This window comes from Dreissena polymorpha, chromosome 10 (genome assembly GCF_020536995.1).
Source record: "Dreissena polymorpha isolate Duluth1 chromosome 10, UMN_Dpol_1.0, whole genome shotgun sequence".
Lineage (NCBI taxonomy): Eukaryota > Metazoa > Mollusca > Bivalvia > Myida > Dreissenidae > Dreissena > Dreissena polymorpha.
Genome location: NC_068364.1, coordinates 50,744,873 through 50,816,961, shown reverse-complemented (window position 1 = coordinate 50,816,961; position 72,089 = coordinate 50,744,873). Strand labels below are relative to the sequence as shown.

Sequence of the window (72,089 nt, the reverse complement as noted above, 5' to 3'; positions counted from 1 at the left end):
TCGATTATTTATTGAAAATAATGAAGAAAAACGCCCTTTTAGGTCTTAAACTTAATAAATATGTGAACTATGGAATGCAAATATTTATTTTATACAAGGAATTTAGAACATTTTAAGATTGAATATAATAAATGCTTAAGTGAATCTATCTTGTTACCGCGTGGTTTATTTGTAATACCTGTGAAATGTACAATAGATTCATAATATTGAAAAACACTATGCATTTGTTGATACATGTAGTTAAATTATATTTAAGTTTGCAATAGCAAAAATAATAACAAACAAAAAGTTGAACGTAATTTTATTTAATTGTTTTTTTTATATAATTATTTACCCATCTATTTATCTAATTAATAATTAATTTATTCATTTATCGTTCCATCCGTCCGTCAGTTCGTCCATCCGTTTGTTTGTTCGTTTGTGCGTTCGTGCGTTTGTTTATTGTTTGTTGGTTGGTTGGTTCGTTAGTTTTTTGGTTCGTTCCTCGGATCGTTCGTTTGTTTGTTCGTTTGTTTGTTCTTTTGTTATTTCGTTCTTTTTTGGTTTGTTCTTCGGTAAATTCTTTTTTTCGTTCGTTCGTTCGTTCGATCCTTCATTCGTTCGTTCATGCATTTATTCATTCATTTATGTATTTATGTTTTAAACATTTTTTTTGTTTTTATTTAATTATTTATTCGTTCATTCATTCATTAATCTTTCCATCCCTTCGTCCGTCCGTTTTTTTTCGTTACTTTGTGCGTTCGTGCGTTTGTTCATTGGATTGTTCGTTTGTTCATGAGTTCGTTTGTTTGTTCTTCCAACCTTCCTTCCTTCCTTCCTTCCTTCCTTCCTTCCTTCCTTCCTTCCTTCCTTCCTTCCTTCCTTCTTCCTGTCCTCCTTCGTCCTTCCTTCCTTCGCTTCCTCCTTCTTGCCTTCCTTCCGTCTATCCTCCTTCCCTTCCTCCTTCCTTTCCTTCCTTCCTCCTTCCTCTTCCTTCCTTCCTCCTTCCTCCTATCCTTCCTCCGTCCTTCTTCCTTTCCTTCCTTCCTTCCCCTTCCTTCCTTCCTTCCTTCCGTCCTCCTCCTTCCGTTCCTTCCTCCTTCCTTCCTTCTCCTGATTCCTTCCTTCCGGCTTCCTTCCTTCCTCCTTCCTTCCTTCCTTCCTTCTTCCGTTTTCCTTCCTTCCTCCTCCTTCCGGCTCCTAGGGAAGGAAGGAAGGAAGGGTACGGATTCCTTCCTTCATTCCCTTCCTTCCTTCCTTCGTCCCTTCTTCCTTCCTTCCCTCCCTCCCCTCCCCCCCCTCCGTTCCTCCGTCCCTCACGTCCCTCCGTCCCTCCGTCCCTCCGTCCCTCCCTCCTCCCTCCCTCCCCTCCCTCCCCTCCCTCCCTCCAATCCCTCCCTCCCTCCCTCCCTCCCTCCCTCCCTCCCAGGCCAGCCAGCCAGCCAGCCAGCCAGCCAGCCAGCCAGCTAGCCACTTATTCATTCATTCATTTTTTGATGTATTTAATAATTTATTTACTTATTTTGTGTTCAACCTTTTAGCTTTTTTTAGTAAATTAAATGTATTAATTTTCTTTTTAAATAAATTGTTGTAACAAACATACAAAATAAAATAAAATTATAAAAAAACGTTTCTAATTGAGAGAGTGTAAATAACTAAAATTAAATATAAATAACATCGGTGAAGTACCATGGGTGCTTTTCACAGTATAATACTAGTTTAAACTCTCACAGACGAGAAAACGTTCAAGGCACGTTATTAAATAACTTAACAATTTATGCGCACAGTTGGTTTCTATCACAGCACATACTACATTTGAAATAAACATTCGCTTGCAAGACATCTAATTGGACAGAGATGCAATTATATTCCTTTATAAAATACGATTTTTAGCCTCAACTTATCTGTTGACTTTTAAGTAAGATATCATCTGCCTCCATAGGATGCTTATTAGTTGTTTTATTATTTACTTAATTGTATGTGTCGTCCTCAGTTGTCTCCAGGTGTCTAGAAAATCACTTCTTTGATGTCATCTATACTCTTCAATTAACAAGTCAACGGCGCTATTTTCAGACGATTTTTTATTTCAAAATTGGATTCCATATTTTTTGGCCATGCTTTCAAAACAAACATGTTTCAACAATAAAACAGCGGAAGTCTTCACTGTGTATTAGCAACCTGCTGTGGTGATCCCTTTCTTATCTATTTGAGCGTAAAGTTATTTGATATAGATCAGACATCGGCCGGCTATTAGTCTGACTTAAATTGGTTGTGATCCCTAAATCTTATCCATTTGAGCGTCAAGTTCATTCACATAGATCAGACATCGACCGGCTCCGTTATAAATTAGTCTGACTTAAATGTTTAGTCGTATAGTACAGGTTAGATTGTCCACTTAAGAAACGCAAGTAGTCATACATGTGTGATTAGAATGTGTGGAAAGACAACTGCGTCTAAATGAAATACTTAAATACCATATAGGTCAATTTTTGAGAACAGACGTATGCTACATAAATAATATGCCATATGACTGATATTAGGATGCATATAACAGTGCTTAATGTAGTTCAAGTTATATGTACGCACACAAGTGTTTAGTTTGATTACACTTTTGCATTCATTTTCTTGATACTTCCTATATGGTTTTCTTTCCCGGCAAATACTATAATTAAGTGTATAAAAGTGCACGGGAAATATGATATGCCCTTTTTAATTATTTATAAATTATATCAGCAAGACTTCAAACTGTCATACGTAAATTAACAATACACTACATCAAACATTTGATGTGTTTGATATGCGACTTAAAACTTAAAAAAATCAGTAATTTAAATATAACGTTTAATGTCGACCTTAATTTTCACGATCGGGATATGTACCGAGCATCTTTTAAAAAAGGATACTTCTTGCTACCATTATCGTAGTTTCATAAAAAAACACATGTTAAAGAGTCAATTGCTTTAGTAAATTAACAACTATAGTTTTTATGTAATTTCGTATTAAATCTAAATCTTCAAACTAAAGACAGTCACACTTCAGATAATCAATATACTTTTAATATAAATTGAAACAAAGAAAGAGTCAAATAAATAACCTGTGGCATTTGTTTTCGCAGTCTCGTATTGTTAAGCAATCGAAATTACAGTTATCACCATTATTAAAAGCGGCTTTATCGCATTTAGGGTCCAATAAACAGGACAATATAGCATGACACACCGACATCAATCACCCTGTCGGCATGAGATGTCATAAAGTATCCAAGGCACCTTTCCTCCTGCTATGTGACGATATCACCAATCGATTTTTGTAACTTCATTCAACATGCATTTTGTTTTAACGTGGCAACATTAACATAATATGCATTTAATATAATACAGTACAAATAATACAAAATATATAAAGAAATGTAATAAAAAAAAATAAACGATAAAAATGATGATAAAGATGATGATGATGATAATGATGATGATGTTGTTGTTGTTGATGATGATGATGATGATGATGATGATGATTATGATGATGATGATGATGATGATGATGATGATGATGATGATGATGATGATGATGATGATGATGATGATGATGACGAACGCAGAAAAGCTCGAACGCACAAACGAACGAACAAACAAACAAATTGACGGACGCATGAACGAACGAACAAAATAACAAACGAGCGCACGAATGACCGACCGACCGACAGGCCGGCCCGCTCGCTCGCTCGCTCGCTGACAGACTGAGTGACTGAGTGACTGAATGACTGACTTACTGACTGACTGACTGACTGACTGACTGACTGACTGACTGACTGACTGACTGACAGACTGAATGACTGACTGACTGACTGACTGACAGAAATTACGAACGAACGAACGAACCAATAAACCAATGAACAAGCCCACGTACGCACAAACGGAATGAATAGATAAATAGATAGATAAATAAATAAATAGATAATGAATAAAGAAAGAAAGAAAGCAATACATGAACGAATGAATAAACGCATGAATGAACGCATGAATGAATGAATAAATAAATAAATACATAAATACATTAAAAAAGTACATTAATACATAAATAAATACATTAATACATAAATAAATGATTGAATGAAACCCTGTTCTGTTTACAATAATTTGATTATTATTTTTTGTATTTCATACTAAAATATAATTAAACTATAAACAAATCCCTAGTGTTTTCAAAATTATTAATCTCTTCACTGTCAGTGTGCAATATATTTAATCTTAAAATGTTCTAAATTCATTGATTAAAATATAAATTTATAACCAATGTTTCCATTCTTTATTGGTTTAAGACCTAAAAATGCGTTTTTCTTCATTATTTTCAATAAATAATCGAGAGATCGAGATACCGTGACCTAATACCTTTTCCTTCGTTATCTATAAATAAACTATTTATTTATAGATCTTCTATCCAGGTTATCTACAGGCTAACCCCATACCAAATGGTATGATGGTAATACCATTGCCTGTCCGTACAGGCTAACTTCGTTAACCGAAGGCCTGTTGAAGAGACTAACTCGAGTCGTATCGGGTGCAGAAAAATAACACTCCAAGCGGGTAACGAACTCATGACTTAAATCTAAACGTAACGACATAACGATCGGAAGACATCGTATGACAGGTCACGTCCAAATGACATTATCAACAACAGATTTATCAGTTTTGCTGGGTCAAACTAGTGAAATAGTTTTTTGCAAGTTTAGCGATTTTTTTTTGGTGTCGCGAGCCAGGCGAGCCCGACTTTGTCTAAGTTCGACAATATAAACGTTTTGAGGGGAAACACTGCAATACACACTTTACGTTTCCACTTTAATTTCGTATGCATATACAATGCCGCCGACGACGCCGACATGAATAAACACTACGTCGACAATGACGTCTACGACGGTAATGGAAACGATGACAAATGCAAAGACTATGACGAATATGACAATTAAACTGAAGTATCGATATGACGTAAGACTTTCGTGATGTTAATCAAGTGACAATTTTGACGATTATCTGTAATTAACAATGCGAATAAAAAGTATTATAAGCAAATGACAATCTTTCCTGCAGGATCTAAATACATGCATTACATTGCGTAATAATAACACATGATATTATTATAATTGCGCAACATTGCTCTCAACTGATACAATAACACATAATTTAAATGACAGTGTGGTTTTTCTCTATTCACTCAAACGCAATGTATCAATTAATTTACACTTTTAGAAAAACTGCAAAAATATAAATACAAAAAAATAACCATAGAATAACAATATTAACTTTCTGTACAATGTTTTCTTATATCTCCCAAAAATTATATTTCGTTAATTTGAAACCACGACCCACTTGTTTTAGAGTCTTAATGTGTTCTGATTGCTTCGGTTTCGTTCCAATCGGACGTAAAATAATTCTGAATAAAACCATGCAAATTGCATCTTTTTGACCAATCAAATTCTAGTATAAGCCCCAGCAACAAGTTTTAAATATACCCCCTACCAACTTTAGAAACTTCCGGGAACGTCATCACCATATTCGGAGACCGCTTGTACACCGCAGAACGATATGAAACACAGTTTTTTCTATCGAAACTTCAACGAATGGTTAAGCTTTAGATGTAACATAGAAATGAAGATACATAAGCGTCCCTCCCAAATTATCAAACCTGGATTCTTAACACAAAGACATTTAATTTGTCTGATTGTATTGATAGAAATGACATGTTACGATAGATGAATAGGCATTATCAGGCGTGTAAACTTTTTAAAGATGAAATCGTCAAGTTTACTATTTAAATGTATTTTCCGAAACTCAACTTTAGTTTTTATAATGAAAGACACATTGTTATTCATTCACATGGTATTATTATGTATCGACCCTTTTCCCAATAATTTACACAGTGTTTAATTTATTGAAGGAGTATGCGATGTTTTATAAACTGAGTACGTACCCATTGGGAAACCTTATCTCAATTTATTTTCGCTTTTGTAAAGGAGGTCGTAAATCGTGGCCATACTCGTTAATGCAACATAATAATAAAATTACGATGTAACGCACAAATATAATTTATATGACCAGTTTGGGACTCGAGCGACAATTAAAGTTATCACCACAACGCCTATTTGGCCAAGAATAAATGACAATAGTATATTCTCTTCGTAAAAGTCTTGTTAAAAACACAGAAGCAGATGATCCTAGCTCAAATTCAATTTAATTTTAAAGTTAATGTAGCACGATTTGTAAGTTAAACTGACCCTTCCAAAAACTATATTTATACTTATATTTTGTAGGAAAAAATGCGAATACATCACTTGATTGAATATGAATGAAACTGTTTTCCAAAGAACGTTAGTTCTTATCTTTAGACAATTTTTCATGCTCACATTCATATCTTACGGGCATAAGAGTTCGATTTCTAAGTTTCATATTAAGAAAGTGTCGCCGCAATGCATTCTTCAAAAACTGCTGATATTAGCTACCGTTTTATGCCAATCGTACAGCACATCACATTTAACTGTTACCCCAAATGAATAATAGTCTGTCAATGAAAATTGCTTTGGTAAAAAGTAAAGTATAACGTGTAAGAATTCACTAAATGAAATGAAATAAGAAATATAAAATCCGAAATTATCAGAAGCTCCCTATTTGGATTAGAATATGTATAGTCGATGTATCGAAAAGAATGAATGAGTGGTGGATACATTTATCTACGTCTCATCATGATCACTTTCACATATTTGAAAAACAAAATGCATTCAAACAAATGGTACATCAATGAACACGAAACGGTTGCAAAATGCGTAATACACTACTTAAATAATTTCATTTCATGACAAAGTTTAGAATTTGTGGAAGTTTGGTGGAATTATTCTTTTAATGACATTGATTAATGTTGAGCTTTGACAAAGTGACCTCAAAGTGGTGTGGTGGCCATTAAGATACATGCACATGTCAAATTGTGTGTTTATTGGTAATAGAACTTAAGTTTCTTATGTTTTATGGGAAAAGTAAATGTTGTCTACAAGAATAATGGTCAGGGTTGCCATGACCTTTGACCTATTATCCTCAAAGTGGATGTGATAGGAAGCGGACACGTTTGTACACAGACGTTTGTATGAGGTCAATATTTGCAAAATTATGTATGGATTATTTTGATATAGAACTAGAAGCACCGGACCTGATTTTCAGCCGGAGTCAACTAAGGTATTTGAAAAACGTGTTTGCATAGTTTGTTTGAAGTCACCCAATCATTTTCATAGGAGTTGAAGTAAAAACTGTGCCCTTGACGACAGAGAGGCGGGCGAGGAAGCAAACCTTAATTATTTTCTTGAATACAGCATGGGCCAAATACATGAAACTGATTAAACGTGTAAGTCCTTTTTTATAGTACCAACAGTATTTCTCGTCTCATAAACAAATAAAAATCTGTAGTCTCAACGCAGGTCGTTTCTGGTGACAGATTGTGTTCCTTCATGAGAGCCACGCATACTTCATATACATCTTTATCGCAAGGAAATACTGATCTGAATTCTCTGAAACGTGCTACCATATAAATTTCCGTAACTGCTACAATGTGATTCTATGCATTCCATAATAACTGAAAGCGGTACATTTGTTTTGTTCGACCAAATGGCATGTTACTATTAGACGAACGTCTAATGTGGTGATTGTTCCGCATTTGAAAGGCCCGGTCAAGTTTGTTCTGTTAAATAAAATATAGTGATTTCTCAGAAGGGAGTACATATTTTGCATAGCTATATTGTGGTAGATTGCAGTGCGGGTTCGAATCCTGATTCCGAACGAGACTAATCATTAACCATACTGTATGCCGAAACTATGTATCTTGTTGTTGTTTTAATGATTTTCTTTTATTAATTTGTGGATCAACATTTTGATTGCAATGTGTAAATGAAGTTTCAATGTTCTAGAGAGCATGCTGATATTTACTCCAAGAAAATTTTGGTTAAATGTAATATCGGCGGTGCTACGAAGAAGAGGAATTACATCCTAATAAAGGATGGAAGGGATCCACATACGGACAGACAGCAACACGGACAAAATTTTACTTCTGACTGGTTTCCTTTACACTTGTATTGTGGGCAGCACAGGTATGTAAAGAACATACCTACATTTGTAAATTATGTATATGTATGCCTTCTGAACGAATATACGAGTATTTGAGCCTTTTGATCGATACAAGTAATAGTCTTATTGTCAAGATTGAAAAAATCTGTCAAAAATCATCATTTTCAGTGTAGTCAGATAAGTCTGCTGTTTGTGCGTTTATATCTCCGCAGATGTTGCATTTAATAGCTACTTCGTGTTAAAATATTTCGTACTCATCATCATTATAGAACCTCGAATGCAATGGTGGCATGTAAACAGTACCATTAACAATGTCGCTACCAATATCAGTGTAACCATCTCTAATTTTCAACAATAAAACATATTCTGACTGGCCGTCTATTCCAGCGTGTTTGTAAATACTATTTTTTATCAAAGCACCTATACCACTAGATTTTCGTTTGCATTTTTGTTTTTTGGTTTTACTTATAAAAGAGTAGTTATCAATTTCAATTATGTAATTGTCATCAAGTTTTGTCCCTATGTTTAAAAAACATGTCATAACTATTTACAAATGAGACAAATTCACGGTATAATGCACGCCTTTTAAGGCCACCAACGTTAAGTGCAGCAATATTTACCGAGTCAAAGTTTGTTTCTGGTCCGCTATTTGGTTCACATTTCGTCTTTGAAGTCAGCACATTGCTATTTCTGTTAACACTCCCCCTGATTGTCGTAACGATTTGGGGGTACAACAGTATTTTGGGTCTCACCGGTTGTCCCTATGGTATCATCCGGTTTATGATGTTTATGGTTCACGTGAGCCTCCATCTGGAGCATAACTGACTTTACTGGTCAATCGCCTGCGTGTCGTCTGTTGAATCGCTATCGTCGCCTGTGTCGGATTCGTCCGATTCCATGAGTAGACAAGCATACCTATTGCTAGTAGAGATTGGGTTTAACGGTGGTTTATGTACAGGAGGTTTAGTTCCAGTTTCAAATATTTTTGCTTTGTCTGTTCGAAGCGATGGCGTGTAGATTTTTCAATCTTAGAATTCGTCTTGCATTACAGCTTTTTTAGCTATCAATTTGGCAGGATAACCGATGTGGACACTACCCTTGGGATTGTTCGCTCTTTCTGGTTTGACACGAGTCCAAAGCCTAGCACGCACTTGGATTATTTCCATAGGGTAATCTCTATTTATCCCGTATTAAGTGCCTCTGAACTTGTATGCATTGGCCAGTTTTGTCCTCCATATTGCGCTCATTTCGGAAACGGACAATAATTTGCCGAGTTTGTTTGTCCTTGAATGACCCGATATGTCAATATACATGTTTGATGTGTCAAGTTCGAGTTGGTCATTTATGAACGATGATATAACATCTTCTAACTTTTCCCATTTACGTTCGGGGAAGTTACGAAATATAAGACTTTTTTTTCTGATTTTTGCTTCATTGTTAATGATTTTATATTCCAGTATTTTGAGACTGACGCACGTGCTCTCGTGTTCCAATTTAAATGACTTGACTTCATAATATTTATTGTCAACTTTCTCCGATAACGAGTTTCGTTTTGTGTAAAAAATAGAAAATTGTAACTAATTTATCGTCAGTATTCATACGCATAAAGTCATCTTTGGAAACGATATTTTAATTGCTAGTATTTTCGGATATAGTATCAAATGTCCCACCTGTGCATCTCCGTTTTCTTTTTGAGTTTTGGTTTTCTTGCCACTTTTGACCATTATGGCCGCCATTGTCCTTGCCGCGTCCTTCATTGTCCTACATTACCTGACTAATTTGATCTTTTTGACGCTGATTTCCGCTCATTTTTATAAGCACGGCCAACAAAAATCTATTGTCTAGAGTTTAGAACACTTTTAATCACTAAAATGTCCAGAGAAAAGGAAGCCAACATATAGGAGCAGGTGATTTCTTGCCCTTTTACACCTTGTCACGTGATCCAATTCAATTTACAATTGCACAGTAGTTCGTATAAGTAAATATATGCCTGAGATTTAAATTGCGGTGTACATAAATGTATCACTGATGAGGCGTTTCAAAATTGTCAAGAATTTAAATACCGCAAGTTTGGAATCATCCTAAAATAATAATGTTGTATTTGCTTTGCTTGCTCCGCACTGTTCAAGCATTGAATGCACTCATGGGATGTTATTTAACACCGATGGCAAGTTTTACTATATTCGCCGAAATGTTGATACGTTCTTCGGTAGCTTTATTGTCAATGTGAATAATATAAAGTCGTATTGTTTTAACAAATCTCCATATGCAGTTATGAGCACGAACGGCGTAACTCTATTTACCTTTGCTGTGATCCCGATTAACCCCGTGCTGTTGTCTTAAGGACAAACCTTTGGATTTGGAAGACGCTTATTAGGCTGGTGTTTGTGTGTTTGTTGGCATATTTACCGAAATTAAGTTATTAGACGAACAATTAAAACAATGCCTGTATGTTTACGACGATATGTCATAAAACATTGTACATACTATACAACACAATACTTGTCATGAGCATGTTCATATTGCTATGAGTTTATATCAACTAAGAAGCGTTGTTATTAAAGTACCATTACTACTCAAAATCATCAAAAATTTCGTACAATTTTTCGTTAAATAAACTTTACCAATTAATAATCAGTGTTCCTTATGGCAATTGCCGAAATTTCAACGCCAGATGTGGTCTGGTAAAATAGATGTTTGTCGATACAAAATGCTCGTTTTTATTATTGTTTTGCATATTAAATTCCATTTTAATTTGCCGCAACGATATCTATTCATACGACACATGAACACTAACATGGTGTTCGTGTGTCGTATGAATATGTATATTTGCGGGAAATTAAAATGGAATAAATTGTGTCACAAATAAATAAAAACAAGCATTTTGTATCTACAAAAATCTATGTAATCATACCACATCTAGCGTTGAAATTGTGACTATTGCTATAACACGGTGATAGGGCGATTACCACAACTATTTCGCTCACCGTCGAAATTTTATACTTCTGACAAAAGCTCCGTATCTTTCTGATGAAAAGAAACATGGCGGACGAAGCAATATCAGGTAACCGGGTGACACAATATTTTATTATAAGACACTGCAAAATTATTGCCACTTGCGAAGCACTCCATCGAATTTCTGAACCAATATGTCGTCTATTTAAAAGTTTACCAGTCGTGAAATATTTAGCATGACTTTGAAATAGTGTTTACAAAAAATCGTGTCGCGCTCGACACCATTCGTACTTGGGAGAAAAATGTAATAATCAGATGATTGTCGATGTGTCAGACCTGATGTTACATACTTAAATCATTGTATATATAAAAAGAACATGCCATACGAACCTGTTTGTTTCAATATCTGTTAAAGGCCTAATTCTTTGGTGAAAACATAAATGACTTACATAAATATCGATGCACCGCGCCACACTGATTATAAACACCGTATTTATATTCCGTGTCACTGAAATTCGTGGCACCGCTAACTTCTAAACATGGCTTCAAATGATATGCTAGAACTAGCCATCGTGAGCTGAATTTATTTACGATAGTCTTTCATTTATCAATGTTACATGTCCCAGAATTGATCTTGAAAATGATGGCATGCTTGCACCGAATCGATTGTCTTTGTTTTCCAGTACGTGAAGGGCACATGTTAAAGTATCATGTTTCAATTTATCTGTTGTTGTGGTAAAATACAATAATTATTGGCAATTATTATTTATTGATTTCAGATTCATAATCTTTATCAATATTTAATGAAAGATTTCCAGCTACGATAATGGAAAGGTATATGCAAATGTTGATGTAAATCTAACCAAATAAATGATAAATTTAGTTATGTATAGAGAGTATACAGTTATGTTGCATTGGTTAAATGTACTGAAATATGAATTTGATATTTGTGGCCAAAACCAAAGATATATACCAAAGATGTTATCGACTACTTATATCAGATACGAAGGCTGGGGTTACAATTATTAATGTAAAAAATTTCTTTGAGACTGTCTATAGAAGCTTGTGAGTGCATGTCTCCATAGATACGACATTACAGCGCTGTTCGTTTTAACGAGATTTAAAGGGTTCGACTCATATAAAGTTATATCCGTCAGGTATTAACAAAAACCAAGTGAAAACCAAATATTTTCAAAGTACATTGTAATAATGCTTTGAAACCGTTTGTACACTTGTTTACCATCGTGATTCAAATTATGAAGCCATTATTTGACATTGTTTTTACATTTTGCTTTATATTTGTTAACAATTATGACCCCAAACTTTCGTGTCTGTGGAGCATTTACAAGATGGTTATAAAAGGCTGGGCGGCACTGATCATTTGGTATCTCTATGACAGACGTCGAACTGGTACATGTCGGTTGACGGTCGCCTGGAGATGCGCTGGTATCATCTTCAGCATCGGGAGGAAAAAGACTCCTTTTCTTGTTCTTTTGCTTGTTTAAACATAGATTTGAACGTCTCTTCCTTCTGAAAGAAAAAAGATCAGAATAAAGCGGTGCCAAAAAATCATACAGATGCGGTGGCTTTTACGGACATTGTTTAGCGGTGTTCATATTTCTAGAATGTCAATGTTGAGCGGTGCATACCTGATAACACGTGTGAATGTAAAAATCACAGTTATATTCAATAAAGCATTCCAAAATGTGTTTTTGATTAATCTGCCATAAAATACCATTTAACTAAAATGAAATTTTATTTAATTGGTTTTAAATCTGCAAAAATTCGATTTTTTGCGTCATGTAAGTCACTTCTTTCACGACATGGTCAAACTGCTTTTACTATCTTGAAGTTAATTGCGACTCAATTTTGATGCGGTAAACGGCAATTAGACGTAAATATATACTTCGTTCGACGGAATATCATTGTATTACCAACTTACCTTCTTTTCTCGTTTTTTTTCAATGATTTCTGGACTCGCCATAAAGTTTGCGGCCATGTTTTTGACAGAAGGATACGGAGCCTTTGTCACCGTGTATAAGGAACACTGATTGTTTAGGTGTTAATTTTATTTTACAAAACTAAATACTTTACTACGAAATGTTCGTTGATTTTGAGCGTTATAGAGGCTTTAAAGTCATGTGAGTAGACATACAACATAATATTTCATAAACACCAATGCCGTACCCAAATACATTACAAAATGTAAAGATGGCTCCTTCATAATTTTATTTATCCACATGGCTAATAGCATTTAAAATGTTATAATATTTAAGTTGCCAAACATTTAATTAAGATGCAATTACATGTTTATGCCAGTTACTACACCTTCAATGGAATACATGGACAAAATAACGTTATTTATGTCATTTGTTGAACTGATCAACGTGCGTTTCTCTAAACAAAGTGGTGTCCTGTATGACTTGTCACTTTCAGTGTGTTGGTTAAAACACACTATTCATTCGTCATGACCTGAAATGACTAATAAGCAATAACACATTTAAAATCCTGACACGATATTCATGGTGTTAAATGAACAATGTATACGGTGGCAACATAACGAGATAACACGCGTACTATCACCGACTTACACGGACTCGCTCGTTTAACAATTCAAAATTCGTCCGATAACTTACCAGATGAGAAACTGCTTCGCACTGCATGCTGTTGCAGATTTACTCTTGGCTGGAATCATTTATATATGTCAATTAAGAACATCATAAGTGACTAATTAAGATGTTGTATTATATATATTTTATTAAGTTTATTGTTATCGGAAGTGCTTAAACCTTTAACGGTTAGCTTAGCTTAAGTCATGCTTTCTTTAAACATCAATACACAAATTCTTTTTAAATCGTTGAGAATGTTTAAGCATTGCTTTGATTGACTTTTCAATTTTCATAATCGCAAAGTTCATAAGGAAAGCTATATGTTAAAATTTAAAGCAATACACCGACATAAAAATGACAAACTTGATTGATGACTGAAGATTTTCATCAGTAGTTGTGGTTATTTCTCATCGAAAATAGCATGTCGTTAGAAATAGAGCAATACGTAAGGCTTTTTAAGGCTTTTTAATGGGTGTGTATTATTGAACACAGCTAGCGAACCAACACAACCTGTAAAACCAGAAATACCATGATGGAAATAGAGCTTGTAACAAGAATGACGAAGAATTGCCCCATTGACGCAAGACGTCGATAAATGTAATATGTACATTAATTTTAACATGAAATTATATACCTTGAGCGTGGCCACTTTTATACACATGGGCATGGTTTTAAACAACTGTGTATTGACCACTATACACTTTAAAATACTGTGTATTCATCGGTTGAAGAGAAAACAGATTGTTTAAGGTATTTTGATATGTAAGTCTGTATAAATAATGATAAACCAGATTGTGGAAAGGTTTGATATAAGGTGTAATGTGCTGTTTCATACCTAATATTTAACATTAAGATATAGCGGTTTCACATGCAAAAATGGTTTAGTCATTGTGCTATACAACCAGGTATATCGATTTTCTGCTACCAATGCGTATTAAGCATTCAAATAAGACGAACCGTATTCGCAATTAGCGCTTTTGGTTTCCTTTCATACTTGTGGCAAGACTACTTACTGGTGTTAAAACAAGCACTCTGCCTGCCTCGGTCATTTTACTACATGCAATCTTATTTTAACATGAAATACTTCGTGATTACTTAATTTGAAAAATAATGTGTTGTAAAAAGTATAAACTAAATGGAAAATTACAACGGTACAGTGTTGCGCGATCCGTATATCAGTCTCGTTAATCGGTGCTGCATCTCTCGTGAGATATGACTTTACACAACACATTCAACTGATCTCTCAGGAACAGTACTACCGGAATGATCTATCTAAATTATCACTGTGATGCCAGCATCACAGTTAAATCAAAGCGCTGAAAGCACTTAAGTTGATCGCTATTACATAATTAAATACGCAACTCATTTTTCAAAATAAATCGCAAGTTAAATCAACACAAGCCATTCAAATTTATAAAGTGTGTGTCTTAACGCACGGATCGAGATGTATGTGCCTTTTGTATTATATCGATATCGATATACATAGTTTTCGCTTTTTAAGATGAGAAATCAAACAAATAGTATAGTGTCACGATAAGAGAAAATCGTTTAATTATCCAACCACAAATGTTTGTTGTTCTCGGTCAGCACGTCTGGAAAGCGTTCCTAAACGCTTGGATAGGCTGCCCGTATTTACAAGTTTGCTATTTTAAAACTGCATGGAAATCAAATATTAAAATACGATATGTTTCGATGACGAATAAATACACTCATAATAAGGCATGTGAAGACACATATGATAATATAATCTACTTCCACGAATGTGTAGTACTCCCGTAGTATAATTTTTATCTACTTACACAAATGTGTGGTTTGACAATGGTAACACACATTTTATGCGGTGAATATGCGACTAACAAGTTAACACAATTTAGTTATTTTGAAACATAAATTGCAAACTTTTCAAAGTCTAGCGATTATATAGCATTTTTGTTGTCGTCTATAGTATACCTGTAGTAAATGGTGAACTCATGTTTAACGTTTTATTAATTGAGAACTGTGAATGAAAACAAACTTAACCTTCTACTATTGCGTTGTTCGCACCAAAAGATCGCCGCTATCTGTTGAGAACAAAATTATGTTTCCCAGGCATATCAAATTTAACCACGATGTAGCAACATGCACTATGAACGGGGGTACACAACGTCTCACTATACTTGTTTATCAGCATGTATTAATGGCCTCAGATTATGAATGAATGCGTTGATTATCGTTCTTAGAGTAGTTAAGAGCAGACCGACTTGCAACGCGTCCTACAAACCAAAGTTCTTCGCAAGATAACAACTAAAAACTGTATTGAAGTGTAAATTGATTCTGCATTCCAAATAAACCATTGTAGTTTGAAATAAGTAATTTTACTAGTAGTGTATATGAATAGTCATGGTGTTTTAGAAGGGGACAAAGAGCATATGTTTTGTTAATGTTTACATAGGCTGAAACATGCACAACTTCATATCAAACAAAGCACTGCCTGCAAGTTTAAATGTTGTGCCTTGGTAAGTGTAGACGAACGCCTTCTGACAAAGTAATTTCTATGGATAGACAGGCTGACATATAGACATACTAGCGTGTACCTCTCTTCACTGCGGCGTATTACACACAGTAAGAGAATGCACAACCTCACATTTCGCTCGGATTTTATCAAAGTAAATAAAATTAATTTGACATAAAAACATACCAGAGCAAGCGAGCCTTCAGTGAAGCTCGTTGACATAAAGGTCTTATTCGTAGACATACACGACAGACAAAATAAGTACTTATGTCAAATTTAAGTATCAAATTTAAGTATCGTATAAGCCACGGTATGTCCTCTTCTGAAGTACAATACAATGAATCAAATGTGCTGCGTATCGGCTTTGTGCAGAACGTTTGCGTATAATACGAATGTGCAGCAAATAATTTAGAATAAGCCTAAAGCGGATACCATTCAACAAAATTATTTTATACCTGTTCAGGACACAGTGGACAATAAATATCACTAGTCCCTGAAAGCAAATCATAAATGTTCATTAAATGCCAAAGTTATTGTTTTTGCGTAATTTTAGTTAAGAAGTAAATACACTTACGAGAAATGTCCGTTATTAAACACAATTGTTGTTGATGTAGCAACTGGAATAACACACGTCCATGCGCATCACAAGGAATAAAACACATAGAAACATCAATAAGCACTAATCATTAAAAGCAGGCGACACATTTCCTTTAATATTCATATACAAGCGATTGCAATTCCTGTTTACAACTAATCGTATGTCATGTCTTATATAGGTATGTCCACCAACACAGAACGTAATACGTATTTCAGTGCTTAAGACTCCATACCTGTAAGCTGTTGCACACTGCACTCAAGTACTGTACCCAATTCATGTTTTCGTTCACGTAGAAGAGACCAATTACCCCAGTGCAGCCCATTAGCGGCAGTAGTAAGCACAGACAGCGAACGCCAGCTCTACAGCAACATAAACACAAATGTTCTTTGGAAGTACATGTTTACGTTTACTTGAAAAGATAAAAAAAATCAAACAATCAAACAAGAACTAAAAATGAACGTTTTGGAATGTTCCGATTAACATGCAATCTAACGCACAGGAGTTATGCATGCTTTAACAGAGACAAGGAGTTCAACTTCGTTTGCCGTAAAACTTGACTTCATTGTAAACCACTCGAACACGTTTTAACAAATCAACTACACACCGGTTGTTTCAGAAAGATAATACACTAATTTATCAGGAAAAATTAACATCAGTACCATTGATCCAGCAGTATTTCGATACCAGCTCTCAGAAGTTGACACTCACGGTACACTTTTTGGTCGGACACAAGTGTGTCCAAATTAACTTCAATTTCCGATCATTTCAAACAGCAGAAACAAAACGATTACATGACTGTTTGTCATTTAAACAGTTATTTCCCGTTTAATAAACATTAATGAATCGATAACAATACATTTTATAGTCATTCACACATCAAAAGTGTTTTTCATACCGATTTGTAAATAAACATCCAAGAGGATTAATTTTTTAAGGAAGTATGGGAATTCTCTGACGTCATTCAATAAAGCAATGTGTTCGCATGCGTTTGCTACGGGTCTTTGTATTGGTTTGGCGGAAATTCCTGAGGATCTCCGTACAGAGGTGAGTGAGAAATTGATGAAACCCGACGTATTTTTGTTTACAAAATCTCTGACGTCATCAAAGGTTTCTCGAGAGTCAACGTATAATGTGTCTGTGTAGATTTTGTACTCGCGGATCGAAAGACGCGATAAAATCGTGTTTACCATACATTTTCTATTACAATAGGTATTGTAACCGATTGAAAACTGTTTAATGTGCACACAGGTGCTGTTTATCTACCATTTAATGACTTGGTTATTGAGTTTTAGCTCCTTCAAGTGATCGACATGGAAAATCTCTATGTGGACACACTTGTGTCCGACCAAACACGATTTTGGAAATGGGTCACCTTCTGAGGGCTGGTATCGAAATACTGCCGAATCAATATATATATATATATATATATATATATATATATATATATATATATATATATATATATATTTGGCTTCCCTCCTGTGATCTTACGTATGCAATATTTATGTTCATCTCATAGTATTTAATAATTACCAAACATTAAGGTCAAAAAGCGACTATACTAAAAATTAAGTAATGCGCACTTTGATCTCTCCGATCTTGACTTATCGGATAATGACATCGCACGAAGCATTGCGTTGATCAACAAAATGAGTACAACAAAATTCACCTCAAATACAAACATCTCAATAATTTGTATTATTCTATATCCAATAAATTCATCCAATCGGCATTCTTCATATGTACCACATGACCGTCCAATATATTCCGGTATTGGATCCAAAAAGTCTGTATTTTTTCCATATTGGACAGTTGAATACAAGTGCACTAAGCACTTGTTTTATAACGATAAAAGCCGTTACCGAGAAAAAGTATCCGAATGTACTATAATCGACTCACACGGGCGCCTGTCTTGAAAATAGCATAGATGCAGTTAAAGCATTTTCAAATCAAAATTAAAATGAAACAAAGAGCTGAAGAAAGAGATATAGAATAAAAAGCTTATTAGACGTTTAAACTGTACAATACGTGATATATTTGTATTCTCAAATAACGGCTCGTCCAATATGCATTAAGGTTAAACGCGGACACAAACAGTTTTCAGAATAACTTGTTTTTTACGAAAAAACTAAAAGCAATACATGCATACCTCAATAAATATATATTTAGCATAAGTATAATATCTCTTGAATTATGTGATGTATGGTGAAATTGACCGGACTGTCAATGGACCATCAAGACTGTTTTGCCCAATTGCCCTCTTTACCGACGAACGCGCTTATGACGTAATAATGACGACATAGTGTGGTGCAGTAAACAAACTTCTTGACATCATATCTTGTGGAGAGTTATTCTGCGCTTGTACACACTGTTGACGATGGAATCTACCCAAAGCAACTTGCTAAGGTAAGTTCTTTAGTGTTTTATTGCATAAGCACTATAATTGGCACTGCGAGCACCAAACTTGCAGTATTTTCACTTATAAACAATCGGCTATTTTTAACCGTTAGCGTTCGAAGTCAGCCATCTTGAAAATAAATAAAGTTTCATTTAAATTTAAGTTTCCTATCGTTGTTTTGTTCACTTTTAGTGATTAAAATATTTCTTTAATATGCTTAAAGTACTTTTCATTAAACTAAACCGATTTCGTCGGTTTTTGTCAGCTTATTGCCTAAATTTAAGGTTTGACTATCTACGTCGTATTGCGGTTCGCTTAACCGTTTAACAGCTCATCTGTGACGTCTATTTTTAGGTTGTTTATGTTTAATGTGTTGAATTGTGAATTCTATTTAAATCATCACACGTTTATATATAAAAGGCAGTGTTTATTTACATTGCTCTGTCGCATCTGTGACCTGTTTTGGTTCCATATAAGCCATCTATATTTAGCTGGATGTACATTTGAATTGTGATGGTTTTGTCTATTGTCTATCGTCAGGCGAATCGCCACATTTTTAGATAATCAGCATAATGTTTCAGTAGAGTATTTCTACTACTGAATCTAATTATGATAGTTTCACATTTTCATCATTTATAATTCCGCTATAAGTGATGATGGTACTAAAATATATCATTTGAGTGTTCTTCGTATTGAATTTGATTGTTTCATTGAATTTGTTTGTGTATTGTAATTACAACAATTCACTATGTATCAAGTAATAACTTGTGAATTTCTATTTTTTTCTCTTTGGGTGTATTAAATAGATATCAGATATCAGTAAAATTTGATTGTTATTTTATCACAATTTCACTATAGTTATCGAGTAATAACTGGTGAATTTCTGACTTGTTCTCTTTGGGTGTATCTATATACTCAAATAGATATTTTATCAGTAAACATTAGAAACATTGATTTGTGACTCAAATACAATTTTTACAAATTATTAGGTAAAAACTGGTGAATTTCTTACATTTTTCTTGAGTATTGATATACTCATACATATATTTTATCATTATAAATTATTATGCATTGATTTGTGATTAAATCACATTTTTACCAGTTATACATTAACAACTTGTGAGTTTTTTGCTTTTCTCGTTCGGTATAATTGAATCATAATCTCACTACAAGTGAGGTTCAATACTTGTTGACTTTTACTCATTTTTGGTGCTTTGATTATTTAATTATATGCCATCATTGTGTGTCTGTGTTTTTTTAAATTCAATGCCAATTTCAAGTTTACTAGGCGTTTGAATGAATAATATCCCCTTGTTTGTTTTTGTCTGCTTGCACACATCAATTTGTGTGACCTATTCATGATAATATACGTCCATTGTTGTGTGCTATTTACATGTAAAATAAAATTGACGTTGTAATATTTGTATTTCTTTCACACATTATTTTTATTACATAAATTGAAAATGAATCGTATTTAACTAGTGAATACTGACACGGCACCGGTAACGGAACTACAAACGGTTCCGGGTATTGGCGCCTGGGTGGCCCAAGCAATTGTTGCGAACCGGGAAATTCACGGTAGCATTACAGCTGATGCTTTGGCCAAATTCCCTTATATACGACTGTCTAATCAAATGTGGGGCATGATCAGATTCAGTAAATCTGATTCTTTGTCCGTGAATGTGGTGGATAGTGAGAATAAGGGGAGGAGGAAGAGTTATTGGAGGTGAGTGGACCAGTGAGTGAACCGGTTGATAAGGGAGTGGAGGCGATAGAGAGAATGTAGGCAGCAATTGCAAATGCCTCACTAAGTGGGCCTCCTGCGTCCTATGTAAATCTACCTGATGCTAGGGAGGATGAACAGGGGGCGAGGCCAAGTCGTTGCCGACTAAGGTGGATGCAAAGTGGCAGCAGGTGTCAGTTAAACAGCGTGGCAGTATCGGGCTGTGAATGGTTCCATTGCGCGACCAGTAACCATCCAACTGGGTGACAAGGTTTTTCAAGAGAGGGTTTATGTAGCCTCTATTGAAGATTGCATGTTACTCGGGCTTGATTTCTTGAAAAAGCATGGAGCCACTATTGACATAGTGGGAGCCACCATGTGTTTAAATGGCCAAGTGGTTCCTATGTCTCCAGAAGGGGATTTGGTCGAGGCAAGATTGACAAATGTGACTGTCACTCGAACTGTGACTATCCCACCCAACTCGGTAGCCATGATTAAATGTTCTTTAGGAAAGCCAATAGGCACCTTTGCAATTGAGGCTGAGTGAGGTGACCTGATGGTGCCTATGTCGGTCCATGTCAGTGAAGCGGGGCTTAGGGTGCCAATGGTGAACATGTCGGGTTACCATTTTAGGCTGAAGCAATGGAAATTGGTTGGAAGGGCAGAGGAGGTACGTTTTGTGAGACCAGTGCACGAGGTACTGACCTCAATAAGGGTGTTACGGAAGGCGGCACAATGTGATGAAGTAATCACGGTGCCGGACTATCTCAAAGACCTTTATGAACGTTCAAATTTAAACTTGAGCGAAGGGGAACAGGTGCAGTTGGCTAGGTTCTTACGCGAGTTTGAGGATGTATTCGCTAAAAACGAGTATGATCTGAGACATTTCACGGCTGTGGAACATTGCATAGATACTGTGGAATCCAAGCCCATTAGGCAAAAAATGCGTAGAACTCCGGTTGCCTTTGTAACGGAGGAAAAGAACCGTATTAAAAAAATTTTGGATGCGGGGGTGATCCAACCTTCAAACTCGGAATGGTGCTCCGCACCTGTGTTGGATTGGAAGCGCGATGGGTCGGTGAGATGGTGTATTGATTATAGGGGATTGAATTCAGTCACGGTGAAGGATGTATATCCTTTGCCACCGATTGAAGATTGTTTGGATATGTTAGCTGGCCAGAAATGGTTTTCAAAGCTGGATGCTAATTTTGCATATTGGCAGATCAAAATCAAAGAGTCGGACAGAAAAAAACCTGCATTCACAACCAAGTATGCGTTGTTTGAGTTCGTACGTATGGCTTTTGGTCTTTGTAATGCACCCGTAACCTTTTCAAGAGTGGAAGGCTTAGTGCTGCAGGGGTTAAACTGGCATAGCGTTCTCGCTTTCTTGGATGACATCCTGTCCATGAACAAGTTGTTCGTGGAGCATATGCATACACTCCGAGGGGTATTTCTAAGGTTACGGCTATACCAACTTTAACTGAAAACCCATAAAATGTGAACTCTCCCAGCATTCTGTTGAGTTTTGGGGTCGTATTGCGGGTCCTAAGTGTTTTGGTTTATCCCCAAATGATGTTAGGGTGGTGGTGGACTGGCCGGTGCCGAACACGTCTAAAGATGTAGAGCGTTTTTTGGGGCTTGTGCATTACCACCGTATGTTCATACCGGATTATGCCGCAAGGTCGCGGGCCCTGTATGAAGTGGTTAAAGATTTTCAGTGGGGAGAGGACCAAGATGCGGCTTTCCTTGATTTGAAGGACGCTGTGGTGTCCGTCCCAGTCCTAGGACTTCCTAACCGGAAAGATCCTTTTGTGCTTGACACCGATGCCTCTGATAAAGTAATTGGTGGAGTGCTAGCCAAATACAGGACGGGGTCTCCAGAGTTTTCTGTTATGGGTCATATGCACTCACCAAAGAAAAACGGCGGAACTGTACCACTCGAAAAGAATTGCTAGCGGTAGTGAGATGTACGCGACAGTTCCGTCACTACTTGCTGGGCAAACGCTTCTTGATTCGCACTGATCACAGCAGCCTTACTTGGTTGTTGAGCTTTAAAGAACCACAAGGGCAGATAGCTCGATGGATGGAGGAGTTGAGCCAATATGACATGGAAATAACTCACCGTCCTGGCAACAAACGCGGCCGCACTGTCAAGATAAGTAATGGAGGGGGAAGATCACTATGAGCATGGGATACCCCTTCAAGAACTTCCATTTGGTGGCTGCCCGAAATGTACTCGGGCAGAGGAACAGTGGGGTGGTTTTATTCGCGAGGTGGATAACGTTGTTTCTTTGGCACCGGTTATAATCCAGGAGGTTAAAACCGGGGAAGACTCTGGTGTCGAGAGTATTGATAGAGCCGCCCCTGTCAAGGACCGGGACGCTCTACTAAAAGAACATCAGTGGGCGGATGACGACGTCCGGTTTATTCGGAAGTGGTTATTGCATGGTACCGAGCCTCCTGCCGGAGAGCTATTTATAGCGAATGCAGCCTCCAAGTTTTATTTGATAAATCGACCATGTTTTGAATTGGAGGCTGATCTGCTTTGGCGAATCGACCCAAATTCAGATCGCCAGCAGTTATTGGTGCCACGGGAATTGCGCCAAGAGAGTATGGTCCTGAACCATGATATTCCTATGTCTGGACATCAGGGCGAAAAGCGTACCATTGAAAGCGTTAAGGCCAAGTATTTCTGGTACCGCATGTCAAAGGACATAATCAAGTACGTCTCCAGTTGCCCACGTTGCTCTGTAAGCAAAACACCTAATCGTAAGTCTAAGGGCGAGGTGATTAAGTTTCATTCTGGACTCCCAATGGAGAGGATTCACCTAGACTTTCTAGGTCCTTTGCCATTAACGAAAAGGGGAAATCGGTATGTGATGATGGTGGTGGACCAGTTCACTAAATGGGTAGAATGTATCCCGTTACCATCGCAGACAGCTGAGGTGACTGCAGAGGCAGTGGTCAGTCAGGTGTTCTGTAGGTATGGGGTACCTATGGAAATAATACCCGATCGGGGTATCAACTTTGAGAGCATTTTGTTCACACAATTGTGTAAATTATTGCACATTCATAAGACGCGAACAACTGCCTATCGCCCAAGCACCAATGGTCAGGTGGAAAGCTCCAATCGTACACTTATGGATGCAGTCCGTTGCTATGTAGGTTCCCGATAAAACACTTGAGACGAAAATCTACCGCAAATAGCGGCGGCAATGCGTTCAGCAGTGTGTAGGAGTACCGGTTTCACCGCTAACCGCATGATGCTCGGGAGAGAGGTTTATACTACTGCTGAGTTGGTCTACCCATTGCCAACTCATGAGGCAAAACCTGTGACTGAGTATGTCCACAATTTGGAACAAAGTATGGTGTCAGTCCATGAAACCGCTCGCAAGTGTTTAAACGGATATCAGGCTCACATGAAGCGGGATGATGATGTGAGGTTATGCCAGAACCCCTATCGGGTAAGTGATCTGGTATGTGCTTAATGTGTCGGGAAAGAAAGGCAAAGCTAAGAAGTTGTTGCCACAATGGACTGGGCCGGGGGTTGTAGTGAAAAAAGTAACCGATTTCCTATATCAGGTCCGATTACGAGGAAAGAGGGGCAATGTGAATCATGCCCGATTGAAAAGTTGCAAATTAGACAACCCTCCTGCATGGGTGGTTCGAGAGCGAGAGAGTTGTGGTATTGCGGAGGATGTGCAAGATGAGCAAGTATACTGTATGTGTAGAGGAATTGATGCTGGTCCCTTTATGATTGCTTGCGATGTGTGTGAGGAGTGGTTCCATGGGAAGTGTGTGGGAGTCACGGAGGAACATGGAGAGGAAATAGATCTGTATACATGTCCAAGTTGTAGGACAGGTTAGGTCTATATTTATCGTATATGCCGGTAAATTGCGTAGCTCATGCATATTATGTTATTAATTTGTGATGTTTTGTAGAACGCTACGTGTGGTTTGCCGCATCGATGGTCGCGACATATTTAGTGAGGTCGAGGAGGCCAGCGGTCGGGGGACGCTCTGGAGTTCGGGGCGGGACCTGGTCATAGAGCTTAGTACAATGTTGCCCCTGGACCAAGGACGGGTGGAAAGGGCGGTGGAAGGTCAAGTAATTTTGTCCAGGATGAAAGGGCGCCTAGCTTTTGAAACCGAGGTAAGGAAGTACGGTCACCAAATTCTTAGTGACGCGTTCATTAAGAGGGTGTTGGCCGGTCCTGAAAAACAGCGTAGGACTCCGGGGGCTTCACTGAGCGTGAGGCCCCGGGGTAATGTAGAATTGCACAGACCAAGACCAAAGCCGACTCAGGTCCCGACAGCGATGGACTTCCCTGCGTTGCCAGCGAGGTTGGGATCGGAGAAGGTCTATGATGAATGTGCGGAGTCACTCGTGCCGACTTAGGCAACTGCGTTGGTGCAGTGACCCGGACCAGATGGGTGTATGGCGGTCCAGACAACTGGGTCGACTCGGGAAACTGAGTTAACACAGGGAGCCGGATCAGATCGGAGTGTGGTTGTGGAGGCTCAGACGACTGTGTCGAGTCCAGAGATGGATTTGATTCAGAGACCCGAGCCAGTCAGTTGTGTAGCGAAAGGGCCCAGGTGATGGCGTCGGCTCAAGTGGAAGAGTCGATTCCAGAGCCCGGGTCTTTGGTGGACGAGTGTGAACGGGGCGATCAGGTGGAAACCGCACTTGTGGTTAGTGAGTGAATTTCGGCTAGGAATGCGGAACTCACCGCATTCGACAGCCACTTTCACTTGGACCGCAGTTGTAAGGCGACCAAGGTTTGTTCTATATAGGCGCTGGTGGGGCATACCGTGGGGCCAATGCCTGAGGTAGCGGTGGGGGTAGATGGGGGAATTGCAGTTTTCTGCGATCCACCCAACTACCAAAGGGAATATCCCAGTGTCACTGGCTTCGGGTCAGCTGTCGGGTTGCATCCTAAGGCACCTTTAAGGGACGTTAACGGGTAGGTAGGACAGGTGGAGAGAGAATTGAGGAAGGATTGGGTGGTAGAGAGCTTGGAGAGATCGGTTTAGACAGATCCGTGCCTGAACGAGAGTGGAGTAGGCAGGAGGAGATGTTTGTGGGGCTGTTAGAGCTGGCTTGCCCTAGGCGACCAGTGATTTTGCATATTCGGGGGCGGGAAAAGTACTCGAGTGAGTCTAGTGCCCTTGCCCTCCGTCTCATGCAGAAAAACGTAAGTCCGACACAATGAATACACCTCCAATGCTTTACGGGAACTCTCGATCAGGTTCTGAGTTGGTCCGCCGCATTCCCTCGGTGTTACTTTAGCATCTCGGATCTGGCTGCACGTTTTGATGAGGTGCAAAAGACAGCTGTGCGAGGGATTTCGGCCGACCGACTTCTAGTGGAGACCGACTCTCCCTACTTGCGAGTCCTGTGTAATAAAGACAATATTCCGGCGAACGTAGGTGAGGTTGCAAATGTTTTGTCCCAGATCCGAAGGGTGACCCTCAGTGAGATATTACGTACTACTGCTGAAAACGGCAGACGTCTTTATAACCTGTAGGGGGGTCGGATACTGGAACTAGTTTGTTGGCGAGTTGGGGGTCGAACCATATGAGGGTGCCTCGTTTTGGGGGGCGCCCTTTTAACTAGTGGTTGAGGCGGTCGGATGTCTGTTAGACACTAGCCAGGAGGTATTGATAGTTGAATGTGTACGCTATGTGTCAGACTGGAATTGGACCCTGTGGTTATTTAACTCAATAATGAAATAGGAGTAAGGTCAAATATTGGAATATGGGTAAGGATTCAGTAAGTTGGTATATGCTTAAGGGAAGGAAACGTTTGGTCAAATAATTAAATGAGCGCTCGGGTTTGTTAAAATACACTACACCGGTCAAATAATGAATAGGTAATGCGATGGAAAAACTAGGCCAGAATTTTCTCGATCTGTAAGTATAAGATCATGTTGTGTGGTCTTGGGACGTGGTATGGGGGTGTGGCAGACTGTCTTGGTGGGGTAAAAAGGAGGGCTATAAAATGGGGAGGAATAGGGTGAAATTGACCGGACTGTCAATTGACCATCCAGACCGTTTTGTCCAATTGCCATCTTTACCGACGAACGCGCTTATGACGTAAAAATGACGACAGAGTGTGTGTGCAGTAAACAATCTTTTTGACAAGACGTTCCATAATATCATGTGGAGAGTTATTCTGCGATTGTACACACTGTTGACGATGGAATCTATCCAAAGCAACTTGGTAAGATAAGTTCTTTAGTGTTTTATTGCATAAGCACTATAATTAAGGTCAAATATTGGAATATGGGTAAGGATTCAGTAAGGCGGTCGATGCTCAAGGGAAGAAAACGTTTGGTCAAATAATTAAATGAGCGCTCGGGTTTGTTAAAATAAACTACAACGGTCAAATAATGAATGGGTAATGCAATGGAAAAACTAGACCAGAACTTTTTCCGATCTGTAAGTATAAGATCATGTTGTGTGGTCTTGGGACGTGGTATGGGGGTGTGGCAGAGTGTTTTGGTGGGGTAAAGAGGAGGGCTATAAAATGGGGAGGAATATGGTGAAATTGACCGGACCGCAATGTACCATCCACCGTTTTGCCCAATTGCCCTCTTTACCGACGAACGCGCTTATGACGTAATAATGACGACAGAGTATGTGTGCAGTAAAAAAACCTTCTTGACAAGACGTTCCATTATATATTGTGGAGAGTTATTCTGCGCTTGTACACACTGTTGACGATGGAATCTACCCTAGGCAACTTGCTTTGGTAAGTTCTTTAGTGTTTTATTGCATAAGCACTATAGATGTTACAACGAAACTTAATTAATAACCCATAAATAAAACCATACGCCTAAGACCCGTCATTTCGTCACACATCAATGGGCCGTAAAGAAACTCGAATTTGATCTGTAAGACATGTAGGAGGATTCACACACCTAAAATCTGGAAGCGTTTAGGAACAATACTTCAGAAACGAAATACCGGACTGACCGACGGACAGACGGACGAACAGACGGACAGACGGAAAACACCACAATAATATCACTCTTCCTTCCGTCAGGGATAAACGAAAAAGGGAGAATACTTTAGTTTCTACAAATTCTCTTAAGAAAAAACTCCATATACATTTCATTCACTGTTTTTGACTGATAAACACACGTTTTGAGTATGACTAAATTCTTCGATTGTATGAATTATGTGGACATATGTGGTTGGGCTCCTTAAAAAGAAAACAAACCATGTCCTCAGAAATTTGATTTTTTTTCTTAAAGTACAAGTTAAAAAAACAATGTCTTAACAATAGCATAACACTTATTAATAATGTATAAAATCATCATGTATATAAATGGTATATACACAGTATTAAAAAAATAATTAATACTTATAGTACTAATAACATTTAGAAAACTACTACTATTACTACTTCTACAACTACTACAATAACTACTACTACTAAAACTACTATTACTACTACTTCTACTACTACTACTACTACTACTACTACTACTACTACTACTACTACTACTACTACTACTACTACTACTACTACTTCAACATCTACTACTACTACTACTACTACTACTACTACTACTACTACTACTACTACTACTACTACTACTACTACTACTACTACTACTACTACTACTACTACTTCAACATCTACTACTACTTCTACTACCTCTACTACTATGATGATTAGGACGAGGATGATGGTGATGATTCGTTTTGACAAGACTTCCTTTAATCGAAATTCCATAAAATCGGAATTAGTCTCCCCTGATTAGCCTATGCGCACGACAAAGGCCAATCTGGAACGATATTTTTGCAGATGCATTTAGCCCAGTTTTCTCAGAATGATACCCATGTGTTCATTCGACTTCCTCTTCTTTTGGATTGAACTCACTGATGTTTTTCGGTTTGCCGTAACAATGCAGTATGAAGTCCTCCATGGTGTGTTATACAGATGCATTTTAGTGATTTTTGAACACAAGTTTGTTTTAACAAATTTTTATTAAGGAAACACATAATCTTTTGAAGTTTATTGTTATTGGGTTTGAATAAGAGTTAACGTCTATCTTAAATGCATTGTCACTTTACCGCATAAAACTTTCGCACGTCTAGTTTATTCGTTTAAATAAGAAGGGATATTACTTAATCTTCACCACTTATTTGAGTTAAAACATATACGCAATGTATATAAAGTTATGGCCTTGCAATCATACGATTTGGTATTGCCGAATTAATTAATTGTATTAAACCTATTTATACACGCACATTCTTAATCAGAATTGTTAATGAAATATTTCACTCATTATAACTTTGGCAGGTATATGGTTTTGACTGTACAGCATAAGTGAGTACCTATAACGAATCGAAACATATTTGCAACATGTTGTAAATGTAAGTTATATTAGACGCTTTCTTGCATACAACGCCAGCAACTTTTCATACACATATAAGTAACACTTCAAGTTTAAAAATCAATATCCAGCTGTTTGTGTAAAACGTTTTGATTGAATCACATAACTAGATGTTTAGGATCGTATAGTACAGGTTACATGTATCATAGTAATAATAACATAAACCGTTTAGGTGTTTGTTTGCTTTGCACAACTATTTATCATAAAGTTCACTCTGAGTTTACTTTAGCTGTACAACGACTTCAGAAAACGGTTAAGAAATCAATCCAACTAAATAGTCAATTATTCGACTTTAATCCTTGCAGATTAAATCATGTTTGGTTCTAACTAAATGCTTTAATTTGATTATTATTTGAATTGAAAAAAGCTAACCAAATGCTCAATATATACGTTGGAACGCATGTTTTTAATTGCATTTTTGTAAATATCACACTTTTCTGTAATACGCGTAAGGGACTTCACTCATTTGAAGCTCATAGTCGTTCACGTAATATCAAATCAAATGTGTTTGCGTCACATTTCCACATTATGCAATGTTGATGCATTCAGTGCATTCAATACTTTCCTCGTTTCTATTCGCATATTTCTAGATATTTGAAGCAACTCGTCATCGGCTGTTTTCCTTACCGTTGACGAAGCTTTTCCCAAAAGAACAAATTGTCAGTTCCAAGTGTATATACATTTTTAAAGATTATGTCATAAAGTTGTAACCAACATCACTTATTGGCCAAATCATTTTTATTTAAAAAAAAGCGTGACATGCTTAAAAGTTTTGGGTACGCTACATATAAGTGACTGTTAACTACATCTGTGCATTGCAAGAAGTCCATTTTCCGTTAAATTCAATTCAACGCAAACTGATGTACTATCATCGCATCGTGTTTTTGTATTCCTCGTATGAATGCCTTTATTCTGTTTCCTCTTCTTCCGGTGGATCCACGTCTTTCTCAGACGGCTCACTAATGAACTCAATGATGCTCTTCGGTTTGCCGTAACAATGCAGTATGAAGTCCTCCATGGTGTTATACAGATGAATTTTAGTGCTTTTCTCGTTAAGAAAATGGTTCTCGTCGGGGTATATCTGCATTGTTACAAAGATAATTAAAGTATGACTCACAATAAACATAAAAAAGTTGCGCTAAATGTGATGGGCTTTATATTTGAATGATTTTACAATATGCATTTTGTCTAGAATTGTGCTATGTCAGACTAAACGCCGATTGGCCGTTGAGATGAAGTACAATAGCCATCTGATACAGCTTATGTTTCATTGTGCTATATGTTCAGCATTTTTTATTTTTTGTTTACATCATAACAAATGATCATTTTTTTAATGAATAACCTTAATACACGTACATTTACTTGTTTTGAATATTGCACGTCGAGATAATATATGACTCAAGAAATATATTACCATTGTAACCAACCCCATTGAAACTCCAGCTGCTATATTACCATTGTAACCAACCCCTTGTCACCAAGGTACATGAACAATCGCATAACCCTAACATGGCAAAAAAACGAAACAACATTGCATATTTTGAGGTCGCAGTGGTGTAGTGGATATGGTGTCTGCCTGGCGATCAGCAGGTCACGAGTTTGATCCCACTGTGGGAGCGTTCTGTAGATTACCCCAATAGACACCAAGTACATAGGCTTTTTTCAATCAAGCTAAAATAAATAGGGTTAAACTAAAAACTCCCAATTGGAGCGTTCAATAGTAAGTATATGGGGATTTAACGATATCTCTAAACAACAGGAGCACGAATTTAAGTAATGCGCCGCCGTAGATTTGAGCAGCGTGCCTGTATGAAGCGTTGATCATGTAATGTATGTAATAGTTAATAAAATCAAAGCCATACGTAGCTCCTATGTTTTTTGAATTCGTACATCTCGCATACCTGTTGGCGGAAGTAAACATCTTCTTCCACTAATGCTTTTATAAGTTGAGCAGAATTCTGGAAATGAACGTTATCTGAAATGACAGTAATGCAAAGTGCATTTTAATAAAGGGCATTTTGCTACAGTAAGTGCCTAAAAATTATCGGTTCAAAGATGTTGGTACTTATGTATGTACTAAATTGATTTTGACATAAACTTAAAACGAACATAACGATCAGATGACGAAAACGGATATGAGGTTAACTCAATCTGTTCCCATTGATATTGAAACTTAATATCAATGTGACGCCATTACAACACGTTCATTTTAATATTTATTCTTTACTAGATAATTATGTCTCTACTATAACCTTTTTTTAAAGTCAGAACTTGGGATATTGTGTCAAGTAAGTATTTATAGATTGTCTGAAAAGAGCCATATGTTTTATCAACATGTCTGCATAATCGAAACACCCGCATCATAAACATTGCAACAGCAGTGTGTAAACAAGTATCGTCAAAATGCACACACATATAACGATAATTGTATGTTAAAGAGATTGATCATTATATTTAACTTACCATCACCGGTTCCATGTATAATTATAAATCTAGCGGACTTGAAGTTGGATGCATATTTTGATATGTTCGCCGCCTGCAAAAGAATTTTTAAGAATGCCGATATTTCAATAGTGATGACAGTACACGCACATATACGGGCAGTGTCCTTAACAAACTCCTGCATGCCGTATAAAAAGACCCGCTTTATAAAATTGCTTTCATGCCATTTGTTTACAGAGATTCTCCAGACCAGCCAAGTCCTCCGCCCAGTCTGGTCAAGGTCTACCCAGTCCACAGATAAAACAATTGAACCTTGTGTAAGCTTCTAGAGGACAGCTCACACTTAATGTATGTGGCAATAGACCCACTTCCGTATGATTCGGGGTATAAGATTTTTTCAATTTTTACAGCCTGTAAGTCCTAAGCGATTCTTACAACCCTATAATTTCTGTTGAAAAAATATGTATGTAAACGACTTTGTAAAATATCTACGCAATAAGTTCTGAATTCTTAAAGGTATTCTACTAAAATAAACAATTGCTTATCAGCAAACAAGCGTTTGGTTCTAAAATTCAATTGTCACACATTTATGCTTGTGCAACACTAAAGATTTTCAAATGAGTTATTTCCCTTTATACTGGACAATATCCAGAATAGACAAGACGTCCGAGTTTCGTTTAGTTTCGTTGAACTGAAGTTTTACGGCAAATGCCATAACTTAAAGTGGGTATGCACGATTTTGTCAAATATTTATGAATTTATATAAAATGTGTAAAAAAACTTATTATACATATATTTCAATATACATTAAAATAAAAGTTAAGTAGAACATTTGTGGGAAAATGCGAATTAAGCCAGATATTTAATTCTGCAATCGAAAATGTCTGTACAGTCGAATTCGCCAGCATGTATACCATGCATATACGATGTGAATCTAAACTTAGTTTTACAGATCATTTTAATTTCGTGCTACGATATCTATTCATACGACACACGAACACTAACTCCGATCATAATAAAAAGTCGAATGCTTCGGTTATTGTAGGAAATTATGTACGAAATATCTTTGTCACAATCGGCTCGGGGCGCTAATTTGTCTTTGCTATATTTTATGAAATTCGTCTTCAATGTATAAGTTTTCTTTCCTGTTTTGTGTTATTGTCACATATTTTTATCAATATATTACAATTTAACACATATAAAAATCGTGCATACCAATTTTAAGCATACGTATTTAGTATCCATACTTATTCTGATATCTTCTACCATAACAGTATTGCGTTAATGTTGATCATTTGATGATTATTATGGAAACAAACACTTATAACAAGAACAAATATGTAAACTTTCTTAAACGTCTTTCAGAAACAACATGGCGTCTCAAAAACGTGAAAATGCTTTCATGTACAATTTTGCAATTTATGTTATCACTTTCTATACACATTTTATTTAGATCAATTGACATATGACATGAAAATCTGGTATTTGTATAAAAAACTGTTTACACCGTATATCAGTTTACACGTTGTTTAATGCACAAGCGAAATAATATCTTACAAACACAGACACCGATTTAGATAAATAAAACACTTACGTTATAACCTCCTAAATTATCGTTGGCTGTAGGCAGACCCATGTAACGCTCAGTAAAAACGGAATCTAAAAACAATCTGTTCAATGAAATGGTGAATGATTGGCAATATTAAGATTAGGTAACCAAGCAATATAATCTGTACTCATAAATGTACTTCATGACAGTTCATGCAGTCTGTGCATATGTTATACCATGAACTCCGACTGCTTTGTTATACCAGTTAGCATAAATACCCTTAACGCGTACGTTCAGAACAGTCAGTGAGTGATTGTTTATTGAATTAGCGAGTCACGAAAACACATGTCTGTTAAGCGGATATTCTATTCATATTGTACATTATATACACTTGGGGATACTTGTATCAGCGCATTTTTTCATCATGTATTAGCACTTATTTATCTACTCATTTGTATGGAAGCTCAAGATTTATTGAGAAACTCTCGAGTCTATTTCCAGGGTGAAACCAATCATTGGAGCATTAAGGGGACGTCTAGAAAACGCTCCTGAGCAGGGGATCAAATCCCGTGTATAACACTTTTGTTTTCAATTACACGGTTTAAAATGTCACAACATGTGTTCATCCTGAATAAAATGGCATACATTTACCAAACGTATTTTAGCACGACAATTATAATGGACGATTTATAAATGAGAGTTTTACCATAGTAACGCCAATCTGTTACCGGGGAAACAGCCATACCGCATCGGAACGCATTCGATGCGCGCGCTATAACGGAAGCCGTCAGAAACCCTCCATAGGACTGTAAAAAACCAGTTTCAATTTAGAACAACCGACGTTTACATGCAGTTTAACTGATGCGCGTCATTCGAAAATGGATGTCATATGAAACCCGAGTACCTCCAGCCAAGCCTGCGATCCGTAAATGAGAAAACGAAATATTTATTGACTTAATTGAGATTGTGTAGGCTAGTCAGGATATGGAATAAAACCATTTTCGCATGACGCGGTTAATAGTTACTTACAGTGACAACATTTGTGTTTAAATGATCAAAGACATGTCGACCAACTACGGATGGTATTTTTCGAAGCAATTTAAATTGTTTTAAATTGTGGTTTTTTCAATATGCATCGGTGTCAGTATGTTGATTTGATTTTCTGCTGTGTGTCAAATAACATAAAACAATTTGTATAAGTGTCTGTTGAAAGTCGGCAGTAGAATCTATTACTCAGCCGAATTCCAAACATTAGTATATAAAATTCAGACATTATGGATCGTTTTGTTTTCAAGGTTTCCGCGAGACAAGCATATACTTACTGCGCCCCATACAGTGGTATTTTCGTTCACATAATGTAGGTTGTTAAAATGACTGAAAATGTAAATAAACAATAAATGTTATTTGCTGAATGAATATCATTATCTTATTACAGTTGATTTAATATTTACACAACAGCGCGGCTTGTGTGTTAGTGATATTAAATAGGAAAAGCGCTTATTGATTGAAACATCAATTTAATAAAATAATACTATTTGAATATCATTAAAAATGATTTAATGCCGTTAGTTGTTGCGGTAAAATAGAGTTAATGTTCAAATGAAGCACATATGATACACTTTCTTTACACGAATTAGAAGGGTATAAGCAGAACATGTCCACGCTTTTTAACAAACTTACAATTATATAGCATGACAACTAAATGGCGATGTTTTTGTTTGCCTACCTGTCTAACCAATCGAATTTACTCTGCTGTAGAAATAGTTTATTTATTAATACGTTAACATCAAAGTCATCAACATGAATTTTTACTTAAAATATTACGTATTCATTAACTAAGTAAATATTAATTTTGTTTAGAATATTTTTAAATTATTATAAATAATGATATTGAACGACCTACTTAGCAGCGGTAATTATATCATCCGCCTCAAGTTGGCCCAGCTGTTTATACACGGCATGCATCCACCTGTTGCCACGCCCCCCAGAACCACGCCCATCAACAAACACAACAATGACGCTATGGCAACTGCACAGGTACTGCTCCCATCCGATATTAAACTCCTTGGTGACGAGCTGCGTACCAGGCGAACCATTTCTGAAGTAAAATAGATTACACTTTTTTACTGTGTACCACACATATTGCTTACAAACACACATTGATTATACGTACTACTTGCAATAATGTCAATCGTCGATTAACTCACTTTTAAAGATTTCAAACAGGTGTTATGAAAACAAGTATACTTACAGTGAATCAAGCAACTGATTTATTCTAAAGGCAAACATCAACTTACACTTTAAATAAAATGTTGTATGTCGTTATTTCTTCTTTCCTAAGTACTGGAGGTAATAGAGCCTTGACCCACATGTCTGCAAACAAACGGAAAACAACATGGAGCTATTACAATTCCCCCTTTTTCATGCATATAAAAACAACATTATTTTCATCAAACGCTGTTTTAAGTAGATGAGATAGTGAATAAATGTCCTTGAATAAAATAGCCTTGATTTTAACTAGCGGCTAGTGCGACATTTGGAGTTACTGCATGCTTCAAAAGTTACTCATTACACAGTAAAGTTTATAAAAACGTATTCAATTAATCAATCCTAAGATCGCGATGTCACCAAGGCCACGACTTAACAGAGAATCATACATACGATAGCGATGTCACCAAGGCAACGACTTAACAGAGAATCATACATGTACGTACGATCGAGATGTCACCAAGGCCACGACTTTACAGAGAATCATACGTACAATCGCGATGTCACCTAGGTCAGAACTGTACATAGAAAAATGCATACGATCGCGATGCAACCAAGGCCACGACTTTACATAGAATAATACGTACGTTCGAGATGTCACCAAGGCCACGACTGTACAGAGTGACATACGTACGATCGCGATATCACCAAGGCTACGACTTAACATAGAAAAATACATACGATCGCGATATCACCTAGGCCACGACTTTACATGGAAAAATGCATACGATCGCGATGCAACCAAAACCACGACTTTACAAAGAAAAATGCATACGATCGCGACGCAACCAATGCCTCGACTTTACAGAGAATCAAACCTACGATCGAGATGTCACCAAGGCCACGACTTAACATATAATCATACTACCATCGCGATGTCACTAAGGTCACGACTTAACATAGAATCGTACATACGATCGCGATGTCACCAATGCCACGACTTAACAGAGAATCCTACATACGATGGCGATGTAACCAAGGCCACGACTTAACTGAGGATCATACATTCGATAGTGACGTCACCAAGGTCACGACTTAACTGAGAACCATCGAGATCTCATCAAGGCCGCGACTTAACATAGAAAAATGCATACGATCGCGATGCAACCAGGGCTTCGACTTTACATAGAATCATACCTACGATCGAGATGTCACCAAGGATACGACTGTACAGAAAATCATACGTACGATCGCGATGTCACCAATGCCACGACTAAGCATAGAATCAAACATACGATCGAGATGCCACCAAGGCCACGACTGTACATAAAATCATACGTACGATCGCGATTTCACCAAGGCTACGACTTTACATAGAAAAATGCACACGATCGCGATGCAACCAAGGCCACGACTTTACAAAGAAAAATGCATACGATCGCGATGAAACCAAGGCCACGACGTTACAGTAAATCAAACCTACGTTCGAGATGTCACCAAAGCCACGACTTAACATAGAATCATACATATGATCGCGATGTCACCGAGACTTATCATAGAATCGTACATACGATCGCGATGTCACCAATGCCACGACTTTTCAGAGAATCATACGTACGATCGCGATGTCACCAAGGCCACGACTTTACAGAGAATCATACGTACGATCGGTCTCCTCTTTGTCGATGGGAAGCTTAAGGAACTCCGCCACAGCCAACGAATAGTCGTCCAGTTTGGTCCGCAAGTCCGCGTTGTCCTCGAGGACTGTCACTGTTATCAGAGGACGTTTATCAAAATGAGCCATATCATGCGAAAATGTGTCGTTTTTCATATGCTACCAGCGTAGCTCCAGACCAGCCTTAAAAATCTCGCAGACTGGTCGTGAGCTAAGCTGTCAGCTATTAAATCACACCAGGTTGCATGGTTTCAATGGCGGACAGTACACTAGCTCCTTACCAGCCAGTGCGAATTCACAGGCTGGTCTTAAGGTCAGTTGGCCTTAAATGATATAAGTCACTTTTTCGCATGAAACAGGTTCGATGCGCATGCACTTGCAAAACACTGTTTGGTTCCTGGTTGTGATATGCACTAAAATTAGCTAACTACAATGTACGAAACAGACATAAACAAGTTAAACACTTCCGTTTCGGCATTTGCATAAACAGGCATACATTCTTTAAACAAAAGCGTGTTTTAAGATCAAATTTAAACTTTTTGGTTTCATTTATAATCTATAACCGGCGTACCTAATCCATTTTCAGTGGAGTAAAGATAGTAGATAGGAATCCCTGGTCCTTTGCAGGCAAGTATGTAGTATTTTCCAGACGACGTAAACGTAGCGTCGACGTACAGGCAGTCGTCCGAGACGTCACAAGACAAGCATTTAATCGATTTGAAGTCAGGGCTGTCTTTTTGAACCGTCGCTCTACAAGTACAAGCATTTAAAATATATAACAATTCTTATATATCTGAAAAAAATCAAAGAGTGTTTACTGCCGAACGTATCTTAATATAAGTGTGAATAGTATGAATAACTATGAATGATAACTTATTTATTGCGCTCCAGTATAGTTACATATCTTTAAAGTCAAATAGATGCTTCAACTTTGGTATAAACCTTTTATACAATGTACAATTATTTATCATACCACCGCATTGATATCTGCCCGATATCACGTTGCCTGATATATTTGTTTATATCATGGTCAACAGGAAGTTCTTATATCAGTCAGTGTTTGGAGTTACGTGGGATATGCAATAGAGTCAACAATTTCTATCATCGTGAATAAGGTTTAACAAAATAAACAGTAAGATACCAAGAACGTACATATTTTATTCTAGTTTAAAGTAATAAATCACAAAACCGTTTATTTAAAAAAAATACCACAGCCCGCACTACAGAAGTTAAATGACGTCATCAATAGGACAATACATCTTAAAGGGATCTTTTCACGCTTTGGTAAATTGACAAAATTGAAAAAAGTTGTTTCAGATTCGCAAATTTTCGTTTTAGTTATGATATTTGTGAGGAAACAGTAATACTGAACATTTACCATGGTCTAATATAGCCATTATATGCATCTTCTGACGATTTTAAAACCTAAAAATTATAAAGCGTTGCAACGCGAAACGATTGAATAATTTGGAGAGTTCTGTTTTTGTCGTTAAATTTTACGAAGATTGCTTATATAAGGTATACAATACGTTCAGTATGTGTACACGGCGGAATAGCTCAGTAGGATAAAGCGTTTTTACTTCAGGACTCTGGCAGGACTCCAGGGGTCACTGGTTCGAAACCTGGTCCGGGCAATGTTCTTTTCCTTTTTTAATTTTATTCTTGATTTTTTACTGGAGCTTTTACGACCCAATGTTTACATTTATCGATATAAAGCTTTTAATGAATAAGTTAAAAAATGCCAAAATCTGTGAAAAGGCCCCTTTAAATATCGATAAAGTCATTGCACTCGCAAGTGTTGCACAAAAAGTCAAGACAAATGATAGCTGTATGCTTTTCCTCAACTATTTAAACAAACGATTTAACACGCTTATCATCGCCTTATGTCAATATTGACACCATCATCTCAAAATGGCGTTTCCAATCTATTTTCGGTGAAGTGTGTTCTTCGATTTTATTTGTCGCTGCAGTTTATTCCTGATCTCCAATTCAAGACGTTTATAATTTAAGCGGGTGTAATCTTCCCATTCGTAGTGCAAACAACTTTTTTTTTCTCTATACGATGTTTAAAAAAAGCGATTATTCGCGTCGTCTTTTCGAACGCCGTTGCTACATGTATGTCAACGTGTAAAAGCTGGATCAGCAAAATCAGCGGGGATCCGTACAATTTTTAAATATAAAAATGGATTGTTTTGCAGATTTTTAGGAAACTGTGGTATGATAAACAGAAAAACAGGTTACTGTCCCATCGTTTTGTAATATATCAGGCTCGGCACGAATAAAATAACGGCTCGGCAAGCCTCGCCGTTATATTATTTTAAGCCTCGCCTGATATATTACAAAACGATGGGACAGAAACCTGTTATTCTCTATATCCTCAAAAATAAGTTCCAAATTTTCATTTGCCGCGATTTTATGAAAACAGGGCTTAATGCATTTACATAAAATGTCGTTCTAGATTAGCTTGTGCAATGCGCACTCACACTCAATTCATAGGCTTGTTTGTTTCAAGGGTCTCATCTAAACAAAAATGCACTTTTAGGATTGCTTATTTGAATGAAGTATCCGCTTCACGAAAATGCAGTCTTTACAGAAAGTGTCATCCCGGATAATCCTGTGTGGACTGCATCTAATCTAAGATGACGCTTTATCACATGCATTAAGCCCCGTTTTTCAAACGCAAAGCTAATTTTTATTCAGCCGTAACTCATAAGGCAACCACATGCGATAACCACGACAGTCGATTGATTATCGACATAAAGAATGCTTATATCGGAACAATTATGAATGTAAGTTGAATCATTAAAAAAAACTTTTGTAGCGGAACAAACACAAATAAAATAGAACATAAAAAAGCAGTGGAATGTAATGTACACTTACCTATATAAATGCTTCTCCGTTGGGTCGTCCATATTGGTAGCAGTAAAATATCTACAATTACAATTGAGCCTTGTACTGGGAAAACTGTGCTTAATGCAAGTGCGTAAAGTGTCGTCCCATAGTAGCAAATGCAGTCCGCACGGGCTAATCAGGTTCGACATTTTCCGCTTGCATTGAATTTTCTTTAGAAGAGAGCAACTTTAAATGGCAAATACCAAACAGCGGAAAGTGTTGTCCCTGCTTAACCTGTGCAGACTGCGCCTGCTAATCTGGGACGACACTTAACGCACATGCATTAGACCCAGTTTTCTCATTACATTGCTTATATGATAAACATTTATCTCGTTGCATTGCGACGATGAACAGCGATGTTAAAGTGATCAACAATTTTCAGATTATAGTTTATACAAAACGCATATATATTTTATATAATACACATATAAAGATAGTATGGTTTAAGTCTTACACCATATTCAGACTGCTTTGCATAATTTTGAGAACATTTCGTTTCTATACGCATTAATCTTTTAGCGTAGTTTTGTTTCGTGGAGTCTCAAAGATTGAAAACCAAGAAACAAAGACTACCGTATTATGAACAAGTCCATTACGTTAGTTAGGAAATAGGTATTGAGTGTAGAAAATTCAATACCGAGGTTCTGACGAATTCCTAGCATTTTGTATTTGAACTATTGCGAATGTCGAGCAAGCATCACTCACTTTACTGGGATATCAGTTATACGATCAGTAGCAAAGATACACATCGTACATATAGTCCGGAATCAAGTATATGAACTAATGCAAAATTCAAATCAAGGTAAAATACCCAGCCATGAATTGGGTATTTGAAACGTAGCAAATATCGGGCAAAGAGCTGGCACGTGTTCGATATTTGCTTACATATAAATATCGTATACTGAACTAGATATTTCTTTTGTTTTCGTTATTGAATTTTCATTATCGTATATCAATCAAATATTCATGTTCATTTTAAAAACATACAGGATAAAGAAAAACATCAGCTAGACAAGCGAAGTTTAGCGAATATCAATATCTTACATTTGCTCGAGGCTGTTGTCGTATCCTACAATGTCAAATACATCCCACTGTCCTGCTGTTATAAATGTTTTGGAACCATCGCTAAATGTTCCCTGAAAATGAAACAAAGGACATGAAAAAGAATTGGGCTTGACTTTACTCGGTATTCGAAAACATTGTTATACTTTCCCAGCTATATGTCTTTAATTTTTCAACACATTATTTCGAATATTTACACATCGCAAACATGTACACTCTGACGATACTAAGTATAGTTTAAGCTTTGTATAATACCTGATACAAAAACAGTCATACATCGATAAAAACTTTAAAGTACACTGTATTGTATGTTCATTATTAATATTTACACAATAACTTTATCCACGACCTGATAATGTAAAACATAAATCCGAAATACATTTGTGCCGTGCTATGTGAAAAATGGGTTAAAGGCATGAGCGTAAAGTGTTAATCATGGACGACACTCTCCGCCTTAACTGGATTTTTGCTAAGCAGGCACTTTTTGTAAACGAAAAATACCATAAGAGTGAAAGGTGTCGTCCCTGTTTAGCCTTTGTGGACGGCACAGGCTAATCTGGGACGACACTAAACGCACATTAATTAAACCCCCTTTTCATAGATCACGGCCCATTTACATGTTTATCCCAAACGATTTTATTGTTGAAATTACTGCCATCATCATTGGCAAAACTGTTATACATTCATTTTGTTTATACACAGTGAATCATGTCGAATCATGAAGTGCGCATTCACAGAAATATGTTGCCAATGTTTATAATAGGTTAAACGTAATAACTAAAGCCAAAATAAGGTTATGGTCTTAGTAGTGTAGCCGGACTCGAACCAGGGACCTCCCGCATACACGGCTACAACTGAGCTAGTACCGGTTAACATCTTTTCATCAATCCCGCTTAAATTCATTTGCTTCGTCGTGATTGGTGGAAAGATATTTTGCGACACGGTTAGCTCAGTTAGGAGAGCACTCGCATGGTAACGGGAGGCCCCGTGTTCGAGTCCCAAATAGGCTGCACACTTTCCACCACCCGGCTACGTTATGCTTTATGGTTATAGAATAGTTAAAAGGGTATTTGGTGAATACGCTTGTTTATACTCTGTTGTGTCCGGTTTATGCAAAAAACAGTACGTCAAGTTTTCGGTTTAGCTGTCAAACAATTGCTTTGATCTTTGTCAATAGTCCATAAGATTTTGCTGCGTTATCCCACCACTAGATCCACGTTAATGAATACTTGCAGTGCATGGTCTAATTGAAGAGAATTCCTTCACACTATTGGCTACAAATCCCCTTTGTTAAATGAATCGTAACCCGGTTGTAAGTCAGATATATCTCTTAATTTTGATTAAAAGACTAATATGTGCGTTGCGCCTTCCCCCGAAACGTTCATTTCTCATATAACTTGCGAATTTACCATTTAATAAAATAAAGTCAGTTCTTCGTTTATTTTATTGGCAATGCTTGCTTGTTATTAAGCTTATATTAGTCACATTTTACTCAAGCCCATGCAATAATTAGTTTGAATAAGTATGTGAAAACAATTAAATAATAAACCAATTAGGGTCATCGGAACTAGCACCTCAGAGATCATACACATGTTAGGATCTATTAACTGTAATCATCGACACGATGCTCAGTTTCTGATTCTCTTCAAGCAATTGGGTTCGGAAAGGTTCGACACATATTCAATCACTTTCTTTTATTAAGGTTTATTCTTCCAATTCTGTGCACTGAACATACCATTCCACGTCGGTGACCCTAGTAATAATATTCTTTAATAAATAATATCAACAATAATTCATTTTTGAAATAAATAATTTGTTATCTGTATAATTGTGGTGTAGTAAGTGTCCTTGTATGTTTATGTAGTTTGTCTCGTGCTTTCAAGATTGAATAAACTGTTACAATAATTTATATACCGGTAGTTTTTCCGGAATTTCAAGGTTGCTATATTTAATAAAGATATGAATATAACACCGTAATGTCGCTGTCTGAGTCAACCATGGCGATGTGCTGAAAGCTGCCGGCTGCGCCGTCGGTTTGCGACAAGAGCAGGAAGTACTTGCTACCATCCGGCTTGAACACCACGGGGCGAAACTGTGTAGAAATAAAAATGAGGCTCGCTATGGGAAAACTGAGCTAAATGCAGGTTCTTTCAGTGTCGTTTCAAATTAGCATATGCAATCGTCACAGGCTAATCAGGAACGATTCTCTCAGCTTGTTTCCATTTAAGAAAGTCTCTTCTAAGCAAAAATTTAATTTAGATGGAAAGTGCCGTTCCTGAATAGCATGCGCAAACTGCAAGGAGCTAAAATAATTGTCAAATTATTGTCTTTCGCTGTTTATAGTTGTTTGCCAGTGGTGCTGTATGTTTTGTTTGGTTAACAATAAGACACCTATGAAATAGTACACCTAGAAATATACATTTGTGGAAATAATGCGTCAATAACATAACACCATTGAATCATTTGTTATAGTTATACTCAGTTGTGTTATTGCAGTTGTTTAACGAGATTATTGTTAATGAATCTAGATAAATAACCTTTATTTTTTTTATTCTGTATTAAGCCATATTCAGCCGGATTGCAGTCAACAAAACATTTATTGGTCATGAAGGTTCTTTAATATATACATGCATAACGTTCAGCGTAAGGGTAATTACGGCGAGGTGATGACATTGTAATATCTGTGTGTGCGCCTTTAATGTCGTAAATTAAAGAATATTGGCGTTATCATATGAAATAACACACCTTGACGCAGCTTAACAATAATGGCGGGTTACATAAGACACACTCAAATATTTAATTGTGCCTATATAAGCAATAGGTATATATTAAGCAGAATTTCATTTATTAATAATTTAAGAATAAGTAATTTCTTACCAGGTCGACCCAACCCGTTGGTGATTCCACTCTCAAATTCTGGAATACAAAACACCTGAAAAGTGTATGTAAAACCGCGACCCTACATGGGAAGTAAATTACATCATTTTTGTAAAACACATAAAGAATATATGATATTGATAATCTATTTAAAAATGCAATACTGCCATTGACATATTTTAATAAAACTAAAGCGATTCGATCATATCCAACGACGTAAAAACGTTTCCGTTTTATGCTTGATTGCAATCATGTTTATATTTATTCATATATATATATTTATGTTCTTTGTGAATGTAGCGGCAAAGAAGCAACTACTCCGTAGTCGGCAACAATACAATTGCATACGTAAACACAGTTTAGACAGCAAATATGTAAACTATATTTAACAGATTATATACAATACGCCAGGTTCATTAACGTGTATTATGTTACTGTATGATTGAAGTATTTTTGGAAGCATTTCATCGATGTTTACAGCGAAGTCGAGTTGAAATATTACACACAAGTGCACCTTGAAACCCATACAAAAACTAATAGAAAATCCAGAGGTTGCAAAATTATAAGAATTTGTTTCTTTGAAATTGAACGTTTAATATCGCTGCAACCAAAGATGATCGTTGATCGCGGAGCTTTGCAGATTATAATTTCAAAAGTGTTTTCATAAATTCTTTAACGGCGTTTTTTTTCTAAACAAAACATCATCACTTTTTCTACAAACTCTTAGACACACGCGTTGTGGCTGTTAGAGAACACCTAAGTTGTGAATGTCAAATATAAAATATCTGTTCAGTAATAGCTAGGGCCAACATGTAATAAACTACCTTTTTGCACGAGGCTCCATTAGCCTCGCATAGTGATAAAATTGACATGTTCTGCGCACGATTCATCCACGTGACCAGCACGTGACTTTCATCCTGCCACGTGACGGCAGTGAAGTAGTAATCGCTGAAATCAAGACGCTATTATCATGGCTTGTTATTTACTTTGATTTGCATAAAAATACAATATAAGCACAAGTAGATAAGTGACTGAATACATTTCGCGATTATAACGTCATGTCCGTATTCTGTGCTGTTTTGGTTAAGTAGTAAATTGTCATGTCAATTTGTAGTGGTTTAATAACCGTTGATGATTCGTAATGGTGATTCGTTTTGCAACTGACACACAGCATTGTTTAATCAATATATGTAATGTTATTAATCCGTTTATTAACTATTTAAAAAAACAAACCCAACAACAATAGTAAAACTTTAACAGCATGGTCTATTTAAACCTTTGAAGGCAACTTATTGAGGCATTGGTTTGTATAGGCATGATACATCTTATTAACATGAGTAATACTATTTACATGTTTTTGAGCTCAGTTGGAACCGGAATCGTTGATGTTGCGTTAGAAATTAAATGGACGACCTTTAGCACAACCTTCGGATTCGGCGTTCCTGGCTGAAAACAAAGTCCCAAATAATGAATGCTAACACTCATGTATACGGAAGGTGATATGAAACAGACGGGATTATCAAGATGGCGACGTCCATTCCGAGGCAGGCATTTTTCGCCGTTTTATACCCGTTATTACTTGTATTATTGTGTCTAATTCCACTGCCTTTCCAGCAATATAAGCAAGAAAGTTGCTGGCGTTTATTTAGTAGTAATATTCACTATATATCACGACTTTACTCGCTGTGAAATTTCTTAACAGGATGACCTAATTAGGGCTCCACTTAGAAAATGTGCGGGGATCATAGTCTAGATATAAAGCAAATTTAAATACTAAATAAACGCTTATCAGCTATTTATTGATATGGCTGGAAAGTCAGCGTCATTTGAAAAATAAACACAAGTGGTACAGGGTAAAACACGGAGAAAATAAACTGTCTCGGCATGACGTCGCCATCTTGACTATCACGTGATTACCTGTTCTGTGAAATGTTACCCTGTAATATGTATTTCATAGTAAAAACACTCTTTTATTAATATTTCGCCCAAACGGGCTTTATCAAAGTTTACAAATACGAATTCACTACATAGTTATAACTGTTGTATACACCAATAAAGTAAACATTTACTTTATTGGTGTATACAACAGTTATAACTATGTAGTGAATTCGTATTTGTAAACTTTGATAAAGCCCGTTTGGGCGAAATATTAATAAAAGAGTGTTTTTACTATGAAATATGTATATCTTTATCCCTACTGGATATAAAACTGTAATATGTAGATATGTATTAAGTGCCCATTAAACGGAAAATTGCTAATAATAGTCTGTGAACAGTCGTTTGCTATAAAAATAGCGTAAGTTAACGTTAAGTATTTGTCATGAAATAAGCGACACAGAATAATAATTGATGTAGATCGAATTTACGCAAAACCTCAAATTTATTAGTAGGAATTAATTTGTATTGTTTAACTAAAGAACAATATTGGCTGATATTTAAATATTGATTCAACTGGTACACACACGAAACTTGAAAGCAAACCAGACGACTTAAAGCCTCTTTCGTCCAAACCGCAAACTTATTTTTTTAAACATATGTTGTTTGAATTTCCAAAATCTTCACCTTCGGATAGGCAAGATGTTCAGTTCTGCCGAATTCGTCACCCGTGACGTCATACATCGCAATTTCGTACGTCATCACATCTCTGTCGTCAAAAGAGGCGTAAAGGATATACGAGCCGTCGGGAGAGAACCAGAAGGCTGAATTAGAACGCAGTATTTCCTCTGCAAGCAAAAACACCAAACATCGAATGATTTAAATCCACCCTCAAGAGGCTATTTCTAATTCAGACATAATAAATAAGTGAATATTCGATATACCTAAGAGTAATACGGTGGAGAAATATGCTCGCTCGAGTGAAACTCATACGTGACCTTGATATCTGAGCGACATAAACCGTTGACGTTGTTTTAAATCTTTCTAGCTATTTTTTAAACTTTTTTATCCAAGCTCGATCGCATAGAAAGCTTATTTGCGACGCTCTCGAGTCCGTTTCCTGGGCGTCTGTGGGGGAGATCCAAAGAACGCTCCCACAGTGTGGTTCGAACCCGTGACCTCCAACGCCCCGACCTAAGCTGTTAACTAGCTGTTAATGACGCTTTTCACTTTTTACCATAACTATAAAATCAAAATATGGTTCATAAGAATAAAAACACATATTTGGTTACTAAGTTGAAATGCTTTAAATAAATATTTTTAAAAATGTGTTAAAACGAATAAAAAGACAATTGTGTAAGTATTCAGTTATGTACATTACAATTTATTTAAACCAATATAGATCTAGCACATCATAAAACATGTGTAAATATTAACATATACTGTCTTATGCTTTCCAGTTACTTAAGATTTAATATTGTTCTCTCTTTTACTACCAGTCAAATCCAAAGTTAATTGCTATGCTCTTTATCCAGTATATTCGCCAGCAGTGTATGCATTAAACCTATATACCTGTAATACCAGAATTCCCTCGAATCGTCAACATATACAAGCGTTTCATTACAATTTCGTCATCTAAGTACTTTACGTTGAATACAAATTAACCGTACCCTCATAAACCCAATCTGGGACGCCGTTGAAAATTCTGTCGATGTTTTCAAAGCCATCAAATGTGAGCTGAATGACACCTCTGCGTGTTGGGTCCCGCATATAGTAAAGGTCGTTGTATTGCACGAACACCTGGGTCAGAAAACTAACGTATATATATTCAGCACTGACGTTGTATTGAATCAACACATGGGTCAGAAAACTATCGCGTATAGTACAGGTCGTTGAATTTAATCAATAGCTGGGTCAGAGAACTAACGCGTACAATTAAGGTCGTTGTATTGCACGAACACCTGGGTCAGAAAACTAAAGCATATAATACAAGATCACCTGGATATCAAAGCAAATGTATATACTAGTAAATATAGAAGTGACTTATTGAATAAAAATATGAATCTTAACGCATAGAGAAAGTAAAATTGGTAGTATCAAGCGCTCACGAAGGCTACTTATTGAAAAAAAACATGATTAAGTTAATAAATGTGTATTGTTATATTTATTTGTAATAAATACTTTATTTAATTGTCTCAAATAAACGAATACCCACAGAAGTGCAAATTAATGAAATACATGACTGGCATCGCGAATCGGATTTAAATATATATATTTTGTACTTGTCGAACAAATCCAACAGAACATGAATATGCAAAGTCTTTTAAATAAGTTGTTTATTTCAAAATGCATGTTCTAAATTATATTCAATTTGTATTGACTTTCTGTCGTGTTGTGCTGTGTATTTACACGGTAAAGTGACTCAAAACCCCACATAAACATTCTGCTTACCAAACTATGCCCGACCGGGGACCAACGCACCGTCTGAAACTGGTCTCCATGGACCGTAACAAGGCTATGTGATTGTCTGCAAAAGTAACCTTTACGTATTAATAATTGACAACAAATGTAATGTTGTAAATATATTTTAAATATTTATTTCGTAAAGTAAATTACACTAATGTCATAGAGTCTTTACACGGTTGCGCCTTTCCATCTTAATATATCAAGCATCACATTGCGTCTAATTTTATCCCTAGAATACACAGATGAAACAGATGACACATTTTTGTACATTCACCTTAACTCAATGTAAAACATAAAGTTATATTTACTTTTGTGTTTAATGGACTTATTGTGTAAAACATACTTTAATGTTGCTTTACATGTTACCAAATTTCTTGATGTTGAACGAAGCTTGTTGATTGTAATTACCAATCCAAAACCACCAATAACAATTACACAAAAACCTCATCCTCAGCTACTTAATCTCATATTTAATATACAAGATTTACTTTGACTTCTTAATGCTGTATCCGTTACTATTAACATTTTATAACTTTGGCGTAAACATGTATACAAGGCTTTCATTTGAATATATCAGCTAATTTATATTAATAAAAGAATATAACTATATTTATATTTTGAGCATGACATTTTCGCTAAATGTCTTATAGCAAACGCGTTTAGTAAAAGGATTAAACCCTTCTTACTTCGTGGTTATATTGATGATTTTATACTTGGATAATGTGGAATGTCGGTATACCTGCAATAAAGTGATTTTATATGTTAAAACTCTTTTAAAGTTATCCTTATCATCCAAACACAAAACAGATTTTTTATAAGAAGGTAATTCAGTAATATGTATAACGGATGGTCAAAACTACAAAAAAACACATGTTAATAAAAGGCCACTTAGCAACATGGTTAACTCAATTAAAATATGTATATTTAAAATATTTGGTAAATAGTCTAAATTTAATGTATAGGATAAGCTCACACAACTCACTTGATAAATGTTATACTGAAAAAGGGCGAACATCCCATCGGCGGATATGCTGCACTGGTCTGTATTCAATACTCTCTAAAATGAATATGCATACGTTAATTTCACGGAATTGAAGGAATGTATCATCATAGAAAAAGAGGGAGAGAAAGTTAGCAATAATGAGAGAGGTTGATATAGTTAGATAAGTGAGTGAGTGAGTAAATGAGTGAGTAAATTATTAAGGGAGTGTTTCAGTGTGTGTTAGTGTGCGAGTGCGTGTGTGAGCGAGTGAGAAAGGGTGTGTGTGTGTGTGTGTGTTTGTGTGTGTGCTTATGTTTGAGTGAGTGAGTAAGTGAGTGAGTAAGTATGTGACCGAGTGAGAGAGTGTGCCGTCATGAGTGAATGAGTCAATTGTTATAAAAATTCGGACTATGTATTCACAATCAAACCAATCTTTGCTAAATATGTAAAATATTAGAATTATTAAATCGTCATTTCCAAAGCTCGGTGAGGGAATTCAATAGCGATTAGGTGTTGCTTATGCTCATTTACAATCTCGTGTAAGGTTTTCCTTCGCGAACACGTTTGGTGATTGACACGCATTTCAACCTGCTTAACATTTATGATTTGCATGGAGCGTTTTGCGTCAGTGGTCATTACTTAAATCTTTGTAATGTTCATTTCTGGATGTATGCATTGTCATGCACTGTATAGGCTATTTATCACTTAACGTTATATATGGTTTACACAATTGATCTCCTAAGAATGTTGCTTGAGTTTCAGTGGTCTCATACATAAAAACAATAAAGTAAGATACTTACGAATGACGAATTATCAAACAAAGGCTGCGTTATGTTTACCCCGCAATCATACTTGTGGACGCCGCCATCTCTGGATCGATACAAAAATGCATCCTCGCCTATAATAGCAAAACATAGCTATAAGACAAATACGTGTAAACATTCAAATTAGAAACACTACATGCGTCTGCAGCTTTTAAAAATACACGCTTACAGCCCGCTAAGGTTAATTTCGGAAACATGCCGTTTTCAGTAAATAAATGTCTGTAACTATGCATTAAACAATTAAGTTTGTGAGTTTTGCGTATCCAGTAGGTCAAGCGTCTTTATCGGAGAAGTTTTTGTGGTACTGAACAACACTAATACAAACTATCTGAGAGTGTTAAAGAGCAAGACAAATTGTTTCAATCCATACTCGATTTGAACTTAAAACTTGTTTGTATATAAATCAGACGAACAGTACAAGGTATTCCGTTATTAGTGACGCGACTTTACTCAAATTGTCTAGTGAACAGCTAATGCACGCATTGTTAAAAAAAACAATTACGCATACTAACTACTAAATAGACTATGCAAATTCAATAGTTACTTTTACACCAGTGAAGGCGACCGGGACATATGCAATATAAATGAGGTAAGCTCTTATGAAATTCTATGAGCATTCTTGAAAGCGTATACATCCGCCATAGAGTGTGTTAAAATTGATACTTCAAAAGATAAGAATCGTAAAAACGTATTAAATTAAAAGCTGTCAGGTATGCTTAAATACATGTACTTTTGTTTTAACGTCTCTTATTTAAATATATACAACTATCGAAAGTTAAACTTATTGCAAATGTTGGATCATTTTGACACTGTAATAAATATCGAATCTTTATAGATTTTATTTTATAAGACATCGTATTACAGTTTTGGACATGGACGTTGATTTTTCTCTTAGTCAATCCATATATACCAAGCATATATTACATCCCGACCGACGATCGCACTGCACCTCTAATCTCCATCAAGATGAACAACCAGCTTTAGTTTCAACTGAACTATGCGTTATGTTTTCGCACATCAGTTGTTTTGCGTGCGGAACATTGATTGAAGCTATTATATATATATATATATATATATTGCTATTGTAGCCTTTCAGAATAAGAAACTGTGTTAAAATTACCAATTGTCGTAAAAGTGAAAACACAACATTATAGAAGTAGTTCATTAAACTTGAATTCAACATGATCGATGAAAACACATATACTAAACAACACACTAATACTAGACGCACTGCAATAAACATTGGATTAATTATTCAAGTACATTCGAATTTCGATTGTAAGTAAAAGCTACCTATGCAGTGCTTTTATTTGTTAGCATGTTTTAAAACATATTGCGGACTAAACCGTAAGGTTTTCATGTAGTCGAATGATAGCATGTTCATGAAATATACACACAGTTTACCTCAGCTGCAACAGCATAAGAAAAACCTTGCAGATGTTGTTTTAAATTTATCGTAAACAACAAATTCCAAAACAACGAGGCAACACATAATGAACTTGAAAAAACTTTCATTTGAAACAAACACACACTCACACACACACAAAAGTATTAATTGGAATGTCCTAAGAGTACGAATCATTTAATCATTGCAACCCACAAGACATGTTCAATTTAAAAGATGCAATCTTACCTTTAATCATTATAGGATTGAACGTTTTGGGTTCATATTCGCCTTTGATGAATCCCCTGAAGTCTAACTTCTTCTTTACAATTTCATCCACCTTCTCTGTAAACAGTTAACTGATATTAATAACGAAGTTAACCATTGAATCGAAGACTATTGTCTTAGTTGTAAAATGTATACAGCATAAGCAATTTACCCTACCCCATCCTTATGCACGTAGTAACAAAGTATTAATAATTTGTTTCATTCGATTTATTGAACAACGTTGAAGTACATCTAATTAGCGCAGAAATGATGTTTTTATTATTGACATGAAGCCATTTGATGTTCAGTGTGGTCTTTAATGACGTTCTTACTATTACTCTCTACATTAATACAGGAAAACTAGGAACGTGATGAGATTGGTAGATTTACAAGTACTTGTTAAATACGGTTAAGTCTATTTGCTGGGGACAAAAGCCTTAACCACTTGCAAAAGAACGTATTTACGGTCCTCAAAGCTTCTTTTAAAAAAATATCAGTGTTTAACACTTACCTGGTATGCTCTATATTTACATGGTGATATTGAAACGTATAGATACATTGTATGAAAAGCAGTGCATAGTGTGTGATATTTATTTGTAAATATAGCTGTCGTGATATAAATGTCGTGATCAGACAACTCGACTCAGTACTCTGTTCATAAAACATCAGTGATGGTTTTTCATATCCGGCACATATCAAACAACTACAACTGCTGGCGCGGCGACAAGCCAACTTTTTAAACATTAAATCCAAACTCTCACAAAATTATGAGTCGTAATACCATGCTAAGGACATAACATAAGAGGTCAACTTCAATTTACTATTTAGTTGAATCGTGGGTGCACTTTCTTCAACCAAGTATTACATATTGGCCATGCACTGTGAAAAGGGAGTTAAAGGGACCTTTTCACGTTTGGGTTAATTGACCAAATTGAAAAAAGTTGTTTCATATTCGCAAATCTTCGTTTAAGTTATAATATTTGTGAGAAAACAGTAATACTGAACATTTGCCATGTTCTAAAATAGCCATTACATGCATCTTTTGATGATTTAAAACCTGAAAAGTATAAAGTGTTGCAACGCGAAACATTAATAATTTGGAGAGTTCTGTTGTTGTCGTGAAACGACGAGGATTACTTATATAGAGTATAAAATACATTTGTCATTGTATCTGGAAGGAAGACCGAGTGGTCTAGGTCGTAGACTTTTTACACCAGTACTTCAGGGGTAAGTGGTTCGAGCCCTGCTGAGGTTTACTTTTTTTCTTCTTTTTTAAATTTTATTCTGAGGCTTATCTTAGACGTAAGAATAATAATACAGAATATTCGTTTAACAAACATATTAAAGAGGTGCTTTAATTTTGAGTAAAACTTGGAATTCATCACCTCTAATAACACATACGTTGTTATGGATATTGTGTATTTCAGACAGGACTTTGGTAGCCTGTACATATCCGAAGTAAAAATGTTCTCTGGGATCTAAGTATGTTTTAATATTTATTTTAAAGTATAAGAGTGGGTTGGTGAATACGAGCCCGCATCCACTCAACTGATAGTATAAACATGACATACATTTTTTACATTTTATTTATGCGTTGTAACTTATCATTCTTACTCGGTGTTACCAGTATGGTTGCAGTAACTATCAAGGCAATGACGGTCAAGATTACAAGCAGTGCAATGATGATGCCTCGCCAGTTCCTTTTCTCTTGGGTTGTACCCACCAGTTCCTTAAAATAGATAAAATCTACGATTATTTTGTAATTCACTATAATATAAATGACAGAACCATAATCATATTAGTGATTTTGTGCAAAATAAACATTCTTTTCACCACTATCATAATGACCAATGCACATTGTCTATAACGTCCACATCACTGACATATTTCTTATCGACAAAATTACTCAAATCGGCACATGCTAATCATGATAGTCATCATTATTTTCATCGTCGTTGGCAATGTACACGTTCATGCTTATAATTATGTATATATCATCATATAAAAACTCTAAATCATAAATAACATTATCATAATCGTCATAGTCGCCGTCTGTGTCTGTCTGATGTTTCTCATTGGCATCTCCCTGTCTTTTGCAGAATTAGTACCACTTAACGAAAGTACTTATTCCTCTGTATGTACTTAACCCATTTAAGCCTTGTGAACTCTCTCATCCTTCTAAATTGGATCAATTTATTTCCCAAATAAGGAATTTCTAGTTTATTTTTTTCTATATTTAGAATATTTCTTATTCCTTTAAGCAAACAGCACAGACCCTGATGCGTCTCATCTGGGTCTACGTTGTTTGCCATGGCCTTTTTCTAGACGCTTGTCATAAATGGGTTAATTGTCTTAACTGTCGCTGAAAGCACTGGAACGGCCATTCCAATTTAACATTGTTAAAATATACAACAGCTTTGTTACAGATAAAATAACATCCACGTTATGTTTATTTTGTTGGGAGTAAGAACATGACCGCCCTATTTTTTTCAATATAAAAACTACACTGTATACATGCATGTGATCATAAAACAAAGTGATACCGTGTAGCAGCAATAATGTTCAAACATGTTATACAAGATACGTTAGAATATTCTTTTTTCACCATGTGGTTTCCATTTGATTTAGAAAAAAAGTTAATTAGTATTTTTTCTCTCTAGTTGTTTGTGAAAGGTATTTAAATAAATAAGAAAAACAATGAAAAAAAAAACAACAGAAAAGTTATGACTAAGTATGAGTTGCTTAAGTGGGTAGAAAGCATACTGGACTTGTTTATGAAAGTTAAATGTGTTTCCATTTTTGTTCAAATATATAAAGAGTATAATTGTTTAGGGCTATTTCTTTTTCAATTTGAATTTTCAGTTTTAAATAATTGATAAAACAGTTCACTGTTGGTGCTTGTTTTCTGTATTTCATGCTGAATATAAAATATTTCATTAATATAATGATGTAATTCACAGAGTTATTAACCTCTTGTATTTTGAAGGTATTTACCCCCAAACTGATGCCTAAGAGAGATAGTTTCACATTTATTTGTTCTTTTTCTAGAAAGGTTGTCAATTGATTCCATAAAGGTTGAATATCTTTACACTCTTAGAAAAGGTGTTGTATTGTTTCAGTATGTTCACTACACATATCACATAGATTTGTGTTGGATAGGTTGCATTTAAAAAGATATTTATTTGTAGCTATGATTCGCTGGATGTATTTATATTGAAAATTTCTCAGTATGCTATCAGTAGTTGATTTATATGGTATGACAAATATTTGTTTCCAATTAAATTCATTTTCTCCAAGAAGATTTTGCCATTTAGTTTGAGCTTTAGAGATTTCGGCAGGAGTTTTAATTTGAAGTGTGTAAAATATTTTGTTTGTTTTGCATTGTTTTGCAACTATTTTTTCTACCAAAGTGTTTTCAGTACATGGTGTGTTATTTGTATCGATAACTGCTTTAATATGTATGGGTATACTTTTGATCAATGTGTAGTACATCAGGAAATTACTTGTAGGTAATCCGAATATGTAGCATAAGTTATCAAAGGAATAGAAGTCGTTTATTCCGTAGTCGTACAATTGATCTACATATTGTATGTTTCGTTCGAACCAATTTTTATAGAAAACGTTTTATTATTAGTAGTTATGTCTTTATTGTTCCATAGAATAATTTTACTGTTTATTTTTGTTTCTAAATTATGAGTATTTTTACACCATGCCAATAAAACATTCGATAGAAATATGTTTTTGGTTGAAATTTCGTCTAAGATATTGTTGTCGATATAACATTCAAAAAGTAAGGAGTCACCATATTTTTTAAGGATTTTCTGGTAGAATAATTTCTATTTATTCGTATTGGTGTTATCTAAATATCTTTTAACCCAACTGCATTTGATTGCATTCAGGAATGAATCTATATCTGTTAGTCTGATACCTCCATATTCTACTAATTGAAATAATTGAGTTCGCTTAATTTTTCAGGTTTACCGTCCCGTATGGAATTAAATATTTCTGATTTTATATCTTCAATAGTATCATTTGGTGGCGTTGGGAGAACTGTTAGAGTTAATATTAATTTAGGGAATGCAAACGTTTTCAACAATTTGTTTTTTCCGAATAGTGTAAGTTTACGATGCTGCCATGATTTTAAACAATTGTTAAATTTTTGTAATTTAGGCAATATATTTTTTAGAATTGTTTCATTTTCATTGTTTGCGAAGGTTATTCCTATCGTAGTTGCTTCATCTGAAGTCCAGTTGAATTTCATTTATTTTTTAAGAGGAATGTTACTTTTTTAATTTACCTACTCGTAGCACATTGTATTTACTTTTGTTTAGTTTAAGACCAGATGCCGTTCCAAAAAGGGTTAGTGATTCTATAAGATTATCGAATGAGTCACCACTGTCATTTAAGAAATAAGTTGCATCGTCAGCAAATAGGGACTGTTTAATTTCTACGTCGGGTTCTAGCGATATTCCCTTTATATGTTTATTTGATTGGATAAAGTGAGATAGATATTCGATGCATATGCATATGAAAGTGGACATCCTTGTCTTACCCCTCGTTCGATATTTAAACTGTTTGAGAAAGAGTCATTGTTAATGATTATACTGTTAATATCGGTGTAAAGTAGTTAAACTCATTTAATTAGACTTTCACCATATTTTTTTCTAACCTAGCTTATGAATGTTTTAGATTTGGAAATATGAACATTTTATTTTCAATTGCCTATGTCATCAAAGAATCCACAGTTGTTGTCCTACGCAATTGTAATTGGAACTTTCATTTAGCAGGAGTCCGCGTTTTGCGTGTATCAGCCGTCACCCAACTTCAGTGGTAAGGTCACAACTAGAGGTCAAAGGATATATTTTAGAATTTCTGGAAATCCGTGCCGTGTGAACACACGTCTTGTTATGTTCTATTTTTGAGTATGCTATTCTTAGATTAATAGAGAATGCAATTTACATATTATATGTGTACATCCTTTATATAAGTACTAAGCAAAAGCAGTGTGTACTACAAAACAGTTGAATGCATTTGCCTTTAATCATGACAACTCATTGACAAATACAAATACCGGTCCGTACCATTTTATCGCAGTGCATCGTAATCAATAACATGTACATAGGCATTCGGCCTAGGGTCAGGATAATGTTTATTGGATATAGACATCACAGCGATAAATACCATGTCTTTTACAAACAAGCTTTAATGTGGAACCGCGAGGACAAATGTGCACGACACATAACCAATACATTTCTGTCATGAATTCCTCGGAGGGGTAAAACATCCATCATTTGCTGGCTGAGGTTGTATGTGCATAAACACTGCGGCTAAACGCTATATTAGAATCAATGTTCACTGAAATGACATGTTAATCATGAAATAAAAATCATGTTAACTGGGGTATCCAAAGCATTGCTTGTACTGAAAACAAAACACAGCGACCTTTGTTTATAGGCAAAAGCGTACTTGCTGTACATAAAGGTATCTTGATGATCCTATATGAAGTTGAAATGTTGGTAATCATGTAAGCACTTTGCAATTTTGTAATATCTTGACATATATATTTGGCATATTTTCATTTGAAATTCAATACGTAGATATCTTGGCATCAATGCTTGATACGAAATATTCAGTCTTAATATCTTAAAAGTAATGCCTTCAATTTGATATTAATTTATTCATATTTGGACATAAACTGGAATGTCCGCTAAAGGTTTATTAATAACCAGGTCGCTAATCTTATAGTGTTTTGTTCTTTTATTCCCACTTGAAACAATGTAAACTCTTATCTGCTATTCCAAAAAGGATATTAATCACAGATGATGAGTGTCGGTTAAGCAGTACAGAAGTTATTAATGCAACCACGGATCTGATTGTTATTGTGTTTGACTTCGCTAGACATTGCGACATTACTAATATTCCATAATTGGAACTCTCATGTGTATGTTTATACCAGAGTGTTAACAGGTCTTAGTAGGTCTAAGTAATGGTTTATTTAGAAGGTATGTAGAGAACAATCAAATATGATATTCATCTAGTAACGATATTTTCCGTAAAGCATGTTGAGCCATTCAACTAAAATCTATATTAACAACTAAGCAAGAAGTATGTTATTGCATTAAATGCTTTAAATTGAAAAAATGTAAACATTGGCTTGAAAAGGCTCCAGTTAAAAACAAGAATACAATTAAAGAAAGAAAAAAGGGACAGGTACCCTTACTTGGGCTAGAACCACTGAGTCCTGTGGTAGAGCTAAACGTCTAACACTTAGACCACTCGGCCATCCGTGCTCTTACAATGAGTGATGTATTTTATACTTTATCACGTTTTTAATAATAGAGAGTTTATTCGTAAATGCGAAAGGCTTTCAGCACAGAGGTACACAAAAAGTTAGCTGTCTCTTTAAGTGTTTCATGTCGCACAGGAAAGTAAAAGACAATGTACGTTCAATTTTCATAGCATACATTAGACTATTATGCTATAAATGATTGGGGATTGTGTTATACCTTTGAAACTTCATGATATTAAACTTCAAAAACTTACCGTAGACAAATAGTTCTGCAAGTTACTCATCATATCCGTTTAATACCCCGTATCTAAGGTCATATCTACCTCAGTTTGGACATCCCGTAACTAAGGTCACCGTTAACACAACCACTTGCATTATTAACAGTAGTATGCGTTCAAGTAGGCAACTGTCAAAGTTAAAAAAATAACTCATATCGTATATTCATGTGTTGTATCGTATATTGAGATACGAGCCAAATTCTTTCCTGACATAAGTTGTATTAACAAATGCTCTCACAACCCTAATCGGTTGAAAATATATTTAACCAACTCAATAATGTATGATTTTGTGGTCATAGTGCTATCTGCATTAATATATCCAACTGTCTCGTGCAATTCATATTTATCAAATAACAGAATGATGTCTCGTTCTGTTTCAACATATACACGACATAATACTGTCTTGTTAAATATATAGCCACGTGCAAAATGAATATATCCATGACAGTATACTGTAACTAGCTAGATACATGTGTAACTTGAAAGAATACTGTCAAGTGCTATAAAAATATATCCATGCCATAATACTGTCATGTTATTTTTTGACAAACCTATGGTACAATAACAATATTTTCCTGACATAATACAGTAAGTCCTTTACGAATGTTTAAGTGCCAAAACACGGTTACGCTTCATTTCCATGACACAATGATGTTGGTTTGGCGCGATGTTTTTATTTGACTTGGTAACACTTTTGTCAATTTCATAAAAAAGAGTCTGGCAATGATTTTAATGACTGGATGTAACAAACGGAACTGTAAGGCTTTATTTAAATAACGAAAATATAATTTAAGAATGAAACAAAGGACAAATAAACTTTCTCTAGTAGAAGAAAAGCCTATCAAGTTAACAACATGGTCATGTGTGCTGTTATGCCAAAGCGTTATTTTTTTTTCGATATATGTGTTGTCTGATGCTTTATAGAAAAAACGGGTACATTCCTTACTATTCATTTGTTTTGCGTTTGCAATGCTTTCAAATTTAAATGAAAATTTCTCGTCAGCGAGTCTGCTTTATTGTTTTATCTTTCTCCCTGATTTAAAATGTTGTATAAATTGTTAAATTTGGGACAAAATGTTGGGACAACGTTATTATGACACGTTGTACACAGGCCCCTTTAAACGCATACGCTTCATCGCCAAGTTTATTGTTGTAATTCCAAAGTCAACAGTTCATCGAAATCTGCGAGAGAAAAGGTTGGCGGAATATCGCTTAGCACTGAACGCTGAGAAGTTCAAACGCACGATAAACATCGCGGTGTCTTTAAATCTGTTAGAAGATGTTTGTACACGTTAGGCAATCAATAGCTTTCGTACGGTGCGTAGGCATACAGAGTGCATGTACAGAGAATCAAGGAGTACTACTCAATCAGCGTGCGTATTCAATCGCTATGATTTATAACTGGTTGCTGAGAAACGGAACCTTGTGACAACGTAAGAAAATGTGACATAAAATTCAAAATTGTGCGCACAAATGGTAGCTGTTTTTGATTACCAAGCATTTTCTTTCTATCGTCATGTCTTTGGCTGTATTCTAGGTTTAAACAGTGTATTCGCTAGCAAGGCTTTTATTTGCTTGAAATCCCCATTGCCCGCCATATTTGCCCACCATAACGGATAACTGGGGTTTATAATGGTCATATGGTTTCCTCCTCCGACACAGAACTACTTCAAAATTATTGTTTGCTTTTACAAATACAAATTTAGTTCCACGTTGTCTTGTATTGTAAGTAAATAAGGTATTATTTTCGGGACACATTTGTTGTGCGCTCATAATCCAGCCTTAGTCGCAGAAGGACCTAATGAATTTTGAAGTACACACACAGTGAGATACTATATAGTGTTAACATGCAGTTTATTAATATTACACAGTTGGTGAAATAAATAATGATCCCTGATTGTATACGTCTCGTACCCTATTTCTATGTCTTGACACTATAGTGATGATTCGTGATAACTATTTTTTGCAAGTCATACAATTTGTTTCCAGCCTCTTGGATAAGACCATTACCAATAAAGAAACAATTGCTAATTAAATAGATTTGCATTTCAAACTGTAAACACTGTTATTTATTAGTACACATTTTATTTGTTATTGAAAATGTGTTATTTACATTTCACAATTGTTTTACTGATTATTTACAAACATACACAATCATAACTATAAGCATGCCTATTTAAAGCACATTCAAGGAACACGTTGTATTTTATTCCAGACATATCAATAAAAAGTCTAGGTTTTTGTTTTAATGAAAAACATATCCTCTAATAAATAATGAAATATAGTGGATCAGCGAGTTAAACCCTTCACTTTTAATTTACGGTACACATCGATGCATACAGGTAAGCGGCATGCCTACTATTATTTGTTTGCAAAAAGAACGGTATTAATATGCAAACAAACTTAAGCATGCTATAACAATTCCTCCAGGAAATAGCGAGTTGTTGTTCAGCCACAGAAACATGAAGTGTCTGCACAGAAACGTGATTAGTCAGAAGGCAAGTGGTATATGTGACTCATGATTTGCTGAAGTTGTTGTTAAACCATACGTATGTCATGTGCGCTCGCGATGTTTAACAACACCAGTAATTGTACGCTTAACATAACAGTCCGTCATTATCTGTTTTAAGCACATCAACTTCTTGAATGCAATCGCCGTTTTCCTGTAAAATGTACGTTCCGTCCGAACTTCATACTTGAATTGCATTGTTAATCGAATCAGTAATTGCATAAATGTGATATGGCATACACATGGTTTCTTAATTAGCAGTCTATGCAAAACAATTATTTTAAGACATAAGGTATTTGTAAATTCGAGTGTTCAGCTAAACGCTTGCCTTTAATTAAGCGGATTTTTCAGCAGTTACATACACGAAATTCAAAGCGTGTAATTTTACGAGTTGTATTATTCTAAGAAATGTGTACAATAAAATCAGTTTGATACACTTATGTCTTCTTAGGGTTTGCACATAATTTCATACGGGGTTTTCAGAAGTTACACAAATGCAATTCAAGGAGTGTAGCTTGTTTTCGATTACCAGTTTGACATGAATATGAATTCCTGTATAGTAATGTACTTTTTGTTGTTTCAAAAAGGTACGACACTTTCCGCCTGAACTGGATTTTTGCTCTGAAGAGACTCACTTTAAACGAAAAATATCATAAAAGCGGAAAGTGTCGTCCCTGATAAGCCTGTGCGGACTTAGGCTTATTGAAATGCGATCGTTTCCATATCCTGGATAGAACCATGACGCGATGTCTTTGAGAGAGACTTAAAAAAAGATCCAATAGTAGGTATCTAATCATTGACCTCCCGGTCCCAAGCCAGACGCTATTGCGACCATGACCAGTTTGAATCGTTTCGCTAGCAGGGTTTATCTGTGTTGAAGTATGTAAGCCAGCTAACAGCAGACCCACAGGTGTTATATTGCTTTTCATGAGGCTTAAACGGATCAGGTTAGTGTTGAGGTTATTCCTTTCATCATCAAACAAAATCCTATTAAAACAGGTTGCAAAGATCTGCGGAGGTAGATCAGAACTATCGTATGTTTTTCAGATAATGCATCTTGTATGGGAGTTTACAATTTGTCGTATAATTAGTAGTAGTAGTAGAAGTAGTAGTAGTAGTAGTAGTAGTAGTAGTAGTAGTAGTAGTAGTAGTAGTAGTAGTAGTAGTAGTAGTAGAAGTAGTAGTGTTAGTAGTAGTAGTAGTAGTAGCAGTAGTATTTGTAGTAGTAGAAGTAGCAGTAGTAGTAGAAGAAAAAGTAGTAGTAGCAGTGGTAGTAGTAGTAGTAGAAGTAGTAGTAGTAGTAGTAGTAGTAGTAGTAGTAGTAGTAGTAGTAGTAGTAGTAGTAGTAGTAGTAGTAGTAGTAGTAGTAGTAGTAGTAGTAGTAGTAGTAATAGTATAAGTAGTAGTAGAAGTAGTAGTAGTAGTAGTAGTAGTAGTAGTAGTAGTAGTAGTAGTAGTAGTAGTAGTAGTTATAGTAGAAGTAGTAGTAGTAGTAGTAGTAGTGGTTGTTGTTGTTGTTGTAGTACCAGTAGTAAAAGTAGTAGTAGTAGTAGTAATAGTAGTTGTAGTAGTAGTCGTAGTAGTAGTAGAAGATGTTGTTGTTTTTGTTGTTGTACAATTAGCACTCGTAGTTGAAGTAGTTATTGTAGGAGTTGCTGCAGTAGTTGTTATTATTATTGTTGTTATTGTTGTTGTTTTGTTGTTGTTAATGTAGAATACAATGAATCAAACGTATAAGTAGCGACTAATGCATATCTTACCGGGTCGCCGAACATGGTTCTCGTATCACACTAACCGTTTTTGCTGAGAACTTCGTTATACAATGTTAAGAGAATATAGTTCACTATAGCACACTTTCTGAGTCGAGACGTTGCGCACGAAATAAATTATAAGTGCCAATTCCCACTGACTATAAGGTACGCATATTGTTTTTCTCATATTTTCTTAAATTAAATGTTAGTTGATGTCATTCTTGACGGAAACGGTAGAATATATTCATGCGCACATACACCGTATTCTGCATACAATTTGCTTGACTTTTTCACTTTTATAAAGTCTAGTTTAGTTTACATGGTTCATTAACATATACGTTTGTCAATATTTGACTTAGTTTTCGCTCGATTCTTTTTGCTTCCGATTTAGCAGACTATGGTTTCCTTTGAAAATCGACCAGTTATTTCGGACACCGTCAAACCGACAACCGCTTGAAATTATCCAGTTTACATTATATTTCCAATAAACACCAATAATATCCGATACATATTGTTCGATCGATGAAAATACGCTATTCGTTTCTTTTATATATCCGTGCACATGTCAATTAGTTGAAATTCAATTATTTATGGGCTGAGAAATTAGTGAACGGTTTTATTCTTATACAACAGATGCCACACAATCTGGAACTATTGCTTTTCAGAACAGCGCGGTGATTTCTACAATAGGTTAGCACGCACAGTTTTCATCGATAGTCACGTGACTAAATTTAATTCTCATCGCGCTCTATCCTCGCTTTCTGTGCATGCATCAATAAGTTGCATCAGTCGTAGGCGTTTATTCCAATATATCGATTGTAAATCAGGAAAAAGGGTTCGTTCAAACGGCGTTGGGTTGTATATATATATATATATATATATATATATATATATATATATATATATATATATATATATATAGATATACAATGTAAATAAATATATGCGAAAATGAAAGAAAGAACATTGTTGTGATTGATTGCGCACTGACTTTATTATTGTTGGAACCTGCTGCCATGAGGAATTCAGTGCTATGAAACAAATGAGTGTGGTCATATATTCTGTACTGAACTATCGTAAGAGCAGTGTTAAGGTATGCATAATGTTCCAATATGCGTCAGGTATAATTAAGCACAGGTACATGTTTGGCATGTCACTTTGTCTTACCACGCAGTTACATGCTATCATAAACAATAAACAACACAATATCAAATGAATACAAATAGTAAAAATGATATGCATTTTTCCAAGTACAATTTCCTCTGAAACTATCATTTTTCGAATAATATGTTCTATGTATATTGAATGTCTTGCGAACATTAAAAAATGTTTAAATACAATAGTATCGACTTAATCTCGACTTATAATGTTTGTATTTCTCTTCAAAACATAACAACTGACACCAGCGCAGACTAGCTTTGCTTGTCAATTAACGATATGCTAACGATCGTCAAAATCGGATTCAAGCATATCGTATACCATGTTGACGCTAAACCCTTAAATATGTTTCATTAAAACTACGCGAACACGTGGGGCACTTTTCATTTTGAAATTACAGTATACTTACCCCATAGTAAATTGTTCAACATAGAACAAAATAGCACAGTCTCGAGATCCGATGGAAACACGATGCTTTAACAAATATGATAAATAATAAATATAATAAAAATAATAAATTACGTATCATCGTCATTCATTCACAGACGCCTGAACAGATGACGTTAAATGCCTTAAAAATTAACTTTGGTGTTTATTCTCAACATTGTATATTATCAGTAAGTAACGAGCATACACGTAAAGATTGTTCTCAAATATGTTTGTAGCTTTAATCCGTAGACATATAGACTACATATAGACGTATAGACATATACATATATAAAGCATTCTTGCAAAATTTTCCAAAAAATCACGCTTTTAAATGCTGATTAAAAAAAAATGAATAATTGCATAAGTAATTCGGAAAATTAAACACAAATAGATCCGGGCTACAAGCAGAATGTTATTTTGCATATCTTAATGTTTATAGATTATTATCCCGGGTTTGAAGAGCTATCACATACACGTTTAAGTGAATGCAAATGGGGCGTTGTTATCTATAGCATTATTTTATAGAAATCATAAGTACTTTGTCTGTCGAACTTGGTAAGATGCCTTTAAACGCTTAACTAATAGCATAATGTCATTTTATTGTTTGAAAATCAAGACAACTAGGCAATGGCGTATTCGATGACTTACTTGTGTTTTTTTGTAAGAAATGACGATTAATATATTGCAAACGTAAATTTATACATGTGTCTGTTAAGTTTTCGGTATAATGATCTTTAAATGAAATCTTAAAAAGATGGCAACATTGCTTTCCTACTTTAAGTATAAATCAGTGTAAACGAATACCAAATGTGTTGAATAACTGATAAATATTCGTGCTATAAAACAAAGCCTGACAAGTATACTATAGACAATTACAGCCAAGGGACGCAATCGATTTTAACGCTACAAGTATGTACATAACGATTGCCTTCCCTTTAATACATATCGTGGAACCAACGACGAAATATATATATACATATATATAATCCCAAAGTCCTAACCAATGTACTAACGAACTCGTATCAAGCAAATAATGTTGTTTTGAGACTATGTAGTGCAAACAATCTTCAAATGTCGGATTGTTGTTTGTTGTACCACAGAAAAGGCTTTTACTACATTATTCTATGCTTATAAGCACACACTTACCGGATGTCAATGCGCAACTTGTATACGTCCCTGTCTTTTCGGAATATTCACAGCAAAGAAAAACAAACACACTATATATCATTCGTAAGAATTAGCGGTTTAGAGTGCCTTTGTGTTTTTGCAATTATGTCTTTTAAGAGTACATCTGCATGTAAAGTAATAACATGTCGGATGCAGAAATAAGATTGATTGTTATCGTTAGTATATACACTTTGGTATGGAAGTAACATTCCTTAATTTCATCACTGGGTGTCATACCACTTTACAAATCTTACTTTCAAATATATGTAAAGTCATTTTAAACTGGACATGCACAATCTTTGATATCAGAATTTGGAAGAAATGTAGATTTAATGTAAATGTTTTTTCCGATGCGGTTGACTTCATTTAGTGGATCGGTACACCAACGAAATAAACGACAATTAATGGCAAACGAATGCTAATTAGTGATCAGAATACTGTGTTAATTATGGCCGTTTGTCTCAAGAAGGTTCGAAAGACAATTTTCACAAAATTAATAGTAGAGTAGAAACAGATCATACTTTCTTGAAAACAAAGGAAATGATTTATGACGGCGAGAGCTTGGGGATTTCTCAACCAGCTTATTATGCTCTATAACTGGGCAATTAGAAATAATAAGTATGTCCATACAAGAAAGATACACGATGATGCATCTGAATTTATGAAGCAGTGTCTACCATCAAGTGGGTAACGCGTGCTTGAAAATTTACGGCGTATTTCGACGATGCGGCGAATCCTTTACTCGCGACTTAAATAATGTATTAGCGTTAAATTTCGTTTGTTTTATTCCACCGGATCAGGTGGTTTGAAGATAAATAATGCATGTATGATAACTATAACAATGATTTAACATTATCGTTAATATTTATAATAAACTCATGTAAACACATGTTTATAGTTTTTTTCGTTACATTCCAATTGACTCGCAGCATAAATGCATCACAAAATAATCTCGAATATCTCCAAAATAGTATTCTGTTAATGTGGAATAGCTGAGAATTGTCATTTATTATGATTCGCGATTAATACCGACGTCGTACGTGTTAATGAAATACAAGTATGTGAGGCTACGTTTTAGCATGCTTTGCACTCCAACAAAACAGCTCTGACGCGGACAAATAACTCATTTTCATTGGAACAGCCTATGTTTATAAATTATCGATCTCGATATGGATTTCATATTATGTTAGCTAATATTACCAAATATCCGACGATTACGCTGTAAGTTTTATAAGTATCAATTACAAACAGCACCTACATTCGCAATTTTACTGTTTTCTATATTTAGTAAGTCGCTACGTAAAAGTTCGTTCAAAACGTGTATTATATGTACACAACAACATGTATATATTTATGTCGTTAGACAAGGTATTGCTTACAATGAGGTTATATAAACCAGAGAATATTTGTAATAATGTAGACATCAACCATATACTTTTACAATAATATTTCGTTCAGAAATATATAAGATGGACCGTCTGCATATAAACATATCAATTGTTGAGTATATTCCATAAAATATTAAGAATTCTGTCATGTTTGTGTCATTTATTGCTCCAATAGATAGAAACACTTAACACGTAACAACTATTTGACATGTAATACATGTCATAATTGTTCGCAGTACAATATTTTTCTTTTCTGAACGTATTTGCTTTGTGTGTTCAAATTTGCGTATAGAATTGCCTATGGTTAGCATATGCATAGCAATATATGCTGATACATCTACGCATATGTACTGTGGCACAAATAGTCCATTTTCATTTTTCTATTTAAGTTTTTCACAAACTCGTTTCGACGACAGATAAACGGGTTAGCTACATCGAAATATAGAACGACATAGCTCAACAGTATGCACATTTTGAATGCACCTTTAGAGATGTAAATACAAAACAGGTTTTAGAAATCGTATCGGAGATTATGTCCCATGGTATTCAATTAAAGAATGCACATACACTACAATATAAACTTCGTGCGAGACAGTAAGAGAACGCACCATCTTTCAGAAATATGTTATAATGTTAAATGGAGGTATATGAATATTAACTGTACTACAGATCTGAATAATTGAATGCCATCTGGTAACTTCTCTCAAATAAAGGTGCCTGTACTGATATTAAGAATGCACAATGGCTGATGCAAATGGAGTTTCACTAGTCTGGTGTGAGCAATATTGAACCTGTGGAAAACATTAAAAGAACTTCAAACGGCGAGAGGATATGTCACACAAAAGTCAATAAACGACGCACATATACTACGATACAAATATCGTTTTAGATAACCTAATTGGAAGTTCTCACAAACGCAAAGGATATTGCACGAGAAAACACAATTTGTGGAAATACAATATTATTTTTTACCGAGAAATTTGAATATAGATACTATAAATGTATTGGGTAATGTGCCTTATATATGGCAAGTTAGTCTGTAGAATACAACGTAGTACCTTGTATACGAATTCCCAACATAGTATTACAACAATTATAGAAATATTCTAATATGTATTTTATAGTATATTTCTATTACATTCGTTATGCTAAGTTTATTATAGTTTCTTACAGTACAAGTATATGAATATACAACTGTTAAAGAAGTTAGCTGAAACTTTTTCTTATGTCATCTTAGAAGTAACGTACGATAACTCATTATCGTTTAGTGTGGTGATTGAAAACAATGCAAATTATCATATATCTATATTGAATATTGAAATGAAGCGGCAAAATAATAATGGAATCATTGGACACTATTATTTAAGAAAGTGGGTGAACGTATACAAATCTTGCATTAATTACATCCGTCTACCAGTGCAAGTAATTTTTCCTAACACATATTGAGGGGGTTATTCACAGATGTTGGCATTTATTGAGGTTTGTCACTAAATGTTTTATATTGATAAATGTAAACATTGGATCTTAAAAGCTCCAGCAAATCAAACAAGAATAAAATTACAGAAAGAAAAAAAGTAACCTCCAATTAAACTCGAACCACTGACCACTAGAGTAAAAGTATATCGCTTAGACCACTTGACCATCCGTGCTCATGCAATGAGCGATGTATTTTATACTTTATTTAGTCAATCCTCGTAGTATCCCAAAATAAAATTACTACAAAATATATATATCTCTCCAAATTATTCAATCGTTTCGCGTTGCAACGCTTTAAAATGTTCAGGTTTTTAAATCGCCAAAAGATGCATATTATAGATATTGTAGAGCATAGTAAATGTTCAGTATTACTGTGTCCTCACACATATCATAACTACAACAAAGATGTGCGAATCTGAAACAACGTTTTTTAATTTTACCAAAACGTGAAAAGGCCCCTTTTATGCGTGAAGAATATGCTCAATCATGAGATTCCCATAAATCTATAACAATTTTAACACAGCCATCATACGAAACAACAACGATTGCATTATTTCACGTTGTAAGTCACACTTTTTATGACGTGAACCGAGGGTGTAATCACGTGAAAAACCAGATGGCGACGTCCATGCCGAGACAGGTAATTTTCGCCGTTTTATCGATTTATTACTTGTATTTATATTATCTAAAAGCCGCTTACTGGTCAATCACATCAGAAAGAAAGTGATTAGCGTTTGTTAAAATTTGCTGTTAATCTCGTCTTTACTCGCTGCGACATTTCTTAGCGGGAGCTCAAATGTTGTGACCCGTTAAGATTTTCGTCGCCATCGTGTTTGTCGATGGCACATCACATCTGGATAAGCAAACAGTTGATGACGTAGTTATGCACGAACGTTGGACGCTTCAGCAAGTTTTCGCACTTGTGTTTATTTAATGTAGTAAATGAGAAATTGAAATATCATATGAAGCTTTCAAAAATGGGTAAACATTTATTACACTCGCGATAACTTAAACAGTATGCTTTGACGGGTGGCATAAATTTGTTTGTTATAAAAAGACTACTTAAATGCATTTTAACCAAATACCAAAATACAAACAAATCTGCACCAATTTATGTCCCTCGAAGGAAATATGATGTATGGAGCAGACACAAAATACGATTTGTTTCTGTTTAAAGAAGGTCTCTTTTTAGCACAAGGTTAACTGGGACGACATTTTACGCATATGCATTAAACCCCCTTTTCAAATGATTCCGACGATTTTGCCTTAACATATCAAATAAACCTTAATCAGGCGTGACCGACTCTTGTCTTCTAAATTACCTGACCATATTAGCACAGTTTCACGATTTTCCTCAAGAGTGTTTATAAGTTATCGAGCGGACGGGAACATGGCGGTGTACATATTTGACCTTGAAGAACAACCTTTAGCAATACAACTAACACCTGTTTTAGTATTTGAGGCAAGCTGCAGCGTATTAATACCTTCTGCGTATCTTTTTAATGACCTTAACAAGTAACAAACGTATTACAAAGATTTGATAAAGGGTATACGAGCAATGGGTCGGTTATACTAATGGATGCTCAAACCGTTTACATTGAAGTAAGACATTGAACTTGATCCAGTATGAAGAATGCCTTCTTCAAATCGGCCCAATGCCCTTTTTCAAGTTTGATTCAAGTTTTATCAAAATAAGATAAAGGATATGGTGTATATGGAGCAGACACACAATTGTTAAAGGCCGTTACTGAAAAAATCCTCCCATTCAAATGTGCAGAGATTGATTAAAAATGTGAGGTATTAACTCAACCAAAAACACAATTGTCGGTTAGAAAGTATTTTTTGTTTCTCGTATTTACCTCGTCAATGAATACATTTACGAAATTCAAGTATGTTTTTCAACATATGTTATACGGCTTGCACGAAAAGAACAGAATGATAAGTTAAATCGAAAATTATATTCAATCATGTGCATGTCGCTATCGGGCATGGTGTTCTTCATAAGGTAACGATTTACATTTAAACTGTCAAAGGTCAATACTTTGCACATTTTCATATGAATTATTCAACACTCAGCACAAACACTTCTTTGTGTGCGAATAATATATGTTTCGCACTGTTCATCTGCGTCAGTAACCATTCGTTTGATTGTTAAGTAATTATCAGGGCGAATCGTTGATGAACGGAATGAAATACAACTACCACAGCTTAAATGTTAAACAATTACGTGGTGGTTCTTATTATGATGCTGATGATGATGACAAATATAACGGCGATACAGATTATATTGTGACAACGATAAGGATGATTATGATGCTGATTATGACCATAGCGACTTTGAAGGTGGTGCTGTAGTTCTTGCTCTTGCTTCGTATTTCGATTTTAATCCGGATGGTGATGATGATGTTGGTGCTGCGTTTGATATAATTGCGTATGGTTCAATGGTTGTTGTTGTTGTTTTGCTGCTGCTGATGATGATGATCCTGTTATGATACTGATGCTGATGAGGTATTGAAGTTGCACGTGTTTGTGCGACTGTTACATTTTATATTCGTTTTTACAAAATAGAAAATTAAACAAATAAATCATTTCACTTTACCTCAAAGTCAACAGGCTGTTGCACTTTTTCTTTGCCCTTTCTTCGCGATATCACAATCACATTTGATGCCCCAGCCACCGAATTCATATTGCCAAATTTTATCTCAAATATTTAAATTGTATTAAAACATTTAAATATGAATTGAATCCCATTAAACTGAATCCATCCGCAGTACAGCAACTATCGATACATATATGGATACATAAAGGAAAATAAAGACACAATCCTTAAACATACACACCTGGGTCTAATAACGTTTATTATTTTATCTAAACACTGAGTTTTATTATAAAACCTGTACATGTATTTTTATCAATCAAGTTTTAATTTTGATCCAAATAAATGTTGATCTGTAATTTCTGTGCGCGTGCAATTTCATGTCCACCGATTCATCCACTGAAATACAATTGTCTTCAATTCAAACTCACTATTGCAACAAAACATTTCGACAATCGGTTCCAGCGAAAGCTGTCGAAGTCAATCAAGTGGGTCCATTATATCACGTTCAACAAATAACAATCGAACTGACACTGTAGTTTAACTAATTCAAACACCCAGCTGTCGTTGACGATCTCAATGTATCATCCATTGACCCGACACACGCTTCAACGAACGCATACACAGAGAAGTTCGAGAATCAATGATCAGATCGCTTAAAATGGAAAAATAAATAAGTAGGACTTCTCGATAGCGCTTTTGCTTTGAGACTCGGTATTTAAACTTACAACAGTGTTTCAATTACGCATCTTTCTAGGAATGGATTATTCAAAGTTGACGCTAAAATTAAATTAATTGTAAAGAACGAAGTATTTTTAAATTTCAGAATTTGCAGATTTCAATCCAATTACATACACATATAGATATACAAGAAGAAAGTTCGTCGTTGAAAATAATGTGAAATAATACATTAATATAGTGAAATCCCAAGACAATTGTCGGACACATATTAAGTACTAAAATGATATTTCTATTAATATGATCAAAGACATTAAACAATACAATCGAATCAGTCTAACAATTCAATAGTTTTTATTCAAAAGTAATCTAATAGACAAAATTACAGAAACTTATTCATGACTAAGTCTTTAATATTGTCTAATAATCTGAAATATATTCATCAGAACAAATATTTGTATTCACTTAAAACGGCCACCGGAAAAACTTTGCGAAACCGAAATTTCGCAAACTTAAGTGCCCTTTTTCTTAAAGATTTGCTACTTTGAGACATAGTATGCGATAAAAGTCTTATCGTTGATTAATAATTGGTTATTTTCACTCAAAA

General features: G+C 35.5%; 2 protein-coding genes across 2 annotated transcripts; one reads left to right on the top strand and one right to left on the bottom strand.

The window, feature by feature from the left end:
* The first annotated feature begins 25,287 nt into the window (after nucleotides 1–25,287).
* Nucleotides 25,288–26,380, top strand: LOC127849107 (uncharacterized). Its single transcript, XM_052381828.1, has 3 exons — nucleotides 25,288–25,422; nucleotides 25,647–25,816; nucleotides 26,143–26,380. Exons 1-3 carry the CDS (start codon nucleotides 25,288–25,290, stop codon nucleotides 26,378–26,380), a joined length of 543 nt encoding a protein of 180 aa, XP_052237788.1.
* Nucleotides 26,381–29,538: 3,158 nt separating this feature from the next.
* LOC127849106 (dipeptidyl peptidase 4-like) lies at nucleotides 29,539–70,894 on the bottom strand. Its single transcript, XM_052381827.1, has 25 exons — nucleotides 70,808–70,894; nucleotides 53,378–53,492; nucleotides 51,746–51,841; nucleotides 50,089–50,186; nucleotides 49,289–49,363; nucleotides 48,993–49,045; nucleotides 48,292–48,367; nucleotides 47,511–47,640; nucleotides 46,528–46,688; nucleotides 45,317–45,411; nucleotides 44,790–44,913; nucleotides 43,966–44,004; nucleotides 43,061–43,180; nucleotides 41,071–41,162; nucleotides 40,015–40,065; nucleotides 37,706–37,884; nucleotides 37,125–37,229; nucleotides 35,549–35,624; nucleotides 35,155–35,349; nucleotides 34,574–34,625; nucleotides 33,958–34,057; nucleotides 33,297–33,361; nucleotides 31,724–31,796; nucleotides 31,162–31,235; nucleotides 29,539–30,341 (listed from the first exon to the last, which is right to left on the bottom strand). The coding sequence occupies exons 1-25, from the start codon at nucleotides 70,892–70,894 to the stop codon at nucleotides 30,168–30,170; spliced, it is 2,505 nt and encodes an 834-aa protein (XP_052237787.1). The 3' UTR covers nucleotides 29,539–30,167.
* Nucleotides 70,895–72,089: the final 1,195 nt, after the last annotated feature.

Coding starts and splice junctions, on each gene's coding strand:
- LOC127849107 (XM_052381828.1), top strand. CDS start 25,288: ATGGCGGTCCAGACAACTGGGTCGACTCGGGAAACTGAGTTAACACAG. Junction 25,423..25,646: donor TGATTCAGAGACCCGAGCCA/GTCAGTTGTGTA, acceptor TGTTCTATATAG/GCGCTGGTGGGGCATACCGT. Junction 25,817..26,142: donor CCTTTAAGGGACGTTAACGG/GTAGGTAGGACA, acceptor GTGTTACTTTAG/CATCTCGGATCTGGCTGCAC.
- LOC127849106 (XM_052381827.1), bottom strand. CDS start 70,894: ATGAATTCGGTGGCTGGGGCATCAAATGTGATTGTGATATCGCGAAGA. Junction 35,350..35,548: donor TACAACATTTTATTTAAAGT/GTAAGTTGATGT, acceptor ATTTTACTTCAG/AAATGGTTCGCCTGGTACGC. Junction 31,236..31,723: donor TATACATGGAACCGGTGATG/GTAAGTTAAATA, acceptor CTGTCATTTCAG/ATAACGTTCATTTCCAGAAT.